Source organism: Phytophthora cinnamomi, assembly GCF_018691715.1.
Source record: "Phytophthora cinnamomi strain GKB4 chromosome Unknown Contig15, whole genome shotgun sequence".
Lineage (NCBI taxonomy): Eukaryota > Oomycota > Peronosporomycetes > Peronosporales > Peronosporaceae > Phytophthora > Phytophthora cinnamomi.
Genome location: NW_027150948.1, coordinates 1,013,440 through 1,084,674, shown reverse-complemented (window position 1 = coordinate 1,084,674; position 71,235 = coordinate 1,013,440). Strand labels below are relative to the sequence as shown.

General features: G+C 52.1%; 6 protein-coding genes across 6 annotated transcripts; 2 read left to right on the top strand and 4 right to left on the bottom strand.

Moving 5' to 3' along the window:
• Positions 1–3,074: 3,074 nt before the first annotated feature.
• On the top strand, positions 3,075–3,398 carry IUM83_09602 (Avr1b-1 avirulence-like protein; the record flags this gene model as incomplete). Its single annotated transcript, XM_067934053.1, has 1 exon — positions 3,075–3,398. One exon carries the CDS (start codon positions 3,075–3,077, stop codon positions 3,396–3,398), a length of 324 nt encoding a protein of 107 aa, XP_067796925.1.
• Positions 3,399–35,266: 31,868 nt separating this feature from the next.
• IUM83_09601 (uncharacterized protein) lies at positions 35,267–51,336 on the top strand (the record flags this gene model as incomplete). Its single annotated transcript, XM_067934052.1, has 5 exons — positions 35,267–35,424; positions 50,892–50,951; positions 51,022–51,074; positions 51,164–51,216; positions 51,292–51,336. 5 exons carry the CDS (start codon positions 35,267–35,269, stop codon positions 51,334–51,336), a joined length of 369 nt encoding a protein of 122 aa, XP_067796905.1.
• Positions 51,337–52,965: 1,629 nt separating this feature from the next.
• On the bottom strand, positions 52,966–53,322 carry IUM83_09600 (Glutamine synthetase; the record flags this gene model as incomplete). Its single annotated transcript, XM_067934051.1, has 2 exons — positions 52,966–53,229; positions 53,314–53,322. 2 exons carry the CDS (start codon positions 53,320–53,322, stop codon positions 52,966–52,968), a joined length of 273 nt encoding a protein of 90 aa, XP_067796957.1.
• A 762-nt stretch (positions 53,323–54,084) lies between these two features.
• On the bottom strand, positions 54,085–54,595 carry IUM83_09599 (uncharacterized protein; the record flags this gene model as incomplete). Its single annotated transcript, XM_067934050.1, has 4 exons — positions 54,085–54,128; positions 54,213–54,314; positions 54,378–54,424; positions 54,534–54,595. The coding sequence occupies 4 exons, from the start codon at positions 54,593–54,595 to the stop codon at positions 54,085–54,087; spliced, it is 255 nt and encodes an 84-aa protein (XP_067796874.1).
• Positions 54,596–54,741: 146 nt separating this feature from the next.
• IUM83_09598 (Sugar transporter) lies at positions 54,742–56,396 on the bottom strand (the record flags this gene model as incomplete). The annotated part of the gene is made up of 3 exons (XM_067934049.1): positions 54,742–54,794; positions 54,874–55,072; positions 56,100–56,396. The coding sequence occupies 3 exons, from the start codon at positions 56,394–56,396 to the stop codon at positions 54,742–54,744; spliced, it is 549 nt and encodes a 182-aa protein (XP_067796875.1).
• An 11,603-nt stretch (positions 56,397–67,999) lies between these two features.
• Positions 68,000–69,733, bottom strand: IUM83_09597 (uncharacterized protein; the record flags this gene model as incomplete). Its single annotated transcript, XM_067934048.1, has 1 exon — positions 68,000–69,733. One exon carries the CDS (start codon positions 69,731–69,733, stop codon positions 68,000–68,002), a length of 1,734 nt encoding a protein of 577 aa, XP_067797034.1.
• Positions 69,734–71,235: the final 1,502 nt, after the last annotated feature.

Genomic DNA, 71,235 nt, shown 5'->3' with positions numbered 1-71,235 from the left:
GCAGCGTGGGGTTTAGGACCCAAGCGAGAAAATCTGGAAATGAGCCACGAAGTCGAGTGGCGGAGGGCGGTCTTCTACTAAACAGCATATGCAAAATGCTAGTTTGATATGTTAATGTCCTTTCTAGTAGTATCGTTTATGTTGATCGTTGCACATCAGCGGGAAAGCGTGGATACATTACCTACCCCTTCTTGACGTGAAGTTTGTAAGGGTCAATACAAAATCCAAGTAAATAATTCCTTAACGTGTATGGTCCACGTTAAGGAATGGTCCTTATCTTGTAAGGTCCAGGCGTCCGGGCTCAAGGGGTTAATAATTTCGAACCTTGCGTTAACGTCATCTGGTCACTGTCGCCGGTTCAGCTGGCGCAAGAGTACAACATTTTCAGCAAAGTGTCCCACTCCATAATGTTCGTAAACAGAAGTTTTTTTTTTTCCAAAAACGGTCTCTAGTCGACAAGATTCTAAATTGTACACCTAACCCATTCTCAAAACTGATAAGTCCCTTCGTAAAAAACGTAAATCAGAATGGAAATCAGAGTAATGTACCTCACACAAATCCATAAAACAGAGTCCATGATATAGGGGGGCTTCGCCCCAATTATTGTCATGTGAAATGTCAAATTATGATTTTACACAGTACATGTAGAAAATCATATTTCACATGACATACCCCATTCTTTGTCACAAACAATGAACTTCATACATGTAGTGGCGTACATATCAACATATGCGGTAATATAGGTTATGTGAATTTGAGCGCGCGTTTTTGAATTTGAGTGTTGACTTTGAGATTAACGCTGTGTAATGGTGTAATTCTGACCCCCCTATTAATACTGCAATACCCCAGACATGTTTACGGTGTAACGTCCTCCCGGTAGACGGCGCGGAGCTGAGCCTCGGCGTCGCTCTGCGGGCGCTGCCTTCGGGCAGCGCCTAGTTCTCTGCGGGATGTGTGTGTGTCCTCGGGCAGCGAGGAGGGAGGGCACGTCGCGGAATCTCGTTTCACGACCGCGTCTGGCTGACGACTATACTGCGAGCTCTACACGCGGACTAATGCGGCAAGCCCAGGAAGACAATTCAGACGTCGGACACGGCCAAGGAGCGGGGCGGGCTCCTCTCAAAGACTCTACTCAACTGAAGACTTTCAAGGTGCCGGATCGAGAACGCGCGGACAAGAACAGATACTACGATCAAGACGCAAGGTTCCGGCTCCGCTGCCGCCTTCCGGGTGAGCCGGGCATGGAGAACTCAAGAGATACACGGAATCACGGGCACAGATCCCGGGGCGGGCGGGCATACAGCGGAACCTCGATCGCCTGAGGTTGACGAAGAGGACGGAGCTGGAGAGCGACACGACCAGCACTTCCTCCGCCGGACGAGGTGGAGGGGGGGGGGGGGGGGGGGGGGGGGCGAAGAGAGCCACACATCCTGACGTATGCGGAAGGCATACCGGTATTGGACCTAGTACGGTATTGTGTGTGCCACACCATAGTATGTTGTACTTATCTACATAGTCTAGGTGCAGTGTAACCGGTTACGCGTACACGTAAATCATACCGGACATGCAGATTTGCTCCAGTTGTAAGAAGAGAGGAGCTGACCAGCACAGCAAATCTCTGACTAGCACAATAACGCAATAACGCATACATAGCACAATACAGTATCCATACCCCACAATTTGCTGGTACTGTATACGAAAAAGTCGCATGGGGATAAATGTCATGGCGACTAGCCGTGCTCCGCTTGGCTTCGGCACCGCCCCAGTTCGCTGCGCTCGCGCTGTAAATATAACTTGTTCTGGTGAGTGCAATGCGCGGTTCGCTGGCATGCTCGTCGCTGGGCCCGCCTCCGCAAATACCGCGCGGGTTTGCTGCGGCTACGCTCCTCGTAACCGCTCGCCTTAGTCACCCCTTCCTGGTTTGTGCTGAGACGCATTTTATTGTGCTTATCAGTCTGTATGATGACGATCAGACACAGGACGCGATGATTACTGTGCGAATGTTCCCGCAATGCATAGGTTTTTGCTTGCTGGGACACACCAAATACGGTACGGCCACAGTGCACCATTACTGTACCAGTAGCCTAGTACTACAAGGCACACGGTCCGCATATAATAACGACTACATCTATACGCACCTTACACGATACGTGCTGGATAGCATGGGTACATCTGCTTCAAGAAATACTTGAAGGCGCATCTACCATTCACTATCCTGGGGAACTGTTATCTTATTGTTGGACGGGAAAGGACTCTCTACATATGTATTGTGCTCGAAGTGTGCGAGTTGTCTACAATATATCTTGTAGCGATAGTCTCTACTGAATATTTAGTGTGTACTATTTCGAGCATGCCTTACCAATGTTTCAATGTTACATAGCTTACGTGTTAGCGAGCGGCGCTAGATCTTTGCAAGTTTATTATAATGCACAAGCACTTTGCATTTGTATACCCTCACCATGCCACAGTCGACCCCATCGTGCGGTATGGAGATTGCCATCCTCATTGTTCATCTCCTTAGTCGTTCTACCACAGTTTTTAGAGTATGCTTATTTATTAAGGGCTTGAACGACAACGCAAATGTTGACATCCACAGTTCATAATGGCTCCAACTGGCAAAATCTCGTCAACAGTACGGTTGCAGGAGCCGTGCTACGACGGGTGCTTTTTCGACGTAGGCGATATGTACTGACTGGCGTTATGCGTGAAGAACCAATTCCTCATGATAGCATCTGGGCTCGCATCCCAGATGTTACCCAAGAATGCGTCGTGCTATAAATACAAGATAGTCAATAAACAGTCTACATCAAATCTGCGTAACTGGTGCGATGTACGTCGCAATAGACCATAGGATGGGACGAGCCGATCGACGACGTATTGCGCGTGCTGCGGTTCCCATCAACTGCTGAGGACTGGTAGGAAGCACCGAGTGGCTTGCAGCCCGGCATAGTTCTCACTTTGCAATTTCCCTCCAGCTCCCAAGTCTCCAATCCCAACGAACACCGAAAATGCGTCTCTCTCAAGTCTTGGTGGTAGTCACGGTTTCCTTTCTGGTCACTGGCGAGGCCCTCTCGATGACCACAGCCTCCAACCAAGCCAAGATCGCCAAGATCCCCTCGGCAGATAGCCCCAACCAGCGACTTCTGAGGACACACCGCGAGGCAGTCGACGATGATGACTCCTCCGAAGATTCCTCCGAAGAGAGGACGATCTCGATATCCCAAATGAAGGCAATTGTGGAAGAACTCGGCATCGACTGGAAGATGGTCCAGGCAAGCAGCACATATCTGCAGCAACATGCGAAGTATGAGCAGTACCAGGAGAAGGCCAACGCGCTTATGAAGGCTAAAACGAAAAGCCACGGGTCCCCGAGGATCACGCGCGAGGAGAATTTCTAGTTCTCCCACAGGCCAAGCAAGCCGCTCACTCTCCCGAACAAGCAACATGTAGATGCGATGCGTAACACATGATAGCGCGTACTCCTTACGAATAAGCGAATAGTATATGCCTATCATCCATAATCCAGCCCCGTGAGCATTCATCGTCAATACGCTGAGCGACTGGCGGCATCTTGAGTTGGATCCATGCGTGGGCGAATGTCTGCGATTGTAGGCAATAACAGCTTTGAATATGCGGCCGTCAACGTGCCGATATCTACTGCTGAAGTGCTACAGCTACTTTCGCGTAGTTATGCTTGTCCAAGAAGCATCATACAGTGTAGTGATGGTCTCAGATAAGCAGCATTTTGCGTCCGCTGTCGATTTTACCTCTATGAGATGAATCACTGACACGAGGCGCTGCGCTCGCGCAAGCACCATGCCCGCGCTAACCATAAATGTTGGCTCTATCTCGTGGTGAATTTTGCACAGCATACGTCCATCCCTCAACAAGAATCCAGTGGTCACCAACACATTCTTGTCATCATGGCGATGTAATACCCCCCCCCCCCAAGAATAGATTCGTTGGCGCCTGACTTCCTTTTTGTATGAAAACTTTTGCGTTTCGTGTGCGTTTGTTTGTGTGCACACGAATTCTTTTTATCCCTGGCGACTTTTCGATACAACCACTGTTATTCTGAGCGACAATCCAGAGTTCTCACGAATTTAAACTCAATACCACCCTGTATTACAGACGCAACACAAACGGCGGCGGGGCAGCAAGTTGTCTACCGCGAGAGGGAATTAGACCGCGCGTGGCGGAGATCTCTCCCTCCCTGTATCAGTTTATATGACTAGGTACCTCTAGCTATATTTAGGTATAAAGTGTATTAGTTAATAAAGGGGCTCCGACAACCAGTCGTGCTGGTTGCCGGCGTTTGGTCGGGGAGAGAGCACTTCTCAATCTCCCCGCCAGCCCCCATCAGCTCCTCCCCCTCACCCTCCTCCTCAAGTTTGATTGGCTGGTAGCACTTGTTGGTCAAGCCTCGACGACCATGGCCCCCACGACACGCAACGGGCCCCAAGACGCAAGTCCCATAGAGGGAGGAGACCAGTCTGCGCTGGAAGCCCAGCTCGCGGAGCTGCGTACTGAACTCGCCACCCTATGAGCCAACCGTCAAGTCCAGCCGGCGAGAACAGCCGAGACCAAGCCTCGTGTGTCAAGCGGCCTGCCCAAGTTCAAGGGCAAGCGCGGCGAAGACGTGCGCCAGTGGCTCTTCCAAGTGGAGACGCTGTGCCGCATTCACGACCACGACGCGTCTGGCAGCAACACGACGATCCCATCGATCGCAGGCACTGTGATGGAAGACCCCGCATCCGGGTGGTTCCTGTTCTGAGCGTCAAGGACGCCGGCGGAGGAGCAGACGTGGGCACGGTTCACGGTTGACGCTCTCGCGCACTTTGAAGCCTCCAACTACCAAGCGGTGCTGCGCCAGAAGTTTCGTCAGCTACACCAAGTCGACGATATCGAGAACTACAACGGCAAGGACTCGGCGCTGATCTTCCGCGTCGAAAACATAAGCGAGGTGGACCAAGTCAGCTACTGCTGCGACGGACCCAAGCGTGGGACTTAAGCTTACGTTAAGCTGCAGAACGCGGCAACGCTAAGTGAGGCGATGGACCAAGCCGTCAAGTACGAGATGTCCCACTTCGGTGGTGAACGCAACGTCAGCCGTGAGAAGCCCGAGCGTGAACAACATTTCAGTGGAAAACCAAGAGTGAAGTCTACGCAATACAAGAAACCGTTCAGCAAGCGTTCGTTCAAGCCTGGTCACTACGCACCCGCGGAGCAAAACAAGGAAGGACCTGTGTGCTACCACTGCAAAAAGCACGGTCACTTCAAACGCGATTGCAAGAGGCTGAAACGCGAACAGGGAAACGACCAGCCACGTCAGTAGAAGAGGGACCTGCCGTGGCGAGGACTAGCGAAGAAGATTTAACCGTAAACGAAGCTACGTTAAATCTGCTTTGCGAAGACCCTCTCGTGTACAACCGTGCACCATTATTTACTGTGGATGGAGACCTGGTACAAAGTGATAAGAAGTTCAAGGCCAAGTATCTTCTGGACTGTGGTGCTACAACCGTATGTGTCTCGTGGATTTATCAAGGAGCATGGTTTGAAAACTCAAGTGTATACTGATCGCACAATCAGAGTGAAGCTTGGTGACAACAAGATTGGAGAATCCATCTTGGAATTGGTCAAGATCGACATTCAACTCAAAGGTGTTCCCAACTACCAGTGTGGTGCAGTCGTCTTTGACATTCCCAATGAGTTCGATTGTGTTCTCGGGACGCCGTTCATTGTGGATGTCCAACCAAACGTCGACTGGAAACGTCGATGCTTCAAGGATGACGATCCCGGTGGAGCCTCGGCAACGGAAACTTCGACTCCCTGCGGGAAGCGCAGTCAGGCGAATGGATCTGGGCTTCACGATGCTGCGAACAGCGAAAGCTCTTCTGCGAGAAGCCGCGATTGCTGTCGAGCCGCCGTGCCAGAAACGCAGTTGGCGTGCGAGGCAGAAACAGCTGAAATACCAGCTGGAACCGTGGAGAATCTCTCTCGGAGAGAGAAGAAGAATGCCCACGTGGAGGCAATGTTTACTCTTGGAGTAGTTGACTTGGAAGGAGTCGAGACCAAGTACATCACAAGGAAGAAGCTGAGGAATTTTCTACGTCTACCATCGAAGGACCAGCCAGAACATGATTTCATGATCGTACTGACGAACGACACGATCAAGGAGATAAAACGTGATATCAAGCGAAGTGATGAACCTGACAACGTTGGATCGGAGAAGGCCAAACGTTTCCTACGTACGGACTGCGATTCGTTCAAGGACAATCCAGCGTTCCCTGTTCTCAAGGAGTACAAGGATACAGTGTTCAAGCCAGAGTTACCTGATGGATTACCCACGGAGCGTGATATCGAAGATCAAATCGATGTGAAGGATCCAAGTGTGGCTATGTATCGACAACAGTGGAGGTTATCGCCAGAGCAGAAGACCAAGATTGACAAATGGGTACGCGAGATGATTTCCAAGGGGTTAATTCGACCAAGTATCAGTCCACATGCAGCCCCAACGTTTTGTGTTCGGAAACCTGTTGGTTGGCGCATTGTCCATGATTACCGGTACCTCAACACGAATACCGTTCGTCAAAGTGTGCCGATGACCCGGAAGGAAGATGTGTTCGACAGTATGGCAGGTGCCTACAATTTTTCGTGTATGGATTTAATGTCTGCATATTATCAAGTACGAATGAAGACAGACCATATCAAGTATACGGCGTTTCAAGCACCAAGTGGATTGTACGAGTATCTGGTATTGCCAATGGGAGTCAGCAACGCACTGGCAACAATGTATCGACTGACTTCATCTCTGTTCAAGGGCTTACCGCATACAAGATCATTTTACGACGATAGCTATATCTTCACCAAGTCAAAGGATATCAACGAACATCTTCAAGCCATCCGTGACGTCTTGGAGATCCTGAAGGTGAACAAGCTGTATGTGAAGTTGTCCAAGTGTGTATTTTGTACCGAAGAGATTCCATGCCTCAGTGATTTTATCGGACGCAACGGTGTTCGCATCGACCCAGACAAGGTGCAAACGATTCGGGATTGGCCAGTTCCCAGAACCCAAGATCAACTTCACAGTTTTCTCGGTTTGACTGGATACGTACAACGCTTTTGTGAGCAATACGCGGAGCTGACTGCACCACTGATCACTCTGCTGAAGAAGAAGAACCAACGGAACTCGAAGATCACGTTGAACGCAGAACAGCTGAAGAACTTCAAGGAACTGAAGAAACGGTTAGCAAACACCTGTTCTGCACTTATCCGATTTTACAAAGCTGATGCACCTTCGAACCGACGTGAGCCAGTTTGCTGTCGGCGGTGTGTTATTTCAGGTGGTTGATGGTGTTGAGCGACCGATCGCGTTTACAAGTCGCAAGATGAAGTCAGCAGAGCTGAAGTACCCTACTCAGCAACAGGAGCTACTCGCTATTGTCAACGCGTTAGCTGCCTTTCGAATTTACTGTTTGGATCGGCCAGTGATGATCAAAACGGATCACAAGTCTCTCGAGGGTATTTTCCAGCAGAAGATGGCGAATCGACGTCTTGCTCGTTGGTACGATATACTTGCACAATACCAACCAGTTTTCGCGTATCTTCCTGGTGTCAAGAATGGTATTGCTGATACACTCAGTCGACGACCAAACCTCAAGCCAGAGACGAAGGAATTTCACGATTTACTCGTCCCAAGCTTCAACGAGACTAGCTACCAGCTTCGCGTGACTGCGATCCGACCCACCAGTGATTTGATAAAGTCAATCATTGAAGGTTACAAGAAGGACAAAGTGATCAAAGAGATTCGACGTGTGATTGAGAAGCGCAATGATGAATCTACTACTCGACAAGTATCTGGAAAGCAGTACAAGGCTTTCTTTGTGGAGAACAATGTCGTGTGGTATCAAGGATCAACTGACGTGAAACCCAGGATCGTAGTTCCCAACATCCTGACCCTGAAGCACAAGATCATTGCTGAAGTCCACGATTCCAACTACGGTGGTCACCCCGGTGCCGATCGCACGTACTTGAAGTTGCAAGCAGACTGGTATTGGCCACGTATGGTTCGGACGATCAAGAAGTACATCGCGAATTGCGAAGACTGTCGGCGAAACAAGCCGCGACTTTCGAAAACTCCAGGTTTGATGGAGCCTTTGCAGATTCCAGACGAACGATGGCATTCGATTTCGATGGATTTTATTACGGATCTTCCAGATACCAAGCGTGGTAACAATTCGATTTGGGTGGTAGTTGACCGATTGACCAAGCGTTCTCATTTTATTCCAACTGTGAAGACCGTGTCAGCTCAAGAAGTAGCGACTCTTTTCATCGATAACATTTGGAGACTTCACGGAATGCCACAAGATATTCGATCGGACCGCGACACTAAGTTTATCTCTGGATTTTGGAGTCAAGTTTTCGAGGACGTCGGTACCAAGCTCAAGATGACAGTAGCTTACCGTGCTCAAGGTGCCGGACAAACAGACCGCACCAACCGCACGCTCGAAGAGTATCTACGCTGTTTCGTGTCACCTCGACAAGACAACTGGGACGTCCATCTGGCGAACGCGGAGTTCGCCATCAACTCCAGCATCAAGATGTCACCATTTGAAGCAGATCTTGGCTAGGTACCAGTCAACCCACTGTCAGCTCTCGCAGCGTCAAAGCGACGACGATTGCAAGGCGGAAGGCAGCAAGGTGTCAAGTTCACAAAGCATCAAGCTGCTGTGTTGCGACAGTACCAAGAAGCTCTCGAAGATGCTCAAGCTTACATGGCAGACGTGTACGACAAGGGGCGCAAGGAACAAAAGTTCAAGGTCGGCGACCGTGTGTATCTTAGCACGAAGAACCTCGACACAGCGCATACGGGATTTCCAAACTCTCGTAAGCTCGGTCCCAAGTGGATTGGACCGTACTCAGTTGTGCTCACGGTCCACAAGCATGCGTACGATATCAACCTGCCTCCGGGCCTCAAGCTTCACCCCGTGTTCAACACCGGCTCGCTCAAGCCGTATGAACAGCCCAGCCGACTTTCAAGACCTCAAGATGTCATTTTACATGATGGAAGTGTTGGCCAGCTCGTGGAAGCTGTGCTCAATAAGCGCAAGCGCCAAGGATCGTGGCAGTACCTCATTCGGTGGGTGGGTGAGGAGAAGCCTACCTGGGAACCGATAGGGAATCTACACCAAGTTTCCGGACTAGTTCAAGAGTTTGAAGCAAAGCAACCACGGCGATCATGCAAACGCCGAAAAGTTACCAAGCCAGCGGGCAACATACGGCGCAGCACGCGCAAGCACAACGGAAGCAGTAACCGATCATAAGTGCGAGTTTGGCTATGTGGTGTGGTACACATGATTTCGAGAGCTACCTATGGCGAAAAGTATCTAAGCCAAAGCATACTTAAGTCAAGTCAAGAAATCATGTATATTTTGGTAAATTTACGACACTGTGAAGAAACCCCCTCTAAACCACCACTCGTCGAACGAAAATCAAGCCCGCAAGCCACGAGGACCCATACTCCCGCAGCGCTTCACAAACGACATCGGCATCAGCGGCGAACCACCCGCTTGGAGTCACCTCGAGGACGAGACAGTGCGCCCGCGACGCGGATGTGGGTGGTACCCAGCACAGACGTACACACCGTGCGCCAGGCCCATCGCGAGCAGGTAAGCCGTGGTGTTTTGACCGGAAAAGCTGTCGGTATGCAGGTTATGCGCAATGGTATACTGGTGTACCTCCGGGTTACCCAGCGCCCGAGCACGGCGCTTGAGCCACTTGGTAAAACGGAGCAGTGTGGGCCACACAACCGCCGTCGAGCCGTGGTGTGGCTGGAGCACATTAGCCACATATTGGTCGACGAGAGCCGGGGACGACCAGTCGCGAAGCCCAACGAGATTTGCAGCGATCAGCCGCGCCACGAACCCACAGCAGCCGGCTGGATCAGCTTCGATGGACAGAGGGATGTCGCGCTCGGTGCAGTACCGGTCGAAGGAAATACACTCTCCGGAGTCCTTCCAGGAGTCCACGATCTCGAGATCTTGGCAGAAGTCGTCGTCCCCAGCAAGCAAGGCTGCGCGGGGCTCCCAGGTACGGCTTGCGTAACCCGTCTAACCCGCCCATACCACTCGATATTCGTAGGCACCAGGGGCGCCTCGACGGTTGACGATGGACCGCACCGTATAACGGCGACCGGCCCTCGGAGACGCCAGCGCGTGCATCGGTCGAAGCCGGACAACAGGAGGGATAGCGGACGAAGCACGGACACCAACTAGACGACCAAGCGGACGCGCTGAACGGACCATGGCAAACCGAAGAGCGGAATCTATGCGCAATGGCCGAGAAACGAGACGCTGGACGCGAGCGGAGCGAAGGAAGCAAGATTGGTTGTGCGCTGCGGAGGCAGCCGAACCATTGCAAGGACGCGAGAAGAGCTCAAGGGCAAGCAAGACCAGACAGCAGGACGAGGACAAGAGCGAGAGGACGAGCAGCTTCCAGGTATGAAGGCTATTCCTTCTTGGGTGGGGTGAGTGTATCAGTTTATATGACTAGGTACCTCTAGCTATATTTAGGTATAAAGTGTATTAGTTAATAAAGGGGCTCTGACAACCCGTCGTGCTGGTTGCCGGCGTTTGGTCGGGGAGAGAGCACTTCTCAATCTCCCCGCCAGCACCCATCAGCTCCTCCCCCTCCACCTCCTCCTCAAGTTTGATTCACTCCCTTCCCCCAGGTTCGGGACCACGGACAGCGTCTCGTCGTACGTGGCTGCCTCCACCACAGCTACAGAAGGAAGGTGGGTGGTTAGCGGTCACTGTGAACGTTATCCGCAGGAGTTTAAAGCGGAGACTATAGACCAGCTGCATTAGCTCCCAGTCGGTGTCGCTACACTGCACGACATTGCAATATTCCGAACTAGGACTGCACGTACAGCTTCTAATACATTTACGAGACATCGATGGCAGAAGTTCTACATTCTAGCAGTACATTGGATCGTTGATGCTAGTGTCATCCCAGTTTAGATAGCAATGAATGAAAAGGAGGACTACAGTAGTGCTCGGAAAATAAATAAAAATTGAACTGAATTTTAGAAAACGCGTAATAAGTAATTGCAATAACACGACTTTCAACAGTAAATATCACAATAAATAAAAAAGATTGCCAGTGTCTGAACGGTGTAATGGGTTAGGAACGACCCTACCAATCCATGCACTGGGGCTCGAGTACCAAACCAATCAAGAAGCTAGTGGTTGTCACTAGTACTATTGCCCTGGCTTGGGTCCTCCGCCAATCGAAAATGAGCTGGCAACGGCAATAGACAGTTCACCAGTGGACATAGATTTTTCTTTTTATGTCTGATACCCTCCAAAATCCGATATATCTAGTAACTTGTCGTTTTATTCATTGTAAAAGGTATCAAATATATGACACGAAGCGGCTCCAGAAAATTTGCCCAAGTCTCTGCTCAGTGACCTGGCCAGCGACAGGCCCGTAAGACATGCGACGGAAGAGCACAAGAGAAGAGCGAAGACACAAGCGAGAAAGAAAGCTCAAGCAAGTCCAGACAGAGAGCCGAAGAAGATTGCTCAAGATCGTCCAGACTCCCGCCATAGTGAAGTCAAGTCAAACTCCAGACTCATTGGTCTCCGGACCCCGGACGCAGGATTCCAGACACCAGGCTCCGGACGAAGATCTTCGTTGGGCGACCGGTCGCGCCCTGTCCCAGCCTGATTTGTACCCAGAAAGGCCTTCCAAGTTTCAAGTATACTCCGACCAAGATGTTAACGACCGACCAAGACGACCGACCATGATATGTTATGCACCGACCAGATTCCTGCCCTATCCATGACCTGCTCGACATGCGACGTGATTACGCCACGCCCCGACTATAGTGAAACCAAGATAAAAGAGCTGATTCCAGAGAGAACAGTGGATACAGAAGCCTAAGAAAAGATAATCAGAGAGTTCAATTTGCCAAGAAGGGCGCAAGTGCTTCCCCGTCCCCAGGGACGAGGTGTGCTGTCAAGTAAGCGAGAGGAACAAGCCTCGACCGGAGGGATTAACCCTGCCGGTGGCCTTAAGCTACAAGACCTGCGTTTGGACGCGTCGTGACCACGAATACCGCCGTGGAACTCTCCCAAAGGCTAAGACCAAGTTAGGCGGTGATCGGGCGACGCGCGCTCCGAGGTGACCTGTCCTATTTCATATTCCAGCTGTTGGTCCTTCGTTCGGAGGTCCCATTTCATATTAACTGCGTTTCTAGGAGGTTGTGTGTAGTCACCCCTAGATCCGATCGATTGACTACTGTGTGATAGGATTGTATATTGTCTGACCGGAGGTTGTTTTCCTTTTTTTTGGAGTTGAACGTTTGGAAAGTCTTCCGCCTGGAGCTAATTATCTCCTTGCGGGAGCTGGTGCGCGTGAGTAAAGGGTGCTTTCGGACTCGACCGGTGGTCCGGAAGAAACTCCAGTAGACCGGGCCCCCCGCTCAAGGGCCCCCCAAAGAATAAGTAGCGGCTGTATATTTGTATATTTGCATATTAACTCTCTGATTTTGAAAGTTTGGCTGGAAGTATCTGCTTGTGATCTCAACCCCAGTCGTGGAGACCTACGTTTGAAGTAACGTAAGCACTCTACACTCAAGACCTTATCATTGTGAAGACAACTCACCAGGTGAAGTTCGTTCTATCGAAGATAAACGACACCTACAGGGATTCACAAGGTCACTCGCCACCTCCGTTGGGAGCACCTAGTGCTGCTATCGGAGTCTGACCCCATTGGGCAATCCAGAAGGAGGAGTAATTCTCCGGACGGGCGGTCCCGTGGCATCGTGCTATACACCTGGGCGGCAAAAGGCGCTCACCCGCCTCGCCACAGCTGGTTCGCGTGCCCGGATTTGGTAGTCCGTGGAATTTCACCGAGTTGTTTTTATATTATATTGATTGAGATCTAGGGTGTTGACTGCTAACGATCTTCTAACCGTGGATGATATGGCTGGAAGTGGAAGCCGGAAGAAGGAAGGGCGACGGCAGTCGGCGGAGTCTGAACCAAGCCGGCAGTCGCGCCGAGTCGCGAACTTGGGAGTCGAGCCGCATCGACCTCTGGAAGACGTCGAACGTGACGCCCGGAAGGCCAACGCGGCAAAACGCAAGGCTGCCTAGGAAGCGAAGGAAGCGTCGGCTCCATGCGAGACGACTTCTGGACCCGCTGTCCCAGACGCGCACCAAGTGTCCAAGGACGGCGACAGCTCCAGGAGGTGCTGACACTTCCATGTCGGCGGACTCGAAGCTGGGTCCAGACGACGAGGACAAGTCCGCTCCGGACATGTCCGCCAAGACGTCTGCGGGAGGCGCCGATGTGGTTGAGCCCCCGGTTGGGTGGTCGAGTTTCGGACTCCCCCCAACCGGAACATGAGGTCGAGGCTTCGGACGTCGACGACGAAGTTCAATACGTTGGGACGAAGAAGCCTTTGGAGGGTCCGGCTGACGACGTCGAAGTTGTCGAAGTTGACTCCGACCCGGACGACGAAGTGCAGCTGGTGAAGGTGGAACCGGCGGTCAAGAAGGAAGCCTACCTATCTACGGTTCAGGAAGACCAAGTGCTCGAGGACACGGAAGTGTCTTCGCCGAAGTCCCCCGCAACGGCTTCTGCCCGAACGCCGACTCATGTCCGACCGACAACGGTGTCTCCGTCGGAAGTTCAAGTGAAAGCGTATGTAGCTGACCAAGTGCGACGATGGGAGAGGGACGTCTCCGAAAGAAGTGTTCCTCCGAACATCAAGTATGAATGGCCTCAAACTCATTTGGATTCAACGGCTTACATGTCTGCTATCCTGACTACCTCTGAGTACTTACGGAAGCGGACGTCGATGGCCGTGGAGGCGGACGCTTGGAACGCCGAGATGGAGCTGACACGTCGGACGTTTGGAGTCACCCGAGACTGGACGGCTGCGATGATCCCGGTCGGACTCTTCTCCCCGCGCGAGTGTGTTGCGGTCCTTCAGACGCAACTGTTCGAGTCCGGCTTCAGTTTTCTGAACTTGGTTCCTGGCTGGTTCCGGACACGAGCTAACAAGGCGCTCCCGGACTTGGTCCGCCACGTCGTCGAAGAGATGCTCCTGCTGCTGTCCATCGAGATGGCCGAGCTGAAGCAGCTGATGACCAAGGCGTCCGAAGTCCAGGCGCAGACGGCTCGCCCCGAACGATCGCGTCCAGACTCGGCTGTACCGGAGCTTGACGAGGAGGTGACCGACCACGAAGTCGAGTTGCTGGGACGCGGCTACATCCAGATGTTCAAGGTGTCTGGACTTCAGGCGCCACGAAGTCCAAGGAGCCCCGCGGTGAGTGAGCCTGGACCCAAGCGCGTCCAACGTGTGCCGGCGCTCGCACCTCCGTCGTCCATCCCGACGCCTGAGTCCCCGCAGTCTGTGTCGTCGTCCGCTTTCCGAAGTCTGGAAAGCGCTCGACCTGGCAGTGTGGCATCCGGTCTGGATGCCTCGGTCAAGTCGGGATCTCGAGCATCATCAAGCCTCTTCGGGACGTCAGGTGGCTCGGACGAGTCGCTTGCTAGTGCCACGTCAGGATCGCGAGCCTCGAGGGACAGCTCGTCCGGATCGTCGGGACTGAGCTGGGGCCAGGACGCTGGATCACACATGCCGGCAGTTCCGATGGCGATGACTGCCCAGACGCTTGGTGGTGTGGCCCCGGTCGAATCCGCGATGGCCATGTACGTCACCCAGGAAGCTCTCCCTCCGAACCCGGTGCGCGTGGATCAGGACGATGTCGTTATGTCGGAGTCCGAACGATCGCACGCCCGGGGACGGGGGTCGAAGGCATTCCGACGTCGTTCTAAGCGTCGAACTCCGTCGCCATCCGAAAGCTCCAGCAGCAACGATGATAGCCGACGCCGCAGGTCCAGCCGACGCTCCCAGTCTGAACGTTCGTACCGCTCGGGACGATGACATGATTCAGCCAGTTCTGGAAGCACGCAAGTCGCCTTGAACGCCATGTTCCAGGTGCAGGAGGCGGTCGCCCGGCTGGAGAGGCACCAGGACTCCGCGATCGAGAAGCTGAACACCAAGCTGGACTTGGAAGTCGCTCGGAGGTTCGGACCCCCGGCTCGGGACCCACCTCCGAAGGTGGAGTCCACCCGGAGCCCGGCCGACGACACTTGGACTCGCCGCGAGGCGGAGACCTGGGAAGCCGCTCGACTGGAAGTCGCGCGTCTGGAACGTGAGCGAGCGGGCGCACTCCTGGCACAGTATCGTGCCCAGACGGAGGCATGTCAGGCCGAAGAAGCGCAGCGCATGGCGGCCATGATGGCGTCTTTGCAGCGCGAGCTAGAAGACATGCCCGCGGGGCGGGCCCAGGAGCGAGAGGCGGCCAAGAATGTCCAGAAGTTGCTGAGTGGACAGTTGCGCGACCTTCGTACAACATCCGCCCAGACGCCTCCACGACCATTCGCATTCAGACCTGATTCGGCAACTCGGGACCCTCATATGACAACGGAAAATCCAGTGGCGACCAGTCGTCAGGTCAGGCGTCCAGAATTCAGTGGCGTAATCAGTGATGACGTAATCAGGGGAGATGCCACACGGACCTCGACGAACCTCGACGAATTCCTGGCGGCCCAGCTTCGGGCGACCCTCAGCGCCGCCGCCAAGGCCGACGCCGCGCCGCCGCGCGTCAAGACCGAGAGCGCCCCCGACGCCTCCGCACGTGGACACGCCGACGCGCGCCCTGAACAGAAGGCGCAGGCGAAGGGCGTGCCGCAGCGCAAGGCGCAAGTTGGCTCGGCGAGACGGGCGAAGTCTGCGAGTGGCAAGTCGACAGAGCGAGGGGGAAAGGACGCCTCGTCCCGTAGAGAGAAATCGAAGAACCCCCCAAGCACCGTGGTGATCCGGATAGTTCCGATTCTGGCTCAAACTCCGACGGGAGTTCTTCGGACTCCGACAGCTCCAATAGCTCGTCGTTTGAAGATGTCGGCCCGAACACACCGACTGTTGCAGGACCTGGGGGGACGCTATTCACGTTCCGGCCGTATGTGAATGCGAACAGCCTGGAGGACTTCGACGAGAAGGCGTCGCTGGCGGTCCGGACAAGGTGGCTGGAGAGATTCCAAAGCATTGCGGCTCAGGGCGGATGGACGGACAAAGTCAAGATATACGAGATGAAGCTCAAGTTGTCCGCCGCCGTCCGGAACTGGCGCGCGAACCTCCGCCCGAAGGTAAGGCGAGACTGGAAGAAGTTCCTGAAGGAGTTCCGTGAGATGTATTGCAAAGCAAAGACCTCAAACTCCGAACGTTATTAAACGATGGTTCAGAGGAAGTCCGAAAGCCCGCTAGAGTTTTACTATCGCCTGAACAAGGTGGCAGACAAGGCGGGTATTGACTTCGACTCATCGTCCAAGCAGCGGGAACGTCACCTGAAGGTATTCACGAAGAAGCTCTTGGACTCACGCCTTCGATCGACGTTGCAAGGCCAACGCATCCGGAGACTACGTGACTTGGAGTACGTCCTAAAGCAGCACGAAGAGATGGCCCAAGGCGACGACTACGATGCTCCTCTGGCCAAGCGGGACTTCCGGGCGGACAACGTTCCGCACGGACGGTTCCAGTCGAAGCGTGCCGGGCGCCCGTATGTGGTTCAGGACGAAGATGTGTCGGACGAAGGTGAAGATGATCGGGAAGTGCGGTTCCAAGATGCGGTGGAAGAAGTTCCTGCCACTCCGTCGACGGCAAGCTCGGCTGTTGGAAGTGCGCCAACCGGAGGCGATTCCAGGCGAGACGAAGATCGCGTGCAAGATATTTCAAGCACTGTCTTCCTTATTATGGAGAACTCAGGTTGGAGACCTCCTTCGGGCGGAGACTTCCGAACACCACCTCGGTCTCCTCGTTTCGACACTTCGAACCGCACCAAGTTCTGTGAGCGCTGCAACGATTTTGGACATTCTACGGAGAGCTGTTGGACCGACCTCAAGTGTGATCGTTGCGGCCGGAAAGGGCACCCCGCCCGCCTGTGCAGAGTTCGACCCTGCCTATTCTGCAAGAAGTTTCATGAAGGCCAATGTGAAGAGTGGAAGAAGTTCCAAGCTGTGAAGAATCTCGCTCGTCAAGGTACACTGGACCTTCCGTCCGCTATCCGGAATCAACTACCGGATGGGGACGTCGATTCTGGGGAACAACAGTTAAACTAACAAGCCCGCTGGATGGGGATCCAGAACGCGTCGGGCTCAAGACTACCCCGGAATTGTGTGTCCTGGTGTATATTGGACCAGAGTTGAGGAGCAAGCACCAAGATAACCACCAATGCATGACTGTGATTTCAGAGGAAAACGACAAGTACCTATCCGATCAACAGCGTTTGGAGCGGTCTCGGTTGGAAGAAGGTCGTCTGGGGGATAATAATTCGGACGACCCTCCCGAATTCCGACTGGGGCCCGGCCAAAGTACGGATGGTGGAAAGAGCACAACCCTGAGGACACCAAGAAAGTGGCGATGGTGCATGGTGCTGTGAACAATTATCGAACGGATATCCTCCTGGACTCCGGAGCATCTGTTAGCATGGTGAGGTTGGACCTTGCGCGTAGGCTCAAACTACGACTTAAGTTTTGCAAACAGCTCTGGGTGGTGTCCCGACGATTATCACGGCTACAACCGAGGTGAAGATTACCTTGGGACCTCGCGTGGTCTACATTATGGAACTATGGGTCGCGAACATTGGCGAAGGTGTGGATGTGCTTCTTTGTATGAACTTCATGTACTCGGCTGGGGTTCGATTGTGCGCTCAGGAAGGATTGGTCAAGCTTCCGGACGAAGAGACGGTACTGCTAGCTTGTCGGACTGCGGACCACATGGGACGTGGCCTGGACCTGGCCATCACTCCGAAAGAGAGTCTGTACTTGGCTCCAGGTGAGTCAGCCGTCGTCCGAATTGACTACGGTCAGAGCAATCCGCAACGCGAAGTCGTTTGGGCTGGTCGAGGTGACCGCCGGGTTACGCAGATTATCTATGCTGCGAAGTCCTGGCCAGTTGCTGTGAAGGTGGTCAATATTTCGGACAAGACAGTCTGGATCGACTCTCGAACAGCAGTGGCCCGGGTTGTGGAGTTTGGTTTTTCCCGACGGCTGGAAGGTTTGTCCGTCCAGGTATCGAGAATGGCAAGTGATGATTTATGAAAGTACCAACTCGAGGGAGCTCAGAGAGCGTGAGGAGCGACTCGCTCGAGTTCATCAGAGTTCCGAACCACCGTGTGTCCAGACTCCCGATTACCCGTGGCCCACGAAGTTACTCACTCGGTCACCAGTTGATTCGGCACAGGTGCACATGGTGCGCCTGCAGCCTAAACCTGGCGTGAAGGCGGAAGGGCGTTGTCCGGATCAGACTCCTCGACTTTTGGAAACCGAGAGTTCCGGAGCGTCCAAAAGAGAATGCACGGTTCCTGAGGCTGCTCCAGGTGAGGCACCCGGGCCAGGCGAGAAGGTTGAGAATCCGAGCGCGGTGTCTGAAGTTGCAAAGGTCCGGCCGGAGACGATTGAAGGTCCTGATAGGAACCCGGTTGAGGACTCTGGTTCGGACTTGGACGAGGTTTATGACGCGATCAGTTTTGACGATGAGTGTCTGACCAATTGTGTTCCAGAGGTCCCCGTCGAAGTCGAGGCGAAGGTTGAACGGAGTCCTGAACGATTGTCTATTCCTGTCCGAAGGCTCGAAGTGGAGTACGAACGGTGCATGCAGATGAGTGTGGAAGAGCTGAACCTGGAACCAGCCGTGTACATCCACGAAGGTAGTGATTTACTGGCTCAGCTGCGCGACGAATTGGCCATGCTTCCGGAACTCCAAGAGCTGAGTCCAAGGTGTGATATCGAGAAGGCCGACGTTGGAGAACCTGGACGGACTACTTCGGCCGAGGAGGAGAAACTTCGAACGCACCTGAGGTATCACCTCAAGATATTCTTGGGAGATGGGAATGCTGCCCCCGCGCCGGCTCGTGGAGTGTGGTGTGATCTGGATGTCGGTGATGCTAAACCAGTTGCTCAGCGTCCGAGGTCAATCGCCCCACACTTAGCGATCAAGGTCTACGAGTTGCTGAAGAAACTTTTGGAGACTGGACTGATACAACACTCCGAATCGCCGTGGGCCTCCCCGATAGTCATCGTCCTGAAGAAGAACGGCGTGGACATTCGGATGTGTACCGACTACCGAGTGGTGAATGGATTCATTCAACTTTCCAATTATCCTCTGCCTTTGATCGACGATCTATTGATTGGCTTTGAGAGTGCAATGTGGGTTATGAGTCTGAACATGTCGAGTGGATTCTGGGCCATCCGGATGACTGAGCGTGCGAAGCTGATCTCGGCCTTCGTCTGTCCGTTCGGGCACTTCCAGTGGGTTCGGTGCCGTTTGGACTCAAGAATGCCCCTCTCGTCTACCAGGCAGTTATACTGCCTGTGGGGTTTCGTGAGACTGTCCCCGGAAGAAGAATCGGAGGTGGACCAAGATGTTCTGGACTTCCTGAGTTTGGACCCGTCCCGGAGTGACTCCGAAGACCAAGTGTTGGCATTGACGGATACAGCGACGGTGTTCCAGAGGAACATCCCTGCTCTAGACAGCATGGGTCCGGTTTTGGGACGGAGCTCGTACATTGATGACATCGCACATGGCGCGCCCACCTGGGACAAGCTTTGTGAGGATCTGAATGCTCTTCTATTCCGCTTGGAACATCTCTGTGAGTCTCCCGAAAAGTGAGTTTGGAAAGATGTCGATCCCATACCTGTCGCACGAAATTAGTGCAGAGGGGATTCGGGCAGTTCCGAAAATCGCTAAGGGAGTTCAAGACCTGCCATTCCCGAAGACTCTGAAAGGAGTGCAGTCTCTCCTTGGAAGTCTGAACTACTATCATAAGTTTATTGAAGACTTTGCGGTAGTGGCTGCAGTCTTGTACGAGCTTTCAGACGACCAAGTGCAAGCCGGACGAGATCTCATCAGGGCCAAGGCTGCGTTCGAGATTCTCAAGAAGAAGATCGTTTCGACCCCACTGCTCCGGCATCCGGACCGGACAAAGCCGTTCGTGATCATCCCGCATGCCAACCGTTGGACTGCTTGCGCGGTCCTCGGTCAGGAATAAGATGGAAAGATCCAACTGGTGCGGTTTACTGGACGAGTTCTGAACGATGCTGAGCTCCGATATCACATAGCTGAAAAGGAGGTGATTGCGGTGCTAAGAGTCCTTCAAGTCTTCCGAACACTTCTCGAGGGTTGTCGCCTGGAAGTCTACACTCGGCACTCAGTCTTCAAGTAGATACGCCAGTCGAACTCTGCCGACGGACGCTGTGTTCCGTGGGGAGTTACGCTCTCACACTGGGACATCACCGTCCGTAAGGTCCAGAAAGATGAAGACGGTCTGGCAGCTATCATGGGAGCGGGGATCACCCCGCGTGAACATTTGGACGAAGTCGCAGAAGCACTGATACCTGCCAAGGGACGCGTCCGGAAGCCACCAGTTCTCAGTGTGGAGATGCTCGACGATACCTATCAGGGCGTCGTCCTGAGTTTCGATGGTGCGGCCAAGACGTCGACTCGGCGGGGAAGCTGCGGATGTATTCTCTGGCAGCTCCCCGGCTGGAAGGTGCTCGAGGCCCGAGGTTTTGTTTTGGACGACGTGACAGGCAACGATGCGGAGTATCATGGATTCCTGAAAGGAGTCCAGATGGCGCTCGACCGTCAGATCGAAGACTTGGTATTCTTGGATCGTGATTCAACAAGTCCAAGGTCTCATCAACTGTCACCAGCCGAACCTCCAGTAACACTTGGCTGAGTGTGAAGTTCAGAGGGATAAGTTCCGGATCTTGCGACTGATCCATGTTAAGCGCGAGTACAACCAAGCTGCCGACTACCTGACGTCGAAGACGCTGGTGCTCGGAGGGTCCTGGACTGTTCTGGATTCCGAAGAGTGGAATCACCTGGAAATAGTGTCGAAGATCGCAGAGAAACTGATGAAGCCAAAGGTGGTCCATCTGGACGGAGACCCATCTCCGCGTCCGACTTCGGTCCAGATGGAAGTTGACGCAGTGGCTGCAGACTCACAGTCCGCGCCGCTCTCTCATGCGGCAAGCGTCTTTGCCGCGTTGACATGGTCGAAGGCCAGGGATGCCGGGCGTCCGGATCTGGGAGTTGAGGACACTGCTCTTCCTGGTGACGGTGAACCTCAGCGACCCATGGGTCCACTCGAGTATCAGGCCGAACGGTGGAGACGTATCAGGACGCACCAGGATCAAGATGCCTACTTGTCCGAAATCAAGTCGTTCCTAAAAGGGAATATCCACAGATTCTCGCCGAGAAGGCTCCGCAAGATTGCCAAAGTGGCGGACGTGTTTGCGTTAGATGCACGGGATGTGTTATACCGTCTGGCACGATCGACTCGAGACCGCCCTCGCGACTTTGTAGATGAGCCGAGACTGGTGATTCCGGAATCTCTGCGACCAGACATGCTGCACTACGCACACGAGGATTTCCAAGGTGGTCACCAAGGTATCACCCGGGCGTACGAGAGACTCCGTTTGGAATTCTACTGGCCAGGGGTGTACGCTGATGTTGAGCGCTGTGTCAAGGAGTGTGTCGACTGTGCAAGTGGCAAGGGACGACCGCCCAACGAAGGACCGTCGCCCTGAAATATTGAACCCAGACGTCCGTTCGAAGTTGTCTCGATGGATTTTGTCACTCACATGCCGGAGTCCGAACGTGGAAACACTTTTCTGCTGTTGTTCCAGGATGCGTTTTCCGGATTCGTGATGTGTAAGCCCATGCGGTCGACTACTGCTCAAGACGTCGCAGAGGTCTACGAAGCGTGTGTCTTCCGGATGGTTGGAGCGAGCTCCATGGTCCGACATGATCAGGACCCCCCCCCCCCCTTCATGAGTGAGTTCTTCACACGGTTCAGAGAACTTCTGGGAAGCAAGCAGCGAGCCACTCTCGCTTATCGTCCGCAAGCTAATGGTCAACAGGAGCGATCCGTCCAGACTGTCATTCGGAGTATCCGAGCGTACATCGCTGAAGCAGACTAAAGTGACTGGGACGATCATGCGGAGAGGCTCATGTTCGCGCTGAACACCTCGTTCGATGCCACGCGTTTGGACACACCCTTCTACTTGGTGCATGGCTGGGACGCTCAAAAGACGCTATCTGCGATGTTGGGTCCAAAACCCTCTAGCGTTCCGGAACGGACTGCCTACGAGTGGCGTCGGAAGCTTCAGCGACAATATAGCTATGCGCAAGCATGTGCCGAGGATCTGCAGAAGAAGGCGAAACGCCAGCGTTCTGAGGGCTAGACGCAGAAGTGGAGAGAACTGTCCGCACGACTGAAGTCTGGGTTCGAGAAGGGAGATTCGGTATGGCTGTACATTCCGAAAGTCCAGCCGGGTCTCAGCCGTAAACTTTCCCATATGTGGCATGGCCCCTTCCGGATTGAGGAGGTCCACGACGACTTCCGAGTCAAGCTTAAGATTGATGGGTACCGGGTTAATCCCTGGGTTCATGTCAGTCGACTTAAGCCGCGTGCCCTCTTCCCGAAGCGTGCTGTCGGAGAGGTTGAAGTGTCCGGAGACGATGACTTCGATGCGGCCTTACTTCCGGAGGACAGCTGGGAGCCAGACTCAAAGCGTGACGAGTATGAAGTGGAGAATATTCTGGACCTCAGGTGGTCCAAGCGGACTCGAACGTCTAGACGCATTCGAGAGTACCTCGGTAAGTGGAAAGGGTATGACGACCCCGAATGGTTGCCCGTGTCTCAGCTCAGTTGTGGAGCATTGTTGTACGCGTTCAATCAAGGTGCACGTGCACGAGCCCGGTTCCAGGTGATGCAGGCTGGGGACGATCACCCGAGAGCCTAGTACATGTCTGAACTGGATCGACTGCGTGGATGTGCCCCTCGACGGAATGTGCTTTGAATCGATAGATTTGCGATGTGAGTTCAGATGTGATACTTCGGAGTGTCAAGTGGAGAACGAGTGGAGAGTTTCGGAAAGACGAAGCTTGGGGTTTGAGAGTTTGGAGTTTCAGGACTAAGATGACAAAAGGATAAGAATGAGGAAAAACCGGAGAAGATGTATTCAAGAGGAATTACGCAAAATGAGTGCGGACGCTACGCCTGCGACTTGATCAGGAGATTAATCTTCGGTCGAGTCACGCTGTCCGGCGGAATCAGAGTGCGGCGAACATCTTCCGGCAGATGGGCGATGCGCTCGTCGTCCGAAGAGCAGAGTCCCCCTTCCGTACGAGCCGGCTCGCGAGCATCCAGAAGCTCCATCTGTTCTTTCAGAGTGTAGCGGACATCGGTTCCAGGCTTGGTGTGGTCCCGACTCATCAGGATCCAGTAGCAGACACGCTTGGGAAACTTCCGGATGACCGGTTCGTTCCAGATGGAAGCCGGGACGACCTTGTCAATGTGCTTTTCCTTGGTGGCAGCCCGCTTCCTGACGCTCTCATGGTTCTTGCCACGCCAGAGGCTGAGCTTCCGGACAAACTTGGAGTCGCAGTCCCGATCCACCACGATCCAATGGAGCGCATGCCAAAACGCCTCTGCATTGTCTTCCATGAAATCGATCCAATCTTCTATTGCCTTGATCGCACTCGTGCTGAGACTGGAACGCCGGTGGAAGAAGAACTCCGCCAGGCGCTCGCCGGACATCTTGACCCAGGGATGTGTAGCCAGGAATTCCTTAAGCTCGTCGGGTTGACAACGGTCTTTCAAAATGTCCAGATCGTGTCGATTTGGCTCGAAATCCGGAAAACCCAGCGTCTGGAACGGTGCATGTGCGGTCGGACTACCAGGTTTCATACGGACACCAAAATGCATCCATGGCACTTCATTCGGGCCAGGTGACTCAATCTGTCGTCGCGCTTTCGCCGTCAGTTTGGCCGGACGCTTGGCCGCGAGTGCAGTCGGGCCTCCAGAGCTGCGGCGTTTCGACTTTCCGGACTTGGACTCCGCCTTGATTCCGGATCTGGACTTCTTCCTGGACGATGACTTGGACATGGTCTCCGGCTTGAGCTTCTTGGGCGTGCCCGATTCAGCTGAAGACTGACTCAGACGTCGACGCTTGGAGGCTCGCTTAACAATGCTAGGAGGGATGCCATCCGGAGAGCCGTCATCATCATCGTCTGCCTCACCGTTGTCGGATACTTCGCCTGCGTCATCATCCCCGTTGCCTCCGTCATATTCGTCGTCGACACCGTCGTTCGTATCATGCTGAGGGTCGTATTCCTCGTCCTTGTCTTCCGCTTCGTCATCATCGTCGTCCTCGTCCTCTTCGAGCTCGGCTGCGTCTGGATTGAGACTCGGGAGCGAGCCATCCCATTCCGGAACATCGTCGTCGACTTTGCGCAGACTGTCCAGAGGAACCGAGGCGACTGACAGGTAACGACGCAGCACGTGCTTAGTCCACAGCGCAGTATCCAGACGGTGCCAGCGCATCATCCACACGAGCATGGCCACTAGGTGATACAGGGGGAACCTCGAGTGGAGGCACTTGTCCTGATTGATCAAGTCCAGTGCATCCGGGAATTCCAGACCATCTTTCATCAGGAGCTGGAGATCTTGACGCAAGTCCTTCCAGACGACTGGATAGTCCGCCAAGTGCGCATGGGCCTTCGCGCTCGACAAAGGCAGAGGCGACTCCTCTGGACGGCACCGAGAGTTCGAGTCCGGAACCCAGTCTGTTGGGAACTCCTGTGCTTGGTCCGGAGCCACCTTGCTCGACTTAGACTTCGACTTGGGAAGGGACTTCGCTTGACCAGAACGCTTGCGCTTGGACCCGGATGTCTTGGACGGTGAACCCTGTGACAAGTCGATGACAGGACCCGGCGGAGGCGGCCCACTCTCCTTGGTCTCCTCATCCTCGTCCGCCGGCGGGTCCAGCTGAACGAAGTTTGGTGCCTGGAATCCCCGATTGTCGTGGGCCATGACCGTAATGACAGTCTGCCACTCTGGCGGAACTGGGGTTCCAGACTCCAGATGGTCCAGGAGGTCCCGGAGCCTAGGCCAATTCATCATGACCGCCGCGTGCGCGTGGAGAAAGTTCATCACATGAGCCGTTCGGAGACGCGGTCCTTGGGACCGTGGTGCCAGGGTCGGTCGAGACGCCCGCGCGACCTTCAACTCCGTTTCCAAAGCCTTGTCTTGAGCGCGCAAGCCCCGGACGTCGCTCTCACGCTCCTCCATCAGAAGTAGGAAGTCAGCACGCGCTTGGGCCATGGCCGCGTTCTTCTCTTTCTGGAGCCCCGACACTTTGGAAACCCAGTAGTCCGCTTGGAACTGCTGCGCGCGCTTGAGCCGAAGGACTTCCTCCTGAAGTTCGACCTCCGACTTCACTGCTGCGTCCTGTCCCAGTCGACGCTTGATCATGTCGTACTTGGCTGTCACCTTCCGAAGGAGGGACACCGCTCCGAATGTTCGATAGGCCAGTTGCTTGGCGTCGAACTGAGACAAGATGCTCGCCAGCTCGCGCTTGACCCGGAAACTCTTAAGCTGGGCCGTGAGCTCGGACTCCGAAAGCGGATCCTCGCGCGGAGTCAGGATGAAGTCGCTGATGACATCGTCTTCCTCGAAGAAGTCGTAGAGGTGGGCCAACTCAGTAGCCCCCAGACTCTCCATCTGGACCAATGCCTCCAGACCGCCGAAGCCATCTTGCAGGAAGGTCCTGCCGTCGATGTGTCTCTTGGTCGCCGGAATCCCGACAACCCGGACGGTGGTGTCTGGAGCCTCCCCTGGTGCGATGTCAAACGCCGCAGGCTGACTAGGCGTGGAGCCCTGCCCGGACGAATGCCGATCCTGCGCTTGGAGAACCTTCGCTTGCTCTGTGTCGACCGTTTGAAGGCTCTTGAGGACCGTGGCGCCTGACCCTTGTGGCTGATTCGGCGGGCTCGAGGCTTTCTGCTGGGTGGAGGCGTGGGCGTCTTGTTCTTGGACCCGGAGCCCGAAGTCCCACCTTTCGGGGTGGGCGGTTGCCACTCCGTCTCCTCCTCCTCCTCCTCTTCCTCCGCCTCGCTCTCATCGCTTGAGCTACGAGAGGCGCTCGGACGAGGTCCATCGCCTACGCCTGGTGTGGCGGAGCCAGCCCCGGCCGGGGCGCTGCTCGCGGCGCTCGCTGCAGGCGCGACCACCATCGTCTTGTTTGGCTGATGGGAAATCGCGATTTGGCTGCGTTTCGACGAAAGAAGTTTCCGATTGATGTTTTGCGACCCGATTGGCTGACGCGACATGGGACAAAGAAGGGAGGCCACTTCCGCGAGCTGGGCTACCTTGCCGCCCTCCGGACCACTCCGACGTTTGGACATTTTCGCCCGCCTTGCTACGCGTGGTCTCATCGCAACCTATCAGTTCGGGAGTAAATTCCTCTATGAGAGATTGGAATGAGTGGGACGGTTGACACGAAGCGGCTCCAGAAAATTTGCCCAAGTCTCTGCTCAGTGACCCGGCCGGCGACAGGCCCGTAAGACATGCGACGGAAGAGCACAAGAGAAGAGTGAAGACACAAGCGAGAAAGAAGGCTCAAGCAAGTCCAGACAGAGAGCCGAAGAAGATTGCTCAAGATCGTCCAGACTCCCGCCATAGTGAAGTCAAGTCAAACTCCAGACTCATTGGTCTCCGGACCCCGGACGCAGGATTCCAGACACCAGGCTCCGGACGAAGATCTTCGTTGGGCGACCGGTCGCGCCCTGTCCCAGCCTGATTTGTACCCAGAAAGGCCTTCCAAGTTTCAAGTATACTCCGACCAAGATGTTAACGACCGACCAAGACGACCGACCATGATATGTTATGCACCGACCAGATTCCTGCCCTATCCATGACCTGCTCGACATGCGACGTGATTACGCCACGCCCCGACTATAGTGAAACCAAGATAAAAGAGCTGATTCCAGAGAGAACAGTGGATACAGAAGCCTAAGAAAAGATAATCAGAGAGTTCAATTTGCCAAGAAGGGCGCAAGTGCTTCCCCGTCCCCAGGGACGAGGTGTGCTGTCAAGTAAGCGAGAGGAACAAGCCTCGACCGGAGGGATTAACCCTGCCGGTGGCCTTAAGCTACAAGACCTGCGTTTGGACGCGTCGTGACCACGAATACCGCCGTGGAACTCTCCCAAAGGCTAAGACCAAGTTAGGCGGTGATCGGGCGACGCGCGCTCCGAGGTGACCTGTCCTATTTCATATTCCAGCTGTTGGTCCTTCGTTCGGAGGTCCCATTTCATATTAACTGCGTTTCTAGGAGGTTGTGTGTAGTCACCCCTAGATCCGATCGATTGACTACTGTGTGATAGGATTGTATATTGTCTGACCGGAGGTTGTTTTCCTTTTTTTTGGAGTTGAACGTTTGGAAAGTCTTCCGCCTGGAGCTAATTATCTCCTTGCGGGAGCTGGTGCGCGTGAGTAAAGGGTGCTTTCGGACTCGACCGGTGGTCCGGAAGAAACTCCAGTAGACCGGGCCCCCCGCTCAAGGGCCCCCCAAAGAATAAGTAGCGGCTGTATATTTGTATATTTGCATATTAACTCTCTGATTTTGAAAGTTTGGCTGGAAGTATCTGCTTGTGATCTCAACCCCAGTCGTGGAGACCTACGTTTGAAGTAACGTAAGCACTCTACACTCAAGACCTTATCATTGTGAAGACAACTCACCAGGTGAAGTTCGTTCTATCGAAGATCAACGACACCTACAGGGATTCACAAGGTCACTCGCCACATCCGTTGGGAGCACCTAGTGCTGCTATCGGAGTCTGACCCCATTGGGAAACCCAGAAGGAGGAGGAATTCTCCGGACTGGCGGCCCCGTGGCATCGTGCTATACACCTGGGCGGCAAAAGGCGCTCGCCCGCCTCGCCACATATAACAACGCGGCTAGTCACTGCGCTACCGTGGTTAGCCTTAAGCTTCTCGGAGCTCTGTCCATCGGTGTCTTCGTAGCCGACGAGAGAAGCAAAGTCCCACAGCTCGCGGTTGGCATGGAGGAAGACGATCATCTCGAAATTAGCTGAGATCATGCTCGACTGGAGAGGGGTCAGAATCAGTTTGCACTGGGAGAAGAGTCGTTCGCACCGGTTCCTGGTCGGTGGGATCATCCGGAGGATATCAACGTACTCGGTGTTTGTAGCGTATCGCGGTCACTTGGCTTGACGTAGCGCCGCCGTCGGAAAATTCACTCGCTCCCGTGCTGATGGCTGCACGTTGGCTGGGACGGCGAATCGAGCAACTGCCTCCTCTTCGGTAGCTGTCCGGGCTCGGTCGGGCAGGAGTTTCACCACGGTATTCTCAAATACTGGCGAGCGGATAGACAGCCAGCCGCTGCCAACCCTTTTCAAAGATGATAAAAAAAACTTTAGCAGATTTAGGAGGAATACCAATTTACAAACAATACAGTTCTCATTTTACCCTAATTAAGCTACTGGGTGTCTGTATTTGATTTATGTTACACTTGTGGATTCAAGTATAATTAATTAAAACTATTAATAACTCCTATGCTTCCTCATACACGTAGCACGACGTGTAAGCTGAAGTAGTGAGCCAAAGTAGGTCCACTACACCTGCGGTAGAGCCCCAGTACCGTATCGATCACCTCGATGTGCGCGTCAGCGGTCTGACCAAACTCCGTTGGCGAGACTGCGAGCAAGACGTGCTCCAGCTTGGAATCTTTAGCGAACACGCCCTAAATTGCAACAAAGTGGTGAGTACCACAAGTCCAGCCGTCGAACGTGAGTCAAACGCATCACTCATGTCCTGAGAGATGCGTTCTCCCACTTTGGCAGCTACGTGACGCATGTAGCGCACCAAAGTTTTCGAGGAGCCGGGCTTGATGAAGGCCAAAGCACGGGTCAACGGGTCGTCAACCTCACTCAAACCCTGGTTACGAGCGATCACCCACTCCATCCACTTGAAAATCTCCATTGTGCGCGGGTCCACAAAACCATGAGCTTCCAGAGTTTGGGTAGCGTTCCGCTGACTTTACGCATACATTTTGTCGTAGCCCAGGTGCTTGATCTTGAGATAACTGATGAGATTAATGTAATCGGTCCCTGCAGTTTACTTGCGAGCCTTGTCGCACTGCTTGCACGAGAAAAATCCGTCTCCACCGTACGTGAAGAAGAAAGTCGAAATTGCACGTGAGGTCGGCATGGAACTTGTCAAATTTTGAAATGAGGCAGCCAACACGACTGGAAGCAGCAATCGATGAAGAAGACTGGAGCCAGTCGTTTGATGGAGACCGGTTCGGGCGTATTTACGCCTAGTAAATATCAATATACTTATTACGGACACAATTTCGTATTTACGGTAATCTCGATTTCGCAATAGTAAGTTATTCGGTCAATATAATACGATAATTATTGTATTTATATTTTTTCCGAGCACTGGTTGTGAGTGGTTGTGACTATGCGAGAGAACGATGGATCCGAGAAAGTCTCTGAGGAGATCTCTGGGAGGGATCCTGGTCATCGTTGGTCCACTCTTCCTCGCTGAGCGAGCCGATGTAGTCACTGAGTACCGAAAGGGGGTTTCGCCTCCGGGCTTCCTGGCAAGTCGAGTTATGAGCTCGAAGTGGTTTTTCCCCGATGCAACACAATTTGACCTCACTAACTATTGATCTCCAACCTGACGCTCAAGTGACCACCATCTCCTACTCTAAGTTGCTGTGTCCAGACCTCAAGCTCGACTCTAGTGCCGACGAGGCCCGAGTACTCGTATATTTACCGAGCGACAGTACAGTGGAAATAACACGACTGTGAGCGCTACCCGCTTCGAGACCACCACGTCTGTGGATGCCAAATTGACCGAGACGACGGAGACGGCGACAAGCGGTGGTGTGACCAGCAGCGTGACTGAGCGCGGTGACTACACTGTTACATCTGGTTGGACGAGCGGCATGGGCGTAAACCAGCAGACCTTGTAGGTCCCGGAGACCACCGAGACGACCGTGACGTCTTTGGACGTTTCTCGCGATAGCAGCAAGGTGACCGGCGTGGTGATGGGCGCCGTCGGCGCCGCTGCCGCGATCGGTTCGGCCGTGAGCGCTACCCGCTCCAAGACCACGTTTGGCGATGTCAGCTCGACCGAGACGACGGAAGTGACCGAGACGATGGAAACGTTGATGATGAAGCCGCTTGGACAATTGCAACGTGCTCTCGTGAAGGCCGAGCTGGAAAACACACTTGTTGTGTTAGGTCTCAGTGGATCTACTCGAACCGTGTCGAAATTGCGAAAGGGGAAGGAATCATCGTTGACGTGGGCACGGTTGGCGCAAGTTTTGGACTTCTGTGAAAAGCGCGGCAGGGATGTGTCTAGTTTGGCACCGGAAGAGGTCCGCGACGTCGCTCGTACCTACTGCGCGAAACATTTATCACGACTACCGCCGTCTCTTTTGAGCGCATTCGCATCGTTTGTACCGCCAGGAGCTGCGTACGCGTATCCAGGGCGCAGCTGCGAGTACTATCAGCTGCTTTGCCGGTGTTTGACGAGGCCGAGGTGGAGTTCGGTGCGTCTGCGTCGGCCCTTCAATCGGTGGGCGGTGTTGCTGCTGTGAGCGCTTCGAGTGGTGTTGTTGCGAGTTCCGCGGCCATTGGTGCGAGTGTATCGGTGGAGGAGAAGGCGATCATCTCGTCGAGCTCGGCCGTGGCAGTGGGCGCTAGCACGACGGAGAGCGCATCTTGTTCTGTGTCTGCTGGCACCACGGCGTCAATGTCTGGTGTGAGTGTCGAGAAGAGCCGTGTTGCCCTGCGGTGGTGAGAAGTCTGTACGTGCGCTTCGCCCGTGAGGGCAGCAGCGTCGAGGCGATGTCGTACTCTGCCGATATCGATGCGGCTGTGCAGGAGATTCAGCGCGTGTGGACGGGCGCGGCTTCAGACGAGGCTGCTCTGGCATCGCTGCAACTGTCGAAGACTGTGGAGCAGCGCTACCTGATCTGGCGGCGTTATCGCATCCTGTACAAGCCGAGCCTGACGTTGTGGGTGAAGAGCACGAGCGACTACAACATTCTGCTGAAGATGCTCACAAGTACTCTGGAGCACGCCGAGATCCTGCGCAAGTGGACGAAGGTCCTGGGCACGACGGAGGAGTTGATTCTAGCCGATGGCGATGGCCTGCTCGAACGCTGAGATCGTGCTGCTGAAGAAGGCGGTCCAGAAGAAGTGCGGTGGCAACCAGGTGGCGAGTTTGTGTGGTGGGCTCAGCGACAACTTGAAGAAGATGCTTGTGACCGCTGTGCACGTCGAGGCGGCCAACTTCGACGTGGCGATCGACACGAACTTGAGGCTGCCAGGCTGGTAGTGTGCTTTGCATCCGTTATTGGGTAAAGTACACGGGGATGCTGTCCTTAGCAACATTAACCTAGCGACTTGCTGAGAGAAAGGAATATTCAATCTTCACATGTGGACATGATTCACGCCACGGCACCAGTGCTACATGCTGAAACATCGTAAGCTAAATGTTATACTGGGAACACCCGAGGAGGGGGGTGGGGGGTGGCAGTCCCAACGGATTACTTGCGTGCGTGTAACTCGCTTTGGCGCAACCTTCGCGCCACATCAGCCTGAATGATGTTGACCCAGCGACGTTGACAAAGAAGTTTCCAGATTCGGACAATAGAGACCTTTCGGAGTGGATCTTGGTTGCTGGTGGCCGGAACGGCAATGCCCATTGTCGCTATCCAGCAATCGGCAACCGACAAGATTATGTTATCTTTCGGGGGCTGTGCAAATGTCGAGACGATTCTTCAAGGTCATGTATCACGTTAGCCAGAAAAATTTCAGTCCGAGAAAGAATTCTTTGGGGTGACGTTCATGCCACGAGCGGCAGTGCGACGGCATGCGCGGAGGGCAGCCATCCTTCCGGTGGCCCACTACTACTACGAGTCGTGGGATGCAGACGTCACCCGTGCATTGCTGGCCTCCACGACCGCTGTTGAACGACCTCTGATCCCTGACGTCCGTTTTAATCCTGACACGTGCCCCGATGCGAATGCGCTGGAGGACTACCGATTTACGTGCGCCGAACTGAAGGAGCTCATTCAGCTGATGCTGATTCCTGACGTATTTATCACCGGTGCAGGAGATCGTGTCATAGGTGTGGAGGCATTAGCGGTGCTGAGTTATCGCCTTTTATACCCAGGAAAGTTATCTCACGTTCGCAAACAATTCGGGCGCTCGGACTCTTCTTGCTGCAGAATTATCACTGATTTGTGTACTTACTATCATTGCAGTTGTTCGTCATTGAAACGTTATGGCTAACCCGTGACTTATTATTAGATTGCTTCTTAGATGAAGAGTGGAAAGACACACTGTTTTTCACAAGATCGTGTGTACTCTGAAAATCATGCATCGTATGTAAACGCTATCAAAGAAAAAGTCAATGGCATCGTTGACCGGGTGTCCATGTTCGTAGATGGAACGAAGGCATTTATATGCCGTCCGGGCAAGCGAAGGAGAAAGTTTATTGCTATGCAAAGTGCACTCGATGGAATTCCAGTAGGACTGCGGGAAAATCTTCAAAAGGTGTGTTACAATGGGCATAAGCGTCGTCACTGCCTAAACTACCAAGGCGTTTGTACTCCAGGTGGTAGGTTTTGGTTGAAAACATGAAAAGAGTAGTAGCCAGTCTAATAAACTTGTATCACTACAGGCTTATGCATATCATTCTATGGGCTTATTGACGGTCGCCTGCACGACACAACCATGCTCCGTGAAAGCAAGCTACTTGCCTATCTAGCAAGCCATCCTGTTATTCAGTCCTTAGGAGTTATGATTTATGGCGACCCGGCTTATGGAATTGATGAACTCTATGCAGTGCTTTTCAAGATGCTTATGTGCGCAGCAATGAAAACCGGTTCAACGAGATGATGAGCAAGAACCGCGTGTCATTTGAATGGATGGTTGGTATTACAATCAAACCTGTTTATATGAGGCCCAGTTGGTGGCCATCTACAACAATGACTCATATAAAATGGACTCAGTTAAAAAAAAATGTGGTGCACGTAAAGAAATCGCACATAATTCGCTGCCGCTTCGTAGTCTCCCGAACCAAAGCGGTCACGGTCTGTAAAGCTCTTCGTTCTCTATCAGTCTGCTCTCCGCATTGAAGCAGAAATGCAGACATCTCCATGCAGTGTCTCAGAGCGATGGCAGGTTGAATTGTGGGTTCCTGGTCCTCCTCCACCACCTCCTGCTCGTCCTGCGAAACTGCATCACTTCCTGCTGCTTCGTCCACTATCACATCTGGCTCGTGCGCAGGCACGTCCTCGTCCACTGCCAGATACTCACTAGCGCTCACAGCGCCCTCCCACTTCGATAAAATCGCTGTCAAATCCACTCAGCGAGCATGGGGTTGTTCATGCCAGGATTCTGCTTGAGCTTTAGGTGCACTTGGAGCTTTTGTTCTAGCGTCAGACAGGTGCGAGGAGACATTGCGAGGGAAGGGGGCTTGCGTTGGGCGTTGGGCGTTGAGCAGTGGGGGCTTTGAAGAGTGTGTGGTCGTGAACAGTGTGAATCAAATAAACAGGTTAGACCTAATTTGGTCCTCCAAAATGTGACTCATATACCTTGTATACATATAAACAGCGGTTATACAAAAACGAAGTAAAATATTTGGTAGCAACAAAGCTTGCATCAAATAAATGGCAAGGCTCAAATAGGGATGATCATATAAACAGGTTTGACTGTATCAAGCGTATATGGGCATTTCTCAACTGGAACAAAAAACACAAACTACTGTTCACTCATTTTTGGCGCATGGTGCGCGTGGCCGTGCTGTTGACGAACGCTGCAACTTGCTTAAATGGTGGCAAACAAATGAGTCGCTACTTTCAATGCAGTCCCCCGTCAGTGAAAGACTATGTGCGCAACCCTCAGCATCCAAACCTGGTTGAAGATACTTAATTCTGCTCGGATTGAATAAGCTGCAGCAGACTGGCAATCTATTTTTGCTGCTCCTCACGTTCTTGTTGATGCTCCGCGCGCTCAGCACGGCGTTCCTCTCTCTCATTTTGTCGCTAAACGCGCTCAAATTCCAGTTCTTTCTGACGTTGCTCCAATTCGGCTTTCTGCATTTGTATAAATTCATCAAGAGCCTAGGTTCGATCAGACTTCAGCTCCTGCATGGCAGTGACTAGCTCACTAGCACGAGCCGGTTGCTTTTTTGGGCGTCTAGATTGCTCTCTTTCCCCGTCGTCAATGCTACCAGCACGTTTTCCTTGTTGGAGTCTCGACACCGCCGCAGCACGGACCACATCACCCGCCAGGACCTTGGAGCGCTCGACGCCTGCCGCCTTAGCAGCTGTTTTAGCCTTGTCCTCTCTGTGATCATTCCATTTCTTTGTGAGGTCCGTCATAACCTGAATAAACCGTGTGTGCTTTTCATCAGTGCCTGACTAGCCGCTAGACCCGGCCTTGTGCTTGTATATGAGAGTCTCAAATCGTGCCTGCGCAGTTTTTCCTGATATTGGCTCCATACAAAATGTTGGGATGCTGTTGAGCTTTGCAGCCAAGGCTTGCCATTTCTTTCTAACCTCACCAAATTTTGCTTTGAAAGGCATGTCGGCATTTGCCTGAACTGCGAGTAGATAGTCCTCATCGGGTCCAAAACGCTTTCGAAGTGGGGCTGCTGCTCCATCTGAGGTGGGCCACCGCTGTCGACGCTGCGACTAGGGCTGTTGTTGCGATCACCACCATTCTCCTCATCTCGATCTCCAGGGAACTCACCACCGAAGTCACACGGCTGCTCTCCCTCTTTTTCATTTCCCGCTCGCGGAGGTTGTATTTGGTGAGCGACAGTGTCAGACGCCTTCCAGCTGTCTGCAGAGCTACTGCTCGACGAGCTTAGGGAGGATAACGAAGTACCTTTGCCACCGGATACTGGAGTAGGAGTCAGGGAAGGAGAGGACCTCGCGATCGATCTCAAGGAAGGTCTCATGGCTGTTGCTGCGACTTGAGAATTTCGAAGAGAGATGCCGAGTACTGCAATATCTTATTGAATAGCACGTGATGAAGTGTGAGCGGCCTTTGGCTTAGGCCGATTCCGGTATCCGACATGGTTGTCGGATAGAGGGCCAAAACGCCCACATTTCCAACACTGATGCCGGAATGAAAGGTCGCGTCGCCGAGTGATTAGTAAGCAAATCGATTTTTGCACTTTTTTCGTGCACCATTCCAGCAACTGGCAACCAACATCCACTCCGAAAGGTCTCTAATGTTGGTCTACACCAAGTTCCCCCGACACGGATGAGCTGCTCAAGAAGAGCGAGGCCATGTCCGTGGCCGTCCTCGCATACGACGAAAGCAAGCTGTGGGCTGCGAAGAAGACGCCGATCGACAGCGAGATTGCCATTAGCACGGTTCATATGGCCGTGCAGAAGACCATCGCACCGGTGGCTAATACGCGGGTATCCAGCTCGAAGGAGAGGGCGTACGCGCACCAACTTGAGCGATTAAGGCAGGAGCTTCGATTCCAGGTGCAGGTAAGCCGAGAGTTTATAGTGAATACGGTGGCGGGAGGGAGGGAGACCGAAGAGTGCCGAGCAGAGCTTCAAAAGGCACTGGAAGGACTGCAGACGCAGCTAAGAACCAGAATCCTGCGTTCGAGCAAGAATGGAAGATGTGGGGGCTGCAAGGAGAATCAAGGCTCAGCGGGTCGCTTGAGACGACCGTGCGTGCCTTACCGGAGACTTATGAACAAGAGAAGCAAGGGGCGGAGACATATCCCCAGCAAGCCAATTCATCAGAAAAGCAAGGCTAACTTCAGATCCGTGTGAACGGCTGCATGAAGCAGAATGCTTTTGACCAAGAGCGAGCGAAGCTTCTGGAGCAAGCTAGTGATACGGCGCGGACCCAGGAAGATACTCATCGCCAAACTTGAAGGCAGTCCTGACGTGCCCCATATCGCTTGAGCGCTTCGACAATCCCGGCACGACGAGCGGCACTGACGGCCGAGTACGGCGTCCATGTGACGGAGAGACCGAACGTGGTCAAGAAGAAGGTACAACGTTCCTGCCTTCTTATTCTGCTGCTACAACGACGACGAGGGATGCATGAACGGCGGTCAAGGGTGTTGGCAAGGGTGAGACGTCTTTCAGCACTCCGTGTGCTCACTAAGGTTTGTCACTGAAACTCCGATTTTATAACGCGGTGCTGTCGACAGCCACCGAGACTCGTTCAGCGTTACAAAGTAAAGCAAATACAACGAGTTGATAGCAGGCCGACCTCTGTGAGAAGTTTGTCTTGGTAACAATAATTTTCCTACGACATTACAAGACGCTTAGATAATACTACATGGCTGACGATAGATAACGCCTGTTGTCACAGCAATAACAACAACAACACAGCTACTCTACCAGTGCCAGCAGCAATCCTTTACCGCACTGGTGTTCCCAGCCAAGTCGCAGACGACCTAGTGATAAAAAGCGTGCATTTATCTTAGCCCCCAACTAACAGAGTCTCCAGTCTGTATGTCTGTCCGTAAGTCCGTTCTCTGTCTTCGGGCCTTAGCCTGTCGTAAAGCAACGTCCAACCGCCCTGCATTAACGCATTAGTAACCTGCCCTATGACATCTCACCATCTTCCGGACTGGCTTATTTTCTGCGTTATATTTATAACGCCCCGTGATTGCCCGATTTTGCCTCAGCGCTCACATTTCCTTTTTTGAATTTCGCGGGCCGCGGAGCGAGGAAGCCCTCGGACGTCGGGCGCCGCTGCGAGCCCCACAGGACGCGAGCGCCGCACAGGGACTCAGGTACGCTTAGCTATATAGTTTCCTAACTGTAATAGAAGTGTCGGTTTCGTGAGTTCCGCCTGTTGGGATAACTGGTATGCCCCATGGCTCCCTGAATGCGATACGTGTATACGCCACGTTGTCCAGCAACGCTCTCGTCTTGGTTCACGTCCCTGAAGTTGGGCCGGTTACTACAGGAAGCCCAAATTGACGTGAAGGCAAACACTTGGTTGTAGGCACGAATGCGGCGCCGAAACTCGGCATCCGTGTACAACTGGTGCAGTCGCGGTGGCGCTGCTGGTAGTGGAGGTAACGGCACCGCTCCCTCCAAACAGCAGCCTTTCTTGGACTCTGCAGGCCATTTCCACGCGTTGCAATGAGGGCAAACCGTAGTCGGAGGCAGTCTGTGGCGCCCATTGACGATGTCGGCGCCGCATAGAGACTCTAAAATCCTCCTGGTTCGCGAGTGCATGGCCTCCGCGAAGAGTGCTGCGCCGTATACGCTCCTGTTGCCGTCGTTCCTCTCTCTCCTCCTCCTCTAGAGCATCACGAACCACGGCATGATACTCTCGAGTGGCTGCTCGCTCCGCTTCTGCTTCCTCTTGCGTCATGTCACCCCGACGTTCTTCACGGCGAATACGGTCACGTTCCTGGCGCTCTTGACGTTCATCAAGAGTTTCTTGCTGTCGTTGTTGTGCATGCTGGAGACGGTCGGCTTCCTGAATGATCTCCCTTTGTTGCTCAGTTTGGTTAGCTCTTCTATTGGTCCGTTGTAAACGGTTTTGTTCGCGCTCTGAGGTCCGTTCGGCCTCGGGGACTGACGCGCGACGTGCCTGTTGACGTTCTGCAGCTCTACGTCTTTGACGCTCGCGCTGGGACCCCGTCATATTAGCCCTTCTAATTCGAGCTCTCTCACGGTCGCGAGCTCGAGTGCGCTCCTTTTGAGAAGCCGACATTGCTGCACGCCGCCTACGTGCTGCCTCCGCCGAGGTAAGGGCAGGCGCTTGCTCAATTGTGGTGGCAATCGCTGATGCAACTGTAGGAACAACAGGCGCGGCTGCCGGGACCGAAGGCTATTATCTGCGGACTGGTGGAGGCTCAGCAGACGTGTTCGCGACCGTGGTGTGACTCTCGACTGCCGTGACCGTTGCAGCCGTGTCTGCCACGTTAAGCGCTTGAAATTCCTTGTTTAAGTTGAGGCGCTTAGCCCTCCGACGTCCCTGGCGGCGCTTTTTACCGGCGGGCTCCTCGGGGCCAGCGGGAGTTGCGTTCACGCGCTCGTTCTCCCGCATGGCCTGCCTAGCCGGAACACCATATCAACCACCTCCTTTCCCGCCGCCTGGCCGGCGCGCAGCTTCTCCGCGAAGTTGAGAAATTGTTGCGCGAACGGGTTGCACGCCTCCATCATCTGCTCGATCTCCAGCAGCGTTCCAGAATCGAGGTCAGCGAAGATACCTCGGCGTCGCTCCGCACGTTGTTGCATGTCTGGATCGACGATGTAGATCTGGGCAAACTTGGGGGGTATCAGCTCGTTTGTGAAAGTATCGATACGCCGAAGCAGAGAGCCCAAGTAGACATGAAAAGAGGTCCAACCCGCGAACCCACAACCTACCAACGGTCTCGGAAGTTGGGGCGACTCTTATCGAGGATGGCAACTTGGACAGTCGGCGCGACATCCTTCTGCGTACTAAAGATCACTCACAGCTTCGACTCTTCGAGACGCACTCTGTGTATGACCCGTTGCAGTACCCCCTACTTCTTCCGCATGTAGAACTGGGTTGGACCTACACAGACGTGTATGCGAACAACGTGGTGCGCAGAAAGAAGCGCGAAATGTACCTCCGCGAGCACGTAGCCTACCGGTTATTCCAGAAAGTCGGTAACGAGTCGGTACTGCACCAAGATGGACGATTATTCCGACAGTACTGCGTAGATCAACGAGCCAAGTGCGAGCAAGAACAACTGCGTTGGGTGGCATCCCATCAAGCTGAACTTCGCGCCGATCAGCACAGCGGGGTTCGAGACGCGCTTCTAAGTAAAAACACGGCGGTTCTGCGCGAGGGAGAAGCTCTATTGACAGAATACAACCGCGAAACGGGGGTGTTACAGCACCCAGACGAACCGCAACGCCGCTCGGGACACTTCCTGGACCAAATCGGCAAGCGCATCGTTCTACCAGCCACGCATTCGGGGAGTCCGCGGGCCATGTACAAGTCTTACCAAGATTCCATGGCTATCGTGCGGGAGTACGGGAAACCGGACGTCTTCGTCACTATGACGTGCAATCCTACGTGGGAGGAAATCCAGGAAAAGATACCGGAGTCAAACCAAAGCGCTCAAGACCACCCGGACATCGTAGCGCGTGTTTGGCAGCAGAAACTCGCGGCTATGCTGAAAGACTTGGATGAAGGCGCACTGGGACGTGTTCTGGCGAGGATCTACGTGGTGGAGTTCCAGAAGCGGGGCCTCCCACACGCACACATTCTGATTATTCTCGCAGACGAAGCCAAACCGCGTGCAAGGCAAATCATCGACAAATTGAGCTCCGCGGAGCTTCCCGACGCCGTGATCAACCCCCAACTGTACGAGACCATCCTCACTTGCATGGTGCATGGTCCATGTGGCGCGGCGAACCCCTCGAGTCCGTGTATGAAGGACGGGAAGTGCACGAAGGGATACCCGAAGGCGTTAGTAGAGGTTACACAAGGAAACGTGAACGGCTTTCCTGTCTGCAGACGTCGCCGTCGGCCTCCAGGAGTACTCAAGGTCAAGGGAAGGGAGTACGACAACGCCATCATTAACCAGTGGGGGGTTCCGTACAACCCCTACCTTTCGCAAAAGTACAACTGCCATATCAACGTGGAGGTTTGTACGGCCCTCACAGCAGTCAAATCTCTGTACAAGTACGTCTACAAAGGGTCCGACAAGGCTGTAATAACTGTGGAAACGGTGGGTGGTGAGTCGAATGGCGCAAAGATGGAGCCCAACGAATTTCTTCGGTACCTGAACGCAAGGTATATATCTCCGATAGAGGCATGTATACGGCTTCTCGACTTCTCCGTTCAAGGCAAGACGCACTCTATCGTACAGCTGACTATCCACCTTGAGAACGAGCAATTCGTAACCTTCCGCTCGAGCGACAACCCGGATCGAGTTCTCACGCGCGGTCGCCACACGATGTTGACCCGTTTCTTCGAACTGTGTGCGAGTGAGGCCCCGGAGAACCAAGTTGCAAAGACCGTGGTGTACCAAGACATTCCGAAGCTATTTCGATGGGATGACAAGGCAACGAAATGGGTTCGTCGCACACAATACCAAGCGGCGCTTGGGCGGATGGTTCATGTGACCCCTCGGGACATGGAGAGGTTCTACATGCGTGTACTGCTATGTCACCGCAAGGGACCACAGTCCTTTGACAAGCTTCGGACAGTGGATGGTGTTACGTATGCGTCGTACCGCCAAGCCGCACTCAAACTGGGCTACCTTGAAGACGACGCAGAGTGGATTGCGTGTATGGAAGAAGCCGCTGCCTTCAAGATGCCGTACCAACTTCGCCAGCTCTTCGCGCCTATCATTGTTTATTCTCACGTTTCGGAGGTTCGCGTACTGTGGAATCGATTCTACGAGGTTCTTTCTGAAGACTTCGCGCACACATACCGGGGCTTGGAAGGACAGGAGAAGGAAGACACGATCAGGTTCCACACACTCAAGGACCTTAACGACATGCTCCAAATCAGTGGCTACGTAGTGGCGGACTTTGACCTCCCTCAGCTGGATGAATACCCGCGGTTGGTGCTGGATTCGCTGCTGCGGAACAACCTCATTCGACGCGAACTGGAGGGGTACCAGCACTCTACCCTTCAAGCCATTGCGGACCAAGAAAGTCGGCTGAACGACGGCCAACGAGCTATTTATGACAACATCATCCAGGCGGCCGAAGCACCAGTTCAAGGCAACAAGCTATTCTTTATTGACGGTCCGGGAGGTACAGGAAAGTCAACGCTGCTGCGGCATATCCTGGCGAAGGGGCGACTGTCCGGGAAGATCGCGATTGCTGTGGCTTCGAGTGGAATTGCTTCGCTGTTGCTCATGGGTGGGCGCACAGCGCATTCAACGTTCAAGATACCTCTCAAGCTGATCGACAAGTCGCTGTGTGCGATTTATAAACAATCGCGCCTCAAGATGTTGATCGAGCGGGCCAGTTTGGTTATTTGGGACGAAGCTCCGATGATTCACAATGCACGCCTTCGAAGCGGTCGACAGGTCTTTGCGTGACATCATGGGTAACGACCAGGATCCTTTTGGAGGAAACGTATTGGTACTTTCGGGTGACTTCCGACAGATTTTGCCGGTGGTAGTGCGCGGTACACCAGCGGAGACAATCGACGCGTGTCTTAAGTCATCTACGCTCTAGCGACACTTCAGGCAGCTGCATCTCACGGAAAACATGCGTGTACAATCGGCAAGTAACGACAGCACGGCCGCTCTACGGCCGTGCTGTCGTTACTTGCCGATTGTACACGCATGATTTCTTTGAGTTTCTCCTACAAGTGGGAGAGGGTAGACACGAGGTCAACAGGTCACTGGGCACGGACTTTGCGAAGATTCCGCGCGATATGCTGATCGACAACATCTACGAAGAAGGTGACGACATGGAAGACGACGAAATTGCACCTGGAGCTGTTTCACGGGGTTTGAAGAACATTATCGATAAGATGTACGCCGACATCAACGATCCCGAGGTTGCCACGGACGAGTACTTCGCCAACAGGACCATCTTGACGACTACCAATGCCGTGGTGCACCGCATCAACCAAGCCGTCTCGGAGCGACTCTCCGGGGAGGCCCGCGAATATCTATCGGTTGATTCAGTGGATGGCGACAACGAAGGAAACGTTTTTGAGCCGGATGTGTTACATTCGGTGACTATCAACGGTATTCCTCCATACAAGCTTACATTGAAGGAAGGCGCCCCAATTATGATGATGAGAAACCTGAACCCCGACTTGGGCCTCTGCAACGGAACGCGACTACGGGTTGTCCAGCTCAAGCCCCACGTTATTCATGCTACCATCATGACTGGCGAGCGCATAGGCCAAAACGTTCTAATTCCAAGGATCGTCTTCGTCAGCGATGGGGACGCGCGCGAGTTCCCCTTCCGCTTGCGACGCAAGCAGTTTCCAGTTGTACCAGCGTTCGCCATGACCATCAACAAAGCCCAAGGCCAAACTGTCCAGAACCTAGGTTTGTATCTGGCGACACCCTGTTTCTCCCACGGGAAGCTCTACGTGGCGCTGTCGCGGGTTACATCCAGGTCCAAGTTCAAGGCTTTGATCGAGTATCCGGAGCTGGAGGAAGACGACGGTGCATACACTGACAACATTGTGTACAGGCAGATATTCGAAGATGCTTAGGCGGAGTAGGCGATCAGCAGTACACACGTCATAGTTACATAAATACATGTCCTTTTGGAAGTGCATTTCACTTTATCAATGCATCCCTTTGACGAACCGGAGCGAGCGGAGGCGGGCATACCCATCCCCCAACGACAAAGCGTTGTGTAAGCGGACAAACCAGCCCGCCGGAGCGAAGCGGAGGCGGGCGGGCCACACTACCGCGACCAAACCCACAACCACCGCCGCGAAGCGGCGGCGCTCGGCTAGTATACTACAACTAACCTAGTCTCCGGTGTGTTTGTCTGGTGTCCGTCGTATTCCGCCCTTGGGGCATCAGCCTGCCATAGAGCATCGTCCTACCGCCCTGCATTAGCGCATTGGTAGCCTGCCCTTTGGCATCTCACCATCATCCCGACTGGTTTATCTTTGCCCGATATTACAACATAGCCATGCGTAATAATTATAACGCCCTGTGATTGCCCGATTTTGTCTCAGCGCTCACATTTCCTTTTTTGAATTTCGTGGGCCTCGGAGCGAGGAAGCGCTCGGACGTCGGGCGCCGCTGCGAGCCCCACAGGACGCGAGCGCCGCACAGCGACGACAGTGCGCTGTGTGTGCGACATAGCAACCTATACATTCGCCCTAAAGTCAATAGTAGACGCCCGTCTGGGCGTAAGCGTTGACTGGATAAATACATAATATATTATTACTGCTCTGTGATTGGCTGGAATTCTCTCTGTTAGAATATATTGCTATTCGGGGTGCTACATACATTTCGCGACACAACGCGCGAAATACAAGACGTGCGCGGGACAGGGGTAAACCCGGACCTTTAAGCACATCGGACCTTCAAGCACCGATCGCGATCGCGTAGTAGTGGAGCGAGCTGGCACAGCGAGCGTAACGGGTTGGGACGAAGAGTAGGCCAAGAAGTGAAGCGGCCTGGAACAGCGAAACGGGTTGAGACGAATGGTATGTTCAGTAGTAGAGCGAGCTGGCACAGCGAGCGTAACGGGTTGAGACGAACAGTAGGCCAAGTAGTGAAGCGATCTGGAACAGCGAGCGTAACGGGTTGCAACGAACGGTATGGAAAGTAGTGGAGCGAGCTGGAACAGCGAGCGTAACGGGTTGCAACGAACTGTACACCCGCCGGAGCGAAGCGGAGGGGGCTATGACAAATAGTGGAGCGAGCTGGAACAGCGAGCGTAACCGGCTGCAACCAACCACACACACACCGCCGCGAAGCGGCGGCGATCGGCTAGTATATATGAAGTAGTAAGAGGAAGTTCGTCGTGGTGTCCGCTAGTGGGACGACCAAACCTCGGACGAACACGGGGTAGGGGAACACGATTTTGACGGAAAACGTGCTCCTTCGAAATCCCGCGAGCACGAAACTGCCGAAAATTGTGCTCCTCCACTTAAGTACGCGAGCAACGAGCACGCCACCAGGAAAATGGGTACGATCTCGTTCTTGTAGCCATTTGCAGTACCGTGTGCTCGTTCAGGTAGCCATGTGCTCCTTCACGAGCGACTGTGGTTGGTAGATATTCAGCGAAGATATGATGCAATTTTCGAGCGGCATTGAAATTTATCAAGGCCGCACTTCGACAAATATTTCTCCGCGAAGATGTCGTTTAGGCAGTCTGCCCTCAAGCCACCTGCTTCTGTAAAGCAGGCCATCGCTAATTCCCAGTCTGCTGGCCAGTTCAAGGTGATACCCCACTGAATCTGAGAAGTCCTACATCTTCAAGTGGGGGGTTCGCGTTGAGTTTCGCGATGACAATGGAGTTTGACAACACGATGGGCTTGTATTGCCGACAAAGCCTACAGAAACTCCGGGAACAACCTATTTCGAATGTCTGCTGGAAAAATGTCTCGCGCTGCGCGACACCTAAGGGTTGTTCACCATCTACAATCGCCTAAAGCGATGTGGAGTTATCAGCGAAAAGGAAACGAGATGCTGAAGTGGAGGATTTCCGAGCGTCACCTTTGTTCACCATGAATCCTGCCTGCCTCGTCATGTTATTGGAGACACTTAGGCTTATAAACCACAATTTACCATTAGGGGTCGGCGAATACGATAAATCAAGGCTTCTCCAAGAGCTAGCGGTGGAAAAGGAGATGAAGACTATCGTCAACGCCAAGCGCGTGAGGGATGCTATTATTAAGCTGTTCCGGTCGACTAAAGCTGAGGTTTCGGAGTATCTGGCAAATGATCGTGAGCACCCCTAGTTTAACGCTCGCCGCTGATTTCTGGACGCGCAAAGTGACCCACGATAATACCTCATTGACAAGGAATGGAAGGTTAACTCTGTTCTTCTAGGAACGAAGCGGTTTGACCCCGTTTACAGTGACCAAGTACGCGGAAGCCATTCCGGATGTGGCTGATAAAGATGTTGGAGCAGGTTGGCTTAACGACAACTGACTTTAAGGCGCTACTAGTGACTCCGGGGGCGGCGTCAAGCGTATGCTCCGTTCTGAACTCAAATTGAAGTGGGAATGGTGCTTTGCACACATGGCACACGCCGCTACGAAAGCGTCTTGCGGAGTGGGTGCGAGAAAGGCTCGTGCGGCAAATCCTGAAAAGGTGGATTTGATCACAAAAATGACACTGGTCATAACTCAAGTTAAGCTTGTTTCTTCAGCAGGCAACTTGTTTGCTGAGTTGTGCAAGGCAAAAACGAAAGGTGCATCAACTCGCCTCGTAGGATACACAACGTCCCGTTTCTTGAGTACAACTAACGCAATGAGGCGAGTTCTCGACAAATGGCCGGCCATCGTCGCATGGTATGAAGAGCGAGGGCGGCAAGCACTTCTAGACCGCAAGCCCCCCCCCCCCCCCTGACTTCCCCCTTGCAACCCACCACACGGATATGATCCAAGTACTTTCAATATTAACTCCGGTAGCTGACATAAAATTCAAATGTCAAGTCGAACGTGCGGAGCAGGTGGTGGTTCTCATGGCCTTAGATATGACAAGGATTGATGATCTAGCACGTGACCAACCTATACCACACTATCTGTCAACAGTTGAAAAGCCACAATGGATTTCAGCAAACTTGCTAACTCCTTTGGCATCGAAAATCCGTGCTTTGTTGCAGAATGCCCTGGATGAACGATTTCTCTCTCGCTATTACGAGGATTCCAAGTTTGATAGTTGTGATTTGCTCTGGAGATGATGCTTAAGCTCCGCCCAATCTACAAAGACATACAAGAATCTATCAACCGCGCGGTGGTTATGTGTTGTCGACAGCACAGCAAAACTTCTAAGGAAGCTGTGGAGAGGTTGAAGGATGTGACAAACAAAATCCGATCCAACTTACAGCCACTACTAAAACCTGTTGCAGGACCACGTGAAGGTGTTGAAGAGCCGTTAATCTCTTCTGGTGTACACCTGAGCCGGTTGGAAGCGCGCTTTGTACCCCATGTTGCAAGACCTGTGATTGCTAGTCGCGTTGATAGAAGAGCAGAAGACGAACTAGACCGGTGGCTCGATGACCCTATTGGAGTTCTGCGCAATGATGATATGACACCAAATGAGTCAGTTCTATAATTTAGGCAGAGGCTAGAGCAATGTGGCGAATACCGATTAAGCCCGAAAGCTGTGCGTGTATTGTTCTCAATGCCTTCTTCGTCATGTCAGTTAGAGCGCAATTTTAGTATCAGCGTCGAAATGGTATCACCCCAGCGTTCCAGTTTAGCTGAGGAGAGCATTGACATGTGCGTTTTTCTGAGTTCGTGCGTTCGCTTCAGTGCGAAGAGATTCCCCATGGCCAGCATCAGCAGTACGTTTCTCCCAGTGTCGGGTTGATCTGGATCCGTACCTCTTCATGGACGATATCGATTCAAGCATTCTCGCAGAAATTGTGTCAAGCACCAAATTGAGTGACCTTGAACACGAAGAACAAAAGTCAGCTCAATGAACGCACAATCTGATCAATTGTGACGTGTTGCCGTTTGAAGACACTAGAACACGGCAGATTGGGAGCTGGAACTCCCACCAAGAACAACGTGTATTGCTTGTTCCTTGGAGTGCTAGTTGAGAACTGATTATAATCTACTACCCGCCCTCACCTGCCATTGCTGGCAGTCCAGGAAAGCCAGGCAGCCAATCCCAAGCCCAATCCTACAGAATCCAGTAGTGGCGCCTAGTTAAGCTTTGCTCAGGATACAGGTACGCCAACCGTCACATCAATGTATATACTTGCTACATTTATAGTGGTGGTGGTTAAGAGTTGTTTTGTTTTATCATACGTGCTGCAGCAGCGCCGAGTGAATTTGGTCCTCCAAGATGATAAGTTACGGGCAGTGCTGCACCACGCGTGCTTCCTGCAATATTTATCTGGGCAAAATGATTTTGGACGAAATCTGCGAACGGATCGACGAAGTGCTGATGTTTTAGCAACAATGTTATTCTTGCACCATCCACCTCGTACCAGCAACACACGAATGTGGTGCGCGAGGCCTTGATGATCACGGAGGCCCCGTGACGCATGATCATCGCCGACCACCGGGACTACAACGACGGGTTCGTGTCTCCGCTGGCACCGAAAAAGACGGCAACGGTGGTGGGCGTGCGCGCCCCCGCTCAGTCCGCGGTCACGACGAGACTGGTGCGCGAGCATCCCCAGATTGGTGCTGACATTTGTAGCCGATCAGGACGCAACAGTTGTGAACACAGTGCCGTTCAACAGCGGTATGAGCAGCTATAGGCATTCGAGGTGGGATTCATGATCGTCGTCAAGAACCTCTTCGTACCCCGAGGCGTGTCGGCCATCCAGAACACGATGTTGTAACAGGTGGGCGAGCACGAGTACCGCAACGTGCTGTGCGCAATCATGGACTCGTTCTGCAGATAAAACTTCCACCGAAGGGAGCCAACGCCCGTGACGTTCCACGACCCGATCACGGCCGCCCTCAAGCGCGATATGATCATCTTGAGCGTGTACACCTGGTACACGTCGGGCGCAGGGCTCAAGTTCATCACACACCGTTGATGTTGAGCAACGGGAAGAGCTTGACCACCTGCCCATGGACCAGTTGGTTGCCATCGACTGGACCACACCCGACGCACGCACATTAGAGGTCTTTAGAAGAACTGCTACAGTTCACTTGGTGGTTTTCAACAGATGGCAAACTGTGTAGATTGCGCATTTATTTTAAATGAACTGAAAAAAGTCTATCACCAGCTTGGCTGCCTTTAGCCTAGCTCACTTAAGCATTTGGACAGTGAGCCAATATGGGTGCTTTTCGCTTCAACGAGACCTACGATAAGGAGCTACTGAGAGAAGTTGTATATTTCCGTGCGAAGTACGGTACCGTAGGACACAAGTTGCATCAAGTGTGTCGCTTGCTATGAAGAATACCGTGACGGCGAAGCAGGTGCCAGATCGATTGCACTTACTACAAAAAAAGTGGAGAAGTAGTGAGATGGCGGCTGCAACAGGGAGTGGCATTGAGGAAAGTTTGGACGCAATAAACGACTTCGAACGGAGAGACCTCAATGTTTCGCTGCGCGCAACCTACCTGGTGGGTTTCAGCAGATGTTTTCGGTGGTTAGGGGGTTTGAAACCCACAAATCTACTTTTATCAGTTCGCCCTTAGGGCCATTCTCAACCAGGCGCAGTACAGCGCATTTTTATGCATGTGCAGTCGCTTCGGTTGAGAACGCCCGTTCGCCCGCTGAACAGTTGACAAAACCATTCGTTGAAGATACGGCTATCGAGAATGAGCTCCGAGGACAACACCGCCGCAGGGGCTCCGTTTGCACAAGCGCTGCGCCCTGCACCGCTCGTGTCACCATTTATTCCGAGCGAGTTCACGTCGTTTGCTTCTCTGGGGAGCCAGCATCTACCAGCAGCTTCTTTTACTGTCCAGCTACAGCTCGCACAGACGCCGACACGCGGGCCGACATCCTCTGTGTGGAAGCTTCCTTCGACACTTCGGCGGTTAAGAATGGGCGTGCAGGCCCCAATCCAGACGCTCACACACCGCGAGCATGTCACTTTCCTCCTGCACGATTTGAGCGACGAAGCAGGTCAACACTTGTAACAGTACCTCTACGAATTCTTCGCTTTCCACAGGAAACACCATGATGTTGAATAGCTCAAGGAGATCTTTTTGTGGCGATTTAAAATCACCATGCAGACAACTGGTGTCGCGTGATTGGCTGCTCTTCACACCTTATCCCACCTTACCCTACGCGCCCAAATAACCTGTAAATCGTTTGCGACTACTTTATTTACTATAATAGTGCCCCATGGGGCTCTACGTTAGTACCCCCGCTAGGGTGGGGTATTACTGAAAGTGGGGTATTATTAAAGGGATCGGGCACTATAGTAGTCAAGTGAGAGTCGTGTTGATTTAGGAAGAGCCCTAAAAGGTACATGTGCTTGCTTAGAGATCAACCTTTCCGATGATGTCAATGAATGAGTCGCCATCTTCAGACTCGCTGCTGTTTTCAGCTTCGACAACTACATCGTCGTTGGTAGACGCAGCCGCGCGATGTTCAGCCATCAAAGCCACGTCAGAGACTTCGTTTTACTCCGTCTTCCTGTCATGTTTGTGCTCTTTCAGGACAGCACGGACACTCGACGATACCAGCTCATTGACCACAGCCAACTTCTCTTCCACAGTGAACTTGCGCTTCATTGTCACGACTCAAGTTTGACAATGAGAGAGATCGAACCAATCAGTGAGGCCTTCCTGCTCCGGTCATCTGATAATCCTGATAATTCTGATAATGTACATCAGGGTGGGGTACTAAAAGAGGGATGGGGCACTGTCGCAAGTCCCCACCCATGTGCTTGAAATTTTTGGGGTGGGGTACTATTAAAGGGATGGGGGCACTATTATAGTAAATGCAGAGAACACTGGCTATAGTGGAGGTGTTGGTCACCAACTCCCCAAGCTCTCTTATAGATTTATAGCTGCTATAAGAGGAAACCTATCATTTAACATACAAACTACTATTCCACATGAAAAGGAAACCTATCATTTAACATACAAACTACTATTCCGCATGGAAACAACCTATCATTTAACATACAAACTACTATTCCGCATGGAAACAACCTATCATTTAACATACAAACTACTATTCCGCATGGAAACAACCTATCATTTAACATACAAACTACTATTCCTCATGGAAACAACCTATCATTTAACATACAAACTACTATTCCTCATGGAAACAACCTATAATTTAACATTCAAACTCTTTGAAGTACGAGATGACCACTTAGAGGCGATTCCCATTCTCCTGGTGGCGTTGACAACGTTCTGTACGTTGGTGTCCCGCAATCCGTGGGCAAACATGTACATCTGGAGCTTTTGAGCCCCTTCTAGTGCCCCGCCGTGCGAGTTCCTCCTCGCCAACACCGTCACTCTCGCTGTCGCTTGAAGATCGTTTGCGTGTGTCGTCTCTCTCTCTCTCTGGGTTGTTCTCAACAGCATATTCAACAAAACGGATCCAATAAATCTAATCTAGTGTCAGCAGTTCTAGATCCCCAAGTTCCGTTTCTCTACCTGGTAGTCGGTTCACTCTCGCGCTCCAGCCTAGCGTTCAAGCTCGTTGACACGATCCTAGTATGAAGCAGTGTCGAATTGTCGCCTCCTAAACAGCGTTCCACGGGACGGAGTTGTTCTTTTAATAGATAGTGAGGTGCTGGCGCGACGAGACCGTTGTTGTACTCCTGAAAAATGACCCACGTGTCCCTCACTCCTCTTACATTGTGTAGTTTTGGTTTGGCGGGGGAGCTTTCTTAGACTCTTACTGCCTAACAGCCGGTTTGACTTGATTTTACTATAGTCACGATTTGGGATCTCACGGAAGCGTTCTAATAGTCGATTTTCTCTTATAACCGGCGCCACTATAGCCGGTGGTCTCTGTACAGCATGGCGTCTCTTTTATATTCGTCGGCGCATGCGCCCGAGCGGAGTGGTTAGTAACCAGTGGTTACGGCAACCGTAAATCTGCGACATGTAAGGTTGCTATAATCACCATGAGACATGTATGGTTGCTCTAACGGATTTTCAAAATTACTCGCGTAATTTAAATGTGTAAATTTCATTTTGTTACCCTATGCATCACCTTACGTACGAATTCGTTAAAGTACGCTCTCTCAGGGGGGGGGGGGGGGGGGCTAAACGTGACCTCGCTAGATCAACGCGGGGGAAGATAGGGATGGATTTATCGCTGACGGGCACTACCCATGGTAAGGATAATGAAGTCAGCGTTTTCGTTGTGACCAGCGGTCACTACAACTTATTTACTCGTTTGAATGTGAAAGGGCGTGTGCTGCGGGGTCGGAAGAGGGGAGAGGACGAGGACGAGGACGAGGACGACAGGACGAATAGCTGCGAATTTGAAGAAGAGGACACGACGTCAGCACGTACGGTTTCAGGTTGCCTTATGTGAGCGGTTGCGTTAAGATATACGGCTAATATGTTGATATACTTTTTGACTTCTGCAGATGCATGTACTAAGCAGGAAAGGGATGCGTCCACGAGGCAGAAAAGCAGTCGGGTATCGAATCGCAAGAAACGGAATACGAGGGGGCAAAACTGTGAGACGGACGTCGAGCAGTGCGGCGATTACGTGCCTTCAAAGAGGGCAAAGATGAGTGAGTATACACCAGCAAACATCTGGCAGAGATGAACTCTTAGATTGCGGAGCGTGAGGAATTTGTGAATGTCGTGCCTCCCTTTCCGATGGATACCTTGGATTCGTGGGATGAGTTTGACAAGGTGCTGAAAGTGTACAAGAAAAAAAAATAAGCTCAACTATCGCATTAGGAGCTCCGAGACGACTGTGCGATATAACAGGTATTTCCGGTTTCTGTATGTTTTTTCGTGTAAAACTATTACTGACTTTATTAATCCATCTTGTTTGCAGCAAGCACCCGTCCCTAATACCAGAGCATTTCGAGTGGAGAGAGAGGATATATCGTGTACTCACGGCGTTTCACAACAATCTCGCTCAAAGGGTCATCGAAGTCGCAAGTCGAGGTATTGCAAGTGCATCGCACGCTTCACAGCACTTGTGAGACGCGTGGACGACGGTACCTTCAAAATTGCTATAATAAACGAGGTATGGGAGATGAATTATAGTATTTTCGTATGCTTACGGTGTAGCACTAATTATTTACTTGTATTTATGCCCAAGAACCAGGAGCTGCAAAGTCGACGACCAGCTGGAACGACGCAGTGACGTACTTGTCCAGACCCATCCAATCATTGGCTACGAAGACGATCGAATGTGAGCTGAGACGCTGGTTTACTTCACGGTACTTCCAATCAAAAGTTTGAGAGGTCGAGCAACATGCCGTCGCGCCCTGCTCAGTGTCGCTACAACGACAATGGTCTACGGAAGTAGGAGCCGTTTGGGGTGGACATCACGGCGAGCCCACTGAGGATGCTGATCTCCGAGCGACGGCGTCGGAGCCCGCGCTCTCTCGACTCAGCGTCATTTCGTTATAGCATTATCTCAAGTATGCGTCCTTAGCCGAGCACCCCATGTAGTAGCAGTTTTCAATCTACATCCGCCAACCGCTCGCACTCCTGCACATGCAATCCTGTGTAATATTCACATTGGCTTGCTATGACGCTATCACTGTAAGCTCATCTAGTTTGGTTAGGATTCTGTAGCGTTGCCTGATGTATGAATTTGAATATTAGCTCGTATGTATTCGAACCTGCTCCGCACCCTTCCAGGCCAGGGTCCGTGTCGGTCTCCCAGTCTCACGTGTCGTCTTCGGCTACATTGAACAACGCATCTAAGTCCTTTTGTCCACGAAGGGGAGGCGGGGCAGCTAGCTAGACGAGAAAACGACTATGGCAGGTCACACGAACTGTTTGTGGCTCCTGCGGTAATGCGTTTTACAGGTCCATGGAGACCTGTTAGGTTGTACAGTGCTTAGCTGTCGTCTCGTAGCGTTTAGTTTTGGCCAATCGCATCTTGCGATTAGACCTCTCATGGGTCCCTATGGACCTATAAATCGCTCCAGCTGGCTGGTAGTCAAAAGGTTAACTCGTCTCAGTTTAGGCGAATTTGAGACGAACGGGTGAGCCGATCGTGCTTCCAGCTAACCAATCAAATATCAGGAGAAATTGTCGTCCTATCGTCGAAGACGCTCAAAACCCGAGACGAGTGTTCCTCGACCACGCCCTCAGGGTCATTCTCAACCGGGGCATGCGCTCGCAGGCGCCGGAATGAGAACGTTTGATTGGCTAGTGATCCCCTCGGGCGCGAATGGCGTTACAGCAACCATATAACAACGTCACGACAGAAAATATAGCAACATTATCCGTTAAAGCAACCGAAATGGCCGGTAAAATAAATAAATTACGGAACAGGTACGAGGCCACGTCGCCTTCATCACGAGCTAAGTCTAAATTTAGAGAATACCCTCTTCAAGTGAACTACACTAAAGTGTGTTTACCACACAATCAAGTGTGTGTCACATCACAGACAATTGTGCTTTTCCAACAGATACGCAAAAGGAACCCCATGAATGAGAGAACACTGGCGCGAGAGTTGGTGCGCGGAAGACTCCGGGAGCTTGCGGCCATGACGAGAAAGCTGGAGGCGTTGAGTAACAGTCTGGAGAGGTTCTTGAGAGTTCAGCGGAAGATTCAGTCTCTCGTTGAAGAGAGTGAAGAGCGTTATTATGCTGTAGCGGCAGACTTGGACTACGAAGGAGCCGAAATCGGTGTGGAGCTTTCTTTTGACGCGCTAATGGAGATGACGATAAGATGGCTGACACATTAGGAAAGAAAAAAGCTATATTCAACGTGACGAATACAGTCAGACTATCTACTTCAACTCCGCTTGTAGCTTTTAATGAATTTTGTCAACTTTGGCAGCATCGACATTGGACAAAGTTCGCTCCTGTGAGCAATGCATGATTACCCACAACATTCTCAGACGCATTACTTTGACATCATTATTCGAGATGCTGTAGGTCTGTATATCCATCTTCCCTGTGATAAAGTTGTATGCTAGGGCCACGATCATCGCACCGCAACTCGTGGCGTCGGGTTGTTCAGGGGATTCAACCCACTCGATTGGATCAACAACCATTTTGACATTGGGCATTGAATCCTTGTGTCATCGCACCATAAAGCCACAAAGACCTTCTTTAATGACGGTTTTCACACTCTGCTTTATCTTAGTTCCCAGCCATACCTTTTTCATGGTTTCGTGGTATCCCTCATCAATCAATGACTCGTACATGTAGACACGCACCCGGAGCAGGTTTTCTTTTCTTTCAATAACAAATGGATGATCATGATGCCCCAATGGACTCCATTCAGGTTCACTGTATGAACGATAAACTTGAAATTTCCAAGAGATTCCTTTGGAGTTTTCGGCCATCCAACAGCACCAGTCAGCAATGAGAGTACGTAGCAATTTCTCTCGGGTGTAGCCATCGCTTCCAAACAGAAGTCAATGCAACTATCATTTAGCCACCCTGTACCGATACCGCCCACGATGTTGTCAAACATGATCAGTCCATTTCCAGACTGCGTGACAAATTCGGACCGAAGTCTACTCGACGTGAACTTGCCAATAATTTCGTTGGCAAGCTCACGATGGCGATCCTGGATAGCATTGGGCATTTTCCCGCAAGTACTTGTTTCCTGCGCAAATAACCCAACGACGGAAGGTACCTTTCTCCAATTTTGCTCTAGCCATTTCCGGTCATCAATCCATGATCTAGCTTTCGATTTAACAGCGTAAAAGCCTGTCAAACAGTGAACAAATCAACTACGTGAAGAAGTATTCCAAAATAACACAACAACAGTAAGTGTTAAGGCAACCTAAATAAAGCAACCATAATCGTTACAACAACCATAATCGTTAAAGCAACCTTACCCGCTGAATTGCCATAGCTTGGGATCGATGGTGGCAACAAGATCGAGAACGATGCCTTCACTTTTGACGCGATCATTCATCTCATCTGGTTTGGTCTGGTCTCTCTTGGCTGTCGTCACTGCAGCCTGCATTGTTCACGCAATGTCAGCAGGGATTACAAAAGGATGCATATCGTCTGCTGGGCTCATGGGTTTCCGATGACACTCTACCGTGCGAGCTCTCAGATAGGGGTCCTCCAATTGAATGGGATACTTGTTCATCATCTCCATCACGTCCTTCATGTTTGGTGTGTTGCGTATCTACACCACAAACTGATCAAGTGGAACAGTCAGTTAGCTGGTACAAGCGTGCACTGCTAAACGATCTGGCCCCACTGCTAGTTTGGATTGCCGTAGTTGCTTGTGTGCCGAACGTGACCTGCCTGTAGTTGGCAAGACCGAAAAAAATGCAGTGATGTTAATAAACCAGTTGTTGGGAGCCTCGTATGGTTGCTGTAAATTCGAATAAGGTTGCTTTAATGGAAAACGTACCCAAGTGATAACCTAAGTTGTTCGTCCCATGCGTAAAGTCCATTGCAAGTGTTTCCCCCCATTTCTCAAACATTTGCTTCTGGACCTTTGTCTGCATAGCAACTCCAGACGTCACATCCATTTGGTCTTGCATCACGGGGACGTCACTTCCATCCAGTTGCCGAAGACCATGCAGCTTGTCCTTTAAACGATCATTAGCTGAATCTTGTCATTTGATACTGCGGATAAGGTTTCTCGTCGGCTGAGGTGTCAGCTTGCAGCCTGAAGTGCAACAAATTCCATCACAATTTAGGTGTTAGACAATTGCCAATTAGTCACATTATGGAGGCAAGATTCTTACCAGTTCGTTCGTTCAATACGTTGGTGATATGCGCCGAAGAAACACGAGCATCTACCAAGGTCTTCTCGTCTTCGCGATCTTGTGCACTCAGTAGTAGAGTTTTGGTCGTCATGCAAGTTGCTGCTTCAGAAGACGTAGTTGCATGCGAGTGGGTAACCTCGACCAGTGCCTGCCGAGAAAGCTCCGGCCGGCGCTGATTCTCTCGCCGCAGTTACAGCCAATCCGTTGTCACACACAAGCTCACCTGCACCACTCTGAGTTTGACGAAGAGGAGCTGCGATTTCCTCTAGGGGCGCAGTACTCGCGATTATCGGGTCGGTGGCGAGAGGGGAAGCGGCAGCCGAGTTCATGTGTGGTGGGCGGGCTCGAGAATGAGTATGTATGCTACGCAATGAAGACGAAGACGAGCTGCCACATTTGCTTAGGTTTAGGTCTGGTGAAGACGATCAGAGTCGAGACGATCGTTCCCCGACCACCCCTTAGGGTTAGGGACGAGATTTTCCTGCTCAATAAAGACCTCTATTGAGCAGGAAAATCTCGTTCGGTTAGATCCGGCACACCAGGCCCCAGGATATGGCAACGTTGAAGATGAAGAAGGCCGAATCCACCCGGATGACCCAGCCGCCGACCCGACGTTGTCCGCGTTGCTGTCGCAAATGACAGTGAACAGAATGGCCGTCCACAGGTGGCCGATGATCATGCACACGCCGCCGATGACCAGAATTGTAGTGGGTCTAACTTGACTCACTACTTTTGCTTACACGTTGCGCTACGTGTATGAGGAAGAATAAGTACTTAGTAATTACTTGAGTTAATTATATTTTAATACACAAATATAAGTTAAGTAAGATAGAATCCAAGTGACTTAGATTAGGTAAAATGAGAACTGTACTGTTTGTGAACTGATATTCCTCCTAAATCTGCTAAAACTGTTTATCATCTATGAAAGGGGTCTGCTAAAACTGTTTATCATCAGTGAAAGGGGTTGGCAGCGGCTGGCTGTCAGAGCCCCACCAATATGCACGTCTCTAATTGGTAGAAAGATGCTGCTTTCTACCAATAGGATCTTTGGGTAGGTGTGGACCACTCATTGTGGTGGCCCACTTCAATGTATCCATTGGTGTGACTTACACCAAAGTGAGGAAGTATCAAAAAAATTTAACAGATATCTTATCTGTTAAAAAGCACAAGTGGCTTGTAGCCACTTGTGCGTGTAACCCCGTTACAAGAATTGTACGGCGGCCATAGCTTTCGACGCAGCCAATGGCTGGGATGGCGCTGAGGAAGTTGACGCCTGAGATGAAGAGAATGGAGTAGCGCCACGAGTTGGTGATGTCCTTGAAGATGAGCGTGCCGTAGCTCATGATGGGGTTGATACCCGCGGCCTGCGTCAACATATGGAGCCGGGTGGCGATGTTCTCACGCTTATGAACGCTGGGCTCGAAGATCTCGACAATGCCCTTGCTATGGGCATCCCCTTCAGTGCTCTGGTCGTCGATCACTTGCACCTTTGTGGCTAACATGGTTGATCTGGTCACTACTAGGACGACGTGCTCGGGTGGACAAGGACAGACAGCGACTTCCTCGTGGCCAAACCGGAGGACATCAGTACATTTGAGGAGCGCTCGCTATGTACTCTTGCTGATCGATTCCAGCTATCAAGCCAAGCCGATGCACTTATATTGAAGATAGAAGAGAGATCAATAAACAAACGAAAAGCTACGCCACCACGAATGCAATCATGTTCAATTTTGAAGCTAGCTCGAAGAAATGACAGCTATGAAAATTACCTTTGCGGCACCCTGCCAAGCAAGTGGCTCCCCCGTTGCAACGCGGCCGGTGAAGGATTGTTATTCCACAACCTGGCCAGTGATTCTCCATACGACAGTAACATTAATGCTCTTGCGTTAAGCCGCACTAACTTCTTTGAAGAGTACCGCTGTGCAGCTAGTCGGCTCTCTGGACAACTTGATGCTGGAGATCAGCCACAAGACGACGAAACTCATCTCGCCGTTTTGAAGGGCGAGTGCGTCGAACTGGATGCTGCCTCTGCTGAATTATTGGGGGATCGGGGGGTGTCGAAGAATTCACTGTAGCTCTTGGGCTTAAGGGCAGTTGTAGATGCTCTGGGCTCTGCATTTGGGGTGGTTGGATAACTACAACCAAAGTCGACTGGTTTGAGTAGGGGTCAAAGATTTGATTGCAGCGGTGGGTCACAGCTTGCCGCAACGGAACTTGTAAAAGAGTTGAGGGTTTTGTCTCCATGTCTTGGGTTTGTCCACGCCTTTACCCATTTGAACAAACCTGAGTAGGCTGAGTATCCAGATAAGAACTTCTCGGTGCGTCACGAATATTCTGATCCGATTCATCTTCATATGGAATCATTTCGTCATCGCTATCATCTTCAGACTCATTTCATCGGCATACTGTCGCGCTTGTCTCTCAAAGCTGCGAAACCTGTTCGAATAGCATCACCGATTGTCGTCGCCGCTGCCTGATCAGTACGCACAATCCTTGAGCAGAAAAACTAACGTGATCCTCTTCCGTATTTTTCATTTGCTGGGGTTCTCGCTTGCATTCAGACGCTAACTCCACCTCTCTGTGTAAGACCTCTTTAACCAAATCTTTAATAGCGGCTTCGTCAACGAGTCTCTCGCCAGCGGTTGACGAATGGGTGTGTCTCTGCAATCGCTCCTGCAAAATTGAAGTAGCATCAGCTTGACGCTGGACTTGTAGATGAAGTTCTGCTTGCGTGTTTGTTAGTACGTTGAACACGGGCCTCCAGCTGGCTCTCTGCTTGCGTTGTCAAATCATGGACAAGCCGTTGGACGTACTCGCGGGTAAATTCCTCAACACTTCTTGCAATTTCGTGCTGCATTCCCTCTAATGAACGGAGCAGCTCAGCATTTGCACACGACGATTGAACCATCTTTTCGAGCAGCTTGGATGTCTCCTCGCCAGGGTGCATGCTATCATTCAACTTATCTTCCACCGCTCTATGGATGCGCGTTGGGATCCCATCAAGGATGCTTGAGATCTTGGTCTCAGCCTCCTCAAATTGAGCACGCACTCCGTCATTCTGGGACAAAATCATCAACTGGGATTCGTGGGACTTTTGCTGCACTTCACGTAATGCCTCTGCAAACTTCTTGTTCACAAATGGTTCAATCTGAGCCGTTCTATTGCCCTCTTCAACTTGTAGGCGCCGAAATTTTTCTTTAAGCTCTCTGGGTAGCGGCGAGAGCCTCCCCAAAGTGTTCCGCAATAAGTCGTGAGCTACTTTACGTTTGCATTGGTGGAGGCCTGGATAGCCATCAGAGCGGTACTTTGAGCGTCGTTCTATCCCTGTTGTCGATAATACAACAGCGCTTGCTCCGCTGCAAGGACGTGGGTCTGGCCCATGAACAGCTGGGCAAGATATGCCAGCTGGTCGCTGCTGGCTGAGGTGACCGGCATAGCTGATACCCGCGATTCGTCTGAGAGCTCGACAATTGCAGTCACGGGTTCGGAGTCTTGTATAGTAGCCAGCACAGCGGCTTGGTCGGCCGCTTGAGCTCGGGTTAACACCATTGTGCTGCTAGAAGGTGGCAACTTCACTGCTGGAAGGAGGCGAATTAATTCTCTGGTGGAAGGAAGGAAGCAAATTTATTCTCCGGCCTCATCTCTAGAAGGACGAGCACGCCTCATGTGCTCACTCGACCTGAAGCGTGCTCTTGAGGTTTTAGAGCTCCTAAAAAAATTCAGGAGCAGTGCTCGTCAAACGTTCGTCCGAGGCTTGGAGACGACCATGGCATCTATCGTGGTCGTAGCGTTTTAGTTGCTGGTGTAGCCGCTTCTACTACTTCAATTATGTAAGCACCGACGATATACCTATACATCTCCACATTCCTCTGTCCTATGGCGTTGTATTTGGCTGTCTGCACCTGGCTAAGGCCTTCAGCGTTGGCATCAGCGCGCAGGCATGGTGTCCAACTTGGAGCCCTTAGACTCTAACGGCTTTAGCTCCAAAAGTCGCACACCACTCGATTAAGTGCGATCACAAGATTGTCACACAAATTCTTTATACTGGGAGGACAGCTTTACCTGGCTGAACAGCCTAACCTATATTATTTCATTGCCCCCCCCCCCCCCCAGGGAATTAATTCGAGAATGTCGCTTGAGTCCGTAGGCAGCTAACATAACACAAATATACGTGTGTATGTGGTGGCCGATGGTTTCCTGGATGTTACCCGTCTTGACACTTCGAAAATACCAGCCAACTGCTCGTGTAACGGGGTTACATGCACAAGTGGCTACAAGCCACTTGTGAATTTAACAGATAGGTTATCTGTTAAAAGTTTTTGATACTTCCTCACCTTGGTGTAAGACACACCAATGGATACATTGAAGTGGGCCACCACAATGAGTGGTCCACACCTACCCAAAGATCCTATTGGTAGAAAGCAGCATCTTTCTACCAATTAGAGACGTGCATATTGGCGGGGCTCTGACAGCCAGCCGCTACCAACCCCTTTCACTGATGATAAACAGTTTTAGCAGTTCTAGGAGGAAGATCAATGTACAAACAAATACAGTTCTCATTTTACCTAATCTAAGTCACTTGGAATCCTTTCTTACTTAACTTATATTTGTGTATTCAAATATAATTAACCTAAGTAATTACAAAGTACTTACGCTTCCTCATACACGTTGCGCAACGTGTAAGCTAAAGTAGTGAGTCAAGTTAGACCCACTACAGCTCGGAGCTCCAGCAGATCATGCGAAATTCCAACGTTGTGTGTTCTCTTACTAATCTAACTGTTTGAGATGCAATGCATGATGTGTAGAAGACGAGTTTTGAAGACTTGGGTAGGAGAGCGTGACGGATCGCTTGGGGTCGTCCTATCATGCGGGTTCAGTGTATGCACGAGTACTCTTTCTGCTCTAACTTGGTGAAGTTCAGACATCATTGCTCCTGCTACGCTTCGAGGTCAGACAAGGTTACTTTTTCTGCTCTAAGTTACTTATCTTGCTTCTCTTCAAGGTCAGACAAGTCTACGCATTCTGCTTTAATGTGTATGCATTCATGAAGCTGAGCTAGCAAATGCTCCACATCTCCGTTCACCGAAGAAGTTGGATAACTTGCTTCTTCAGCGCCAACGCACGGGCGCTCTCACGATGCGCATGCAACTTTCAAACCAATTTGCTACATGGAGAAATGAACGGATAGTCGTACCAAGCCCCACATCCTATTTTCAGAAATTACACAATACACACACTGTACCTCAGATGATTGTTGGTGGTGAACGTAGGCCGTAGGTGGCACTTTGGTCGTAGGAAATGTCGCGGCCAAATCGACAAAAATGTGAGTGGTAGCACAAATGAACATATAGAAAATTATATACACTCACAAAGGCGAACGCATGGCACGTGTTTCGTAGGCGAAACATCCGACGCGCTAGGATTGGTAGAAAACAATTCACGCCGTCAAGTCGATCCCTCCTGCATCATGGAGACCCGTAGTGCGACCAAGCAAGCTAAGGAGAACCTGTCTTCGAGCACATCTAGCTAGCCGCTGTCTACCTCTCAGCGCGGCTCGGCTCCGCCCACCACTGAGCCCAGCTTGGCCTCGAGCGCCTCGAGCACCACCGAGCCCAGCGCGACCTCGAGAACGCCACCGAGCCCAGCTTGGCCTCGAGCGCCACCAACCGCAGCTCGGCCTCGAGTGCCACCAAGTCCAGCTTGGTCTCGAGCGTCATCATGGCCCCGGTCTCCGTTGAGTCTGTCTTGCCTCGTACCCCACCGTCGAGCAGTCCATCTTCAGCACCTTCGACGTGCAACGGTGACGTGTTCCCTTCAGCCACTAGCTTGGTGGCGTCCCCCTCCCCCCAATCGGCCAGCTCACCGTCGCCTTGGGCTGCTGCGCAAAATGGGAGTGAAACAAGAGAAGTCACTGTGCAAGAAGTAAGGGATGTGTACGTGTCTTTCGAAACACAGCGCGCGTATCGAGGTAGCTTGGCGGTTATATCTCGACGGATTCGATCAACTAAAGGTGACGGGGCACCGATGTATTTTACAAGCCCTAGTCAGCTCGACCTCACATACTTTACGCCGAGTGATTTTGAGGCGTTCCTGTAGGAGAACAGCAAAAGTGTCAGTGTGGGGACGCTAAGTGGGGATCGTAGCGCACTAAAGGATCTCTATCGACGTCTCTTCCTGCAGCTTACGAGAAGGGAATGGCTACATTGTTTTCTTCGGCTACGAAACTCGATTAGACATTACTCAAAAGCATGCACAAAAACTATTTAGGGTAGGAATGGAGAACTTGCTTCTCCTAGCTTCAACTCGCAAGCGCAGAATATCCGGGCTATCCCTCGGAACTACGCTCCGCCTTCTATGCGCTCGTGGAGCTTGCCATAATTGGACAAAATTCAGTGTATTTCCACCATTAATAAGAGAGACTTTGTTGCCCGCGAGAATTCCTACGTTTTCCAAGATAAGTGAATGATTCACACCACCAATAGCTACACCCACATAGCCAGCGGGATGGCAACTACTGAGGACGGCAGTCAGCGTTGAGGACCAATCACTACCGCCTATCAAGTACAAGAAAACCAACAGACGCTATGATAGCCACCCCTCTTGTTATTTGCTTCGTAGAAGTGCGCCTTGCATCTCGAGCACCGCAGCGTGCCGTTCTTCGAGCAGCGGCCCGCACCGCAATTTATCGTCAGGACAGCAGACTAGGAATTGTGTTCCGCTTCATTGCTTGAATGTTCGATACCATTGTCACAACTATATGTTTGAAAGAGTAAACACTCGGCCTAGACTTCTGCTAGTAGCGCATCTTTCTCACGTAGAACGTTGCGAAGACCCAGCATGTCACTCAAGGACCCACATACTGCTGCATCAGTACTTTTAACCCCTTGAACCCGACGGTCTGGACCGTACATGTTACGTGCAAAATCTTAACGTGGGCCGTACACGTTAAGCATTGCTATATTTGGTTTTTGTATTGGTTGCTACAATTTTCAAGTCAACGAGAGGTAGGCGATGTATCCATTGTCTCCCGCAGAATCGACATAAATGATACCGTGAGAAAGTCCAAAAATGCACGAGAAAGCGCATTCCCGATCAAACTTGCATTTTACATATGCATTATGAGGGTCAATCGACTAGTCACCACTGAATTTTCTCTCATTTGAAGATTCACCGCCGAGGGCTCAGAACTCCACCGGAAATGACGTTCCAGGCTAGGTGGCGCGAGCTGAAGAAGGTAGGCTGGCACTCCAGGAAGCCAGCAGGCTTGTCTGTCGACTTCACCTACTTGAAGCCCGGGAAGACGAAGCGGGACAAACGTGGCGAGGACTACTTCGTGGGAGAAGAAGAGCTCATGAAGTTTTTGGACAAGTTGGACATCTGTATGCGTGCAAGTCGCGAGTGGCTCGTTATTTGATTATCCTAACAATACTGCGTGGTTAGCTCGCCTTTAGCCGAAGAAGAAGGCGAGGCGAGAGGGCTCTGCAAATGCTGCCAGACGGCGAAGTGCGATGCATCGTGTTGCAAACAACCCAACAACCTCAAGCGACGGTAATATGCTTTATATCCTGTAAGCTACAAGTTTGGATATGTTCTAATCGTGTATTTTCTGAATGTCGTGAACAATAGAACCGGTGCGAAGTGATGCATCCGTTCCGTCGGCAGCAGTAGCATCCTTCGATGGCAAGGCGGTCACTCCTGACGCGCCTAAGCCCCCTGCAGCGACCAAAACTGCACCGCCGCCGGCGGCAGCGCCTCCAACCTCGCAGACGCTGCCAGCACCAGCAATTCCAGCGTCGCAGATACCCCCAGCAGCACTTGGCCCTGATATCCCGCCAGGTTTGAACATGTGTCCTATGTGTTAGCGTATGCAACTCACCATCTAACCATGTATGTACTGTCGTAGTACCTTCCCCATAAAGGCGACGTAACCTCGCTTTTGAACTTGCAGATGCTGATGACAGGAGCGAGTCGTCTCACAACCCGGCTGATGACTCGGACGATGATGACACTACGTCAGCAGGAGACGCGGGGGAGGAGTCGAAAGGTGTTCCAAGTATCAACGTTGCGACTGGAGGTTAGTCAAAGATGTATATACAAGATTGATAAGGCATCTAACTTGTATGTACAACTTTTCACATTTTGCAGATGCTAATCACGTCGACGCGTCGGAAGATCCACGCGCTTACGTGGCGTTCGAGTCAGATGCAGAGAATGATGACGGGGATGATGAGAACGACGCACCTGAAGACGACTTCACTGAGCTCGACGTCCAGCTACCCGTGCCTCCAGAGCTTCGGTTTGACAGCAATCTCGTTGCTGCAGTCGGTGGGATGGAAAATATTGTATCGGGGACAGTGTCTGACGAGTTGCTGAGGGAGATGGGAGAGAAGGGCTGGTCGGAACTCGCTACTTCAGCACCGTACGACTACTTGATGCAACCCTACGAGGACCGCCCAGCCAACTCGCTGAGCCAGGACTATCCTAACCTATACACAGGAGAGTCAGGGCCTACGCCTAAGGCACTCGATGCGGCTGAGACTCCGTCTGGTGCGTTCTTCTACTTCCTGCAGTCGGACCTCTGGGAAGATATCGCTGCTGAGTGAAACGATTACTTCAAGGAGAACATGGACGAGAGGGTGGAGGGGCAATGCGCCAAGCAAGTCGCCCGGCAGCTAAAACATCCAAAATTCAAGCCAAAGACGAAAGAAGAGCTGCGACGTGAATTGGAAAAGTATGCAGATATTACACCACGCGAGTTGTGTGTTTTTATTGGGCTGCTTATCGCAAGATCTATCGTGCCTAACAAGGAAAAGCTGGCACATCATTGGCGGACTACCGATGAGGGCGCGATACCTCGCGGGTGCTTTGGTCAGTTCTTGGTTCGCGATAGATTCATGCACCTGTCGTGCAATCTTCACTTTAGTAGCAATCACAGCGTATGTGCCGCGAGCGATAGAGCCTGGAAGCTACGTCCGGTCATCGATGCACTTCAAGACCGTTTTTCTGCTGGCTTCATTCCTCCTGCGGTCATGGCTTTCGATGAAGCCATGTTACCTTCGCGATCTACGTTCAACCATATGCTCGTTTATATGAAGGATAAACCCCACAAATGGGGGACGAAGCTTTTCATGCTTTGTTGTTCGAATACAGCGTACTGTATCCGGTAGCTGACAGGCGTGCTTCAGGCACGCCCGTGCTTTTTGTTTGGCGTTTAAGTTATCTTATCCTGTATCATTCACACTAATGTATTTCAATTCTTGTATGGTACAAGTTTGAAGTGTATTGTGATAAAAAGGAGAGTGGTGGTGTGTCAAGTTCTACAGACTACAAGTTGGGACCAGCTGCTGTAGTGCGCAATTTGAGAGACGTATTTGGCCCCTCACCTCCTGCAAATGGAGCAATGCGCCTTGTCGTCACGGATAGATTTTACTCTGCGGTTCCTCTCGCGATGCAGTCGCTCACGATGGGATTCTACTCTATTGGTACTGTCCGCACCGATCGTCTGGGCTGAGCACGAAACTTATCCCGAAGAAGAACAAAAAGAAGCCGCCCAAAATACCGATGAATCGTCCAACCAGTATCGAGAGAGGCACGTACGTTGTCGCGGATGCCTTGTACATTCCTGACACGAGGGTTATGTGTTGGTGGTACACCCGAGCCGTGCACATGTTGAGCACTGGCGGAAGTGTTACCATGGACCGGATTGTCCGTCGTGACAAGGTAACTGGCGAGCAGCAGGATGTAGCTTGTCCACGCATCGTCAAAGACTCTCAGACGTACATGGGTGGCGTGGACGTGCATGATCAAATGCGCCTACAAAGGTAAAGTTATGGTAGCTTGTATATACACGTTATGACTGTATCTAATCCTGTATGTTACATGTTCCAGGTATTCGCTGCAGCTGTGTATCAAGTACAAGTAGTACTACAAGTCCCTGTTCCTCGGGCTCGTGGATCTCGCCATCATCAACGCGTTCATTGTGTTCAACATTCGGCGTGTAGAAAACAACCTCGCGAAACTCATCCACGTCAAATTCTTGAAGCAACGGCATTTGGAGCTTTGTCTGCTCCGTGAGAAAGACTGGGAGGAGTTACAGAGCAACGAGAGGTTCCAGGTGACGCCGTCCAAGCCGAGGCAGCGGAGCAGGGCTCAAGCAGCGCACCAGCCTGTACAGAACGACGAATGGTGCCCGGGGAACAATCAGCAGGGGCGGAAGAGACGCACACGAGCCTGTAAGTCTGCTCGCTGTTCAAAGGCACCGACAATGCTCGTGGAGGCGATTCATCCGTGTATTGCAGCGAGTGCAAGCTGCCGAACACGTCAAAGAAACCTCTGTCATGGCGGGTGTTCCTCTGCGAGAAGGTGTGGCACACGTACAACCGGTCTGCTATGTCATGTTTCGACATCTGGCACAAGGCCTGGTGGAATGGCACGTGCCTGCCCAAGAAGGTGGGGAGCGCAGGATCCGTGCGCGAACGCCGGAACGCAGTGGGAACGAGAATGGAAATGAGGAGAAGGACAGTGGTGGAAGTGTGCAGTCGTCCAGTGATGAGTCCACGACGGACGGTCCGCACCTGGCAAAGCGAGCACGTGTCGCTCCGGATACTGCGATGACTGATTGTCGGTGAAACGTAGGCCGTATTTGGCACTTTGTATGTAATCGTAGGAAATATCGCGGACAAATCGACAAAAATGTGAGTGGTAGCACAAATGAACATATAGAAAATTATATACACTCACAAAGGCGAACGAATGGCACATGTTTCGTAGGCGAAACATCCGACGCGCTAGGATTGGTAGAAAACAATTCACGCCGTCAAGTCGATCCCTATTGCATCATGAAGACCCGCAGTGCGACCAAGCAAGTTAAGGAGAACCTGTCTTCGAGCACACCTAGCTAGCCGCTGTCTACCTCTAAGCGCTGCTCGGCTCCGCCCACCACTGAGCCCAGCTTGGCCTCGAGTGCCTCGAGCACCACCGAGTCTAGCGCGACCTCGAGAACGCCACCGAGCCCAGCTTGGCCTCGAGCGCCACCGAGCCCACCTTGGCCACGAACGCCACCAACTGCAGCTTGACCTCGAGCGTCACCAACTGCGGCTCGGCCTCGAGCACCACCGAGTCCAGCTCGACCTCGAACGCCACCGAGTCCAGCTCGACCTCGAACGCCACCGAGCCCAACTTGACCTCGAACGTCATCATGGCCCCGGTCTCCGTTGAGTCTGTCTTGCCTCGTACCCCACCGTCGAGCAGTCCATCTTCAGCACCTTCGACGTGCAACGGTGACGTGTTCCCTTCAGCCACTAGCTTGGTGGCGTCCCCCTCCCCCCAATCGGCCAGCTCACCGTCGCCTTGGGCTGCTGCGCAAAATGGGAGTGAAACAAGAGAAGTCACTGTGCAAGAAGTAAGGGATGTGTACGTGTCTTTCGAAACACAGCGCGCGTATCGAGGTAGCTTGGCGGTTATATCTCGACGGATTCGATCAACTAAAGGTGACGGGGCACCGATGTATTTTACAAGCCCTAGTCAGCTCGACCTCACATACTTTACGCCGAGTGATTTTGAGGCGTTCCTGTAGGAGAACAGCAAAAGTGTCAGTGTGGGGACGCTAAGTGGGGATCGTAGCGCACTAAAGGATCTCTATCGACGTCTCTTCCTGCAGCTTACGAGAAGGGAATGGCTACATTGTTTTCTTCGGCTACGAAACTCGATTAGACATTACTCAAAAGCATGCACAAAAACTATTTAGGGTAGGAATGGAGAACTTGCTTCTCCTAGCTTCAACTCGCAAGCGCAGAATATCCGGGCTATCCCTCGGAACTACGCTCCGCCTTCTATGCGCTCGTGGAGCTTGCCATAATTGGACAAAATTCAGTGTATCTCCACCAATAATAAGAGAGATTTTGTTGCCCGCGAGAATTCCTACGTTTTTCCTAGATAAGTGAATGAGCGAGGGTTTGCACCCGTCTATTTTCATTTAGGTTTTGTATACCTGCATTATCACGACATCAAAATTTGATTGAATCGGTTGCGTTGCTTTAGCTATGTACAGTCATTGCTCGACTCTGTTCTCGTTTGCTCATATCTCTCGCACGTACATGAAGTCCATCATACCGTTTATTTCTCGTAAGGTGTGTCTTTGTCGATCTTTGTCCTTTCATAAGGGGGAAGTACATGATAGACGACAACACACTCACCTAGGCGTTGGGGTAATGCGCGCCTGTCCAACAGAAACAATCATACACGATACCAAAACCACCTAGTTTCACTATAGTATCCCTTCCCCTGACATACACATTACCTTAGCCGATGGGGGGGGGGGGCACCTTCGGTCTCAAGGGGTTAAACTTATTACATGTACGCGAGTTTACTTTTAACCTTATGTCTCCAGGGGTAGGATAGTGAGTCTCCCGCGCGAACGGGTAGGCTCAACTTTGAAAACAAAGTTTGAACGCTACAGAGCTCGAATAGACAAACAAAATAGATGAGGAGAAAGAGGAAAACCTGAAGAGTACTCAGCTTTTTCCTTGGCTCGATTCGAGTTACGCATCAGCCCAACATAGCTGTCGGGAGTTGGACAAATCGATAAAATATCACCAAATTTTTGTTTTGAGAAAACTAGAGATGCAACGGAGAAACGGCTTAGCACAGTGGAAAGATGATCACTTAGAGAGCTAGACACAACTTAGAGATACTTGAAATGAGCAAGGATCGCACCAAAAATTGCAACAAAGTTTCCTCAAAAACCTCGAAGACGTAGGCTAAGATCGTCAAATCTCGGATTTCGTATCCGCGTTGCGTTTTTGCTATCCATATGTAATTTTATACAAACTTTCATATTAAACTATCGGAGGCCGCGCGTACGGGTAGGATATAACCCATGCTACCCGTACGCTTTCGGCCTGGAGACAAAAGGTTAAGTAAATTTTTAAAAAGTATTCTCGAAAAAGGATACGCGCTATCCTTTTACGTGTCCTTAGATCGGTTAGCCTTGGCGCCACCTCGCTCCACCCCCTATTGCCCCCTAAATCGAACATTGCAAACGTCCGCTCACACACACAATCGTCTCCGCCCAAATATTTGTTGGTGGTGATCCCACTTATTGCTCTCACAGCGGCAAAAGGCGGTCGATCTCTTCCTGAGGAACCCCGAGCTGATCGAGCTTCTTGCGAGCGGTAGCCTTCTCAAACAGCAACTGAACTTGTTTTGCCTCCAGCTCGCACTTCAGTTTGGCACGTTCCAGCCCATACACGTCATGGCGCTGCTTCTGTTCATCATCAACACGTTTCAGAAGTGCTTCACGCTCGATCTCCATGATCGCCTTTCTCTCCGCTTGACCCTGTTCCTGGGTAGGGGCATGTGTCGTCGCACTCTCTCCGTTTTGCTTCTTCTGTGCAGGCATGCACTTGACCGCAGTCTCTTCGTCTTGCTTCTGAGTACGTGGGCGCTTAACTGCATTTTCTTCATCTTGCTGCTGTGAACGTGAACGCTTACCGGTGCTTGCCGCCTCTTCGGAAGTCTTCCGTTTCGTAGAGATTGATTTTTGTGCCTTTTTCCCACTCGACTTCGGCGCAGTTTCCTGCACTCCATTCGCTGTTGGAGGAGCAGCAGTTGCCGATTTCGGCGGCCGCCCTCTTCTCTTCTTGACCGGCGCCAGGTCACTCTCCGTCGTCGCCGGCTTCGATTTTTCAGGCGCAACCTGCTCCAAGGCTGCCTCCAAAGCCGACGACAAAATATGATCTTTCGACTTGGATTCCTTTTTCTCCTTCTGCGACTCAGCTGGCTTCGAAGGCCTTTTCTTCACCTCAGTTGGCTTCGGCAGCTCCTCCGTCTGCGGCTCGGCTGGCTTTGAAGGCGTCTCCTTCTCCGCGTCAACTGCCTTCGACGGTTTCTCCTTCTCTACGACATTAGCCGTCGTCGCCGACACACGCTCTTCGACAGCGCCCGCCTTCTTCTCCGTCTTAGTCAGAGTCTTCTTCTTCCTCTCAGTAACCTTTAGCAACACCCGCTTCCCGGAAGCACTCGACGTCTTCTTGGGCTTCTCAACCGGCGTCGAGGTCTTCTCCTCCTCCGCCGCCACCATTCGCTCTCTGAACGTCGGCGCCTTCTTCTGCGTCTCCAATGGCTCTTCCACCTCCGCAGCCCTGGCCAGCATTCTGTCTCTGAACAAGCTCCTCTTCGGAGGAGTCGACGCCTTCTGGCTCGCAGCCTTGGCAGCTTGGCTCTTCTTCTTCTTGTCCTTGCTGCTCTCCTGTCCTTCATCCTCCTCGTCCTCCTCCTCTCCGTCATAAACCTCCTCACTCTCATTGCCACTACTACTGCTGCTCTCCTCCTCCTCCTCGTCATCCACCTCCTCCTCCTCGTCCGAGTCCGGCACCTTGATCTCCTGCCGGCTCTCCTCGCCGTCCTCGGCGCTGTCCGTGTCCAGCTCGATGGTCTCGGCGTTCTTCTGGCTGAAGGGTACGCCGCGGAAGGCCGGGTCCAACCTGCGGAACAGCGGGCACAGGTGCTCCACGTGCGCGCGCACCTCGGGCGTGGCCTTGCCGCGCATGAAGGCGTCGTGCATGCCCGTCTCCAGCAGCCACTGCTTGGCCGTCAGGTACTGCCGCTCGATGGCGTCCACCTTGTAGCGCACGAACGGCGCCTTGCGGTGCACCAGCCCCTCGTCGTGCATGAGCTCCACGATCTCGCGGATCAGCGGCGCGTGCCCCTCGGAGCGCCAGCGCTTCACGTTGCCCGGCTTGGTGATCCACGCCACCAGAACGTCCATGGTTGTGGGCCCGCCCGGCCGCGCGCTGTCCGCCGTGGCGGACACGAGCTTCGAGCCGGCCTTCCTCCCCATGTGGCAATCCTTTTCGAACAGCTCCTCTGATGGCCTCGGAGACTTTTTCGCAATTAGCAGTTTTGACAGGGTCTATCCGAACTTACCCAGAAAAAAAACTTTTTTAAAAGTGTATTTTAGTGTTTTTTGCATTTTTCTTGATATGATGCCGGAGCTCACGTACTGTTAATTTAAGCACAACCAGTGGAGTGCTCAACACACAGCATCGCCACTACTATTATGCTAGTCGGTCAATCGTCATCAACGGAGAGTGACCTAAAAACACGTTACCGGCTCATCGCCAGTTTTGAACGGGGCGCCCGAATTAATCCTGTTTGGGCTGGCATATCAGCACTACGTCGCTTCCTATCCGGATCGAGCGTGGGTTTTTGGTCTTCTGATGAAGGAGCAACCCCGAAAAAGAGAGCTAAGGAGTGCATGCCGGTGCAGTGGTCGACTAAGCAGAGGTGTTACGTAACGAACCAAGGGGGCAATTTTGGCAATCTGCGTTCGCATTACTGTAAGTGACGCCACGCAACAGGTCTGGGCCGCATGTTACAGTAATTTTACTGGATGTTGCATAGTGTAGGGGAAGGATACAGCACCGCATAACAGAACTCATAATTCGCACCCCAGCCGCATCGAAATCGTATGATCGTACCTGCGAGAAAAATGCCACTAAAAAGTTAGGTGGCATCAGGTTCACTCGTTTGTACACCTTCGGTTTTGAGCAATTGCCCGTGGTTCGCGGTCTCCGGTACTAGTTATGCTAGCGGACATGTTTGGTGGCTGGGGGCTGTGACGAGAGGTGGTGAAATCCAATTGTGAACCGAATTGGTGCGCCTAAGTATGTATTTATAACGCCGTTTTGTGATTGGTCTGTCCGATGTGCGAACTATGATAATATCAGAGTATTATATTATATCTTCGAACTATGCGTTCTGTTAAGCGGTACGCCTCAAAGGCGACAAGTACTGGCGACACTATCTATTTTCCTCCCCAATGCTGCGATATCTTTCATCTGTCCAACGTAGGTAAGCTAAACGGACTCTCTTCTCACCCTCGTTCAGCTTAGCTGTAGAGGAAGATGCACACCAACGAAGTAAATGAGCGATGGCAGCAGTAGTGGTAATTAGAAGTCATTAGTTGAACGAAGTGACTACAATATACCACACGTAGTGTTACGGGGGGGAAAGCGTAGGTAAGCTAAGGTGCGCAACATGAGTTTCAATCTGGGAGTGTCAGGTAAACTTCATGGGTTGCCAATACTTCTCGATCAAAACGTGCGACTCAGGTTTCGATTTGGGTGTAGAATAAAGTTATTTGATGAGTAACCTGGGCAAATTTGGTTCATCGCGGGAGCCAAGATGTCCGTATCTTTGGCACAGTTTCTTGTGCAGACCCATATGCATGCCCAGTCTTATCTAGTAATGCAGTGTCAGTTTCAAGCAGTGCTCTCTCGGAGTGTGTCTTCCCATTCAGTATAGCAATGCAGTTCTGCTTTAGCTTCTACTACTGTTCTA